General features: G+C 35.9%; 5 protein-coding genes, 3 long non-coding RNA genes and 1 other non-coding gene across 13 annotated transcripts; 3 read left to right on the top strand and 6 right to left on the bottom strand.

Annotated features, from left to right (window-relative positions):
• Nucleotides 1-1,195: 1,195 nt before the first annotated feature.
• Nucleotides 1,196-3,688, top strand: LOC125588833 (tubby-like F-box protein 7). Its single transcript, XM_048760694.1, has 4 exons — nt 1,196-1,612; nt 2,008-2,095; nt 2,743-2,872; nt 2,958-3,688. Exons 1-4 carry the CDS (start codon nt 1,295-1,297, stop codon nt 3,547-3,549), a joined length of 1,128 nt encoding a protein of 375 aa, XP_048616651.1. The 5' UTR covers nt 1,196-1,294; the 3' UTR covers nt 3,550-3,688.
• A 1,704-nt stretch (nt 3,689-5,392) lies between these two features.
• On the bottom strand, nt 5,393-6,652 carry LOC125588834. Of its 2 annotated transcripts, none has more exons than XR_007325013.1 (2): nt 5,905-6,652; nt 5,393-5,704 (listed from the first exon to the last, which is right to left on the bottom strand). It is a non-coding gene; the product is annotated as an uncharacterized LOC125588834 (long non-coding RNA). The 2 variants fall into 2 exon arrangements; XR_007325012.1 differs by having other exon boundaries at nt 5,393-5,695.
• Nucleotides 6,653-10,914: 4,262 nt separating this feature from the next.
• Nucleotides 10,915-11,328, top strand: LOC106350051 (alanine and glycine-rich protein-like). Its single transcript, XM_013789995.2, has one exon. It carries the CDS (start codon nt 10,915-10,917, stop codon nt 11,326-11,328), a length of 414 nt encoding a protein of 137 aa, XP_013645449.2.
• A 4,500-nt stretch (nt 11,329-15,828) lies between these two features.
• Nucleotides 15,829-23,816, bottom strand: LOC125588832. The gene is made up of 7 exons (XR_007325011.1): nt 23,427-23,816; nt 23,200-23,300; nt 22,934-23,055; nt 22,521-22,564; nt 22,348-22,436; nt 19,632-22,272; nt 15,829-19,516 (listed from the first exon to the last, which is right to left on the bottom strand). It is a non-coding gene; the product is annotated as an uncharacterized LOC125588832 (long non-coding RNA).
• Nucleotides 17,424-17,528, bottom strand: LOC125589514. Its single transcript, XR_007325698.1, has one exon. It is a non-coding gene; the product is annotated as a U6 spliceosomal RNA (small nuclear RNA).
• Nucleotides 23,817-33,710: 9,894 nt separating the features above from the next.
• LOC106347257 (phosphoenolpyruvate carboxylase 1-like) lies at nt 33,711-38,327 on the top strand. Of its 2 annotated transcripts, none has more exons than XM_048760693.1 (10): nt 33,711-33,841; nt 34,015-34,195; nt 34,278-34,757; nt 34,847-35,069; nt 35,148-35,251; nt 35,472-35,562; nt 35,637-35,791; nt 35,866-36,864; nt 37,291-37,677; nt 37,755-38,327. In XM_048760693.1, exons 2-10 carry the CDS (start codon nt 34,028-34,030, stop codon nt 38,040-38,042), a joined length of 2,895 nt encoding a protein of 964 aa, XP_048616650.1. In that variant the 5' UTR covers nt 33,711-33,841; nt 34,015-34,027; the 3' UTR covers nt 38,043-38,327. The 2 variants fall into 2 exon arrangements, with proteins under 2 accessions (XP_048616650.1, XP_048616649.1); XM_048760692.1 differs by having other exon boundaries at nt 33,781-33,841; nt 34,012-34,195.
• Nucleotides 38,328-40,383: 2,056 nt separating this feature from the next.
• LOC106347260 (TPR repeat-containing thioredoxin TTL1) lies at nt 40,384-43,541 on the bottom strand. The gene is made up of 6 exons (XM_013786776.2): nt 42,414-43,541; nt 42,146-42,341; nt 41,545-42,063; nt 41,266-41,470; nt 41,085-41,191; nt 40,384-41,001 (listed from the first exon to the last, which is right to left on the bottom strand). Exons 1-6 carry the CDS (start codon nt 43,244-43,246, stop codon nt 40,849-40,851), a joined length of 2,013 nt encoding a protein of 670 aa, XP_013642230.2. The 5' UTR covers nt 43,247-43,541; the 3' UTR covers nt 40,384-40,848.
• A 4,733-nt stretch (nt 43,542-48,274) lies between these two features.
• LOC106362181 lies at nt 48,275-51,369 on the bottom strand. Of its 3 annotated transcripts, XM_048760691.1 has the most exons (11): nt 50,311-51,369; nt 50,148-50,214; nt 49,895-50,053; nt 49,753-49,815; nt 49,572-49,666; nt 49,377-49,455; nt 49,212-49,266; nt 49,052-49,088; nt 48,908-48,952; nt 48,674-48,757; nt 48,275-48,560 (listed from the first exon to the last, which is right to left on the bottom strand). In XM_048760691.1, the coding sequence occupies exons 2-10, from the start codon at nt 50,177-50,179 to the stop codon at nt 48,696-48,698; spliced, it is 627 nt and encodes a 208-aa protein (XP_048616648.1). In that variant the 5' UTR covers nt 50,180-50,214; nt 50,311-51,369; the 3' UTR covers nt 48,275-48,560; nt 48,674-48,695. The 3 variants fall into 3 exon arrangements, 1 of the variants encoding a protein (XP_048616648.1); XR_007325010.1 differs by lacking the exon at nt 49,052-49,088; XR_007325009.1 differs by lacking the exon at nt 49,052-49,088 and having other exon boundaries at nt 48,674-48,952.
• A 15,810-nt stretch (nt 51,370-67,179) lies between these two features.
• LOC106444534 lies at nt 67,180-68,070 on the bottom strand. Its single transcript, XR_001288271.3, has 2 exons — nt 67,698-68,070; nt 67,180-67,569 (listed from the first exon to the last, which is right to left on the bottom strand). It is a non-coding gene; the product is annotated as an uncharacterized LOC106444534 (long non-coding RNA).
• Nucleotides 68,071-71,211: the final 3,141 nt, after the last annotated feature.

The raw sequence follows: 71,211 nt of genomic DNA, 5'->3' as shown, positions 1-71,211 counted from the left end.
TTCTCTACCCCACATGTTGCTGCTTGTGGAGAAAATGAGAGAGCTAGGGCTACATTCGTCCCTCAAAACGTGATATTTTCTTCCTGGGGAGGCAACTGGTGCGATGGAGTAACAATAGTGCTGGCAAGTCTCCTGTTGCCTCAGTTCTCTCCACACCCAGCCACCGCTGAATCCTCATCAGCCTTCTCTACACGCGAAATGACAAGCTGATTACTCAAAGGATGTTCATAAGAAACATCATCCATGGCAGTTGAACTACCTCCCTGCCCGTAAGCCGTGATCCTATCCTTCACCAGAGGTTTATCCAGTTTCTTCTCACGCCATGTCAGCTCTTCCTTGCGATCATAAGGACCGCGATGATAGCGACTTCCACCATACCGATTCCCGCTTGGTCTCTCGTCACGCCTTCTCATTATCCTATCAGAGTGAGATTGGAACCGCTCGCCATATCCTTTGTTGCGGGTCTGGTAGACATTATCATCATGATACCTACTTCGAAACTCATTCTTATGTCGAGTTTCAGACCATCGAGATCCCATCTCTATGTTTGTAGCAACGTTTCGGACAGTCTCAACATCTCGACGCAACGGGGGCTGACTATAATCCCTCAGCGAAGGCTGACGATCATTGCGGTCTTGTGGTAACTTGACACGAGTAAAGACTCCACCTCTCTCCGATGATAACCGAGACTTATTCAGGTTCTGGTTTATAATCTATATGATCTAAGTTTTTGCGATTCACTAGGTTGCATTTTGCTTTAAAAAACTCTAAACACGAACGACCCAACAAACAAATAGTGAATCTAAAAAACACTTGAATAATTTTTATTTAAAAATAAAAAAATAATTTTGAATTTAAATTTAGTATTCATTAAAAATTCAAATAAAAATGAGGAGAAAACTGTATTTTTACATCCAAGAAATTGTAGTTGTCAAAAAATATAAAATAATGTGTAATTTTCAAATTTAAGATCACAAACAGGGTATTTTTCAAATTATCCCCTTATCTTTTTCCTTTTTTTTGGCGAAACAAATGTTAATATTTTTTTTTTTTTTACTTAAATTGTGGATGAATGTTTATCTTTTACTTAGATAAGGGATTTTCACTTCATAGAGAGACTAGAGCAATAGAGGAGACGTGTCCGAGTTAAACTTTCACCTATTTATAAATCACAGCTGTGTCACTTTTACCCCAAATATACTTTCTTCTAGATTTATTTAGCAAGTTCGTCTCTCTCTCCTGGCTTTCTCTCTCTTGTCTATTTCCAGATCGAATATTTGCTGCTCCTCACAAAATGCCATTGTCAGGGTCCCTCCTTTCGCGGAGATTCTCAATATCCTCCAGGGATCATCAGGGACACACACCAACGGAACCCGAATCACCGATGCTTCCTCCGTCGTCAAACGTTACCGGGTCATCATGGTCGGCGATGCTCCCTGAGTTGTTAAGCGAAATCATACGCCGCGTGGAGGACACGGAGGACCATTGGCCTCTGCGTCGAGACGTGGTCGCTTGCGCCTGCGTATCGAAGAAGTGGAGAGAGATCACGCAGGAGACCGTTAGATCTCCGAGAAACTCCGGCAAAATCACTTTCCCTTCTTGCCTCAAACTGGTATGCCTAATCAATTTTGTGTGTTTGAGTGAGTTTCCAATTAGGGCGTTGATAAATTGATTATTCTGTAAAGTTTGTTGCTTTGGATCATGTTTGAGAGAGTACTTGCTACTGTGATTGAAAGTTGTAGACTTTTAGTTCTGAACTCACATCAATTTTTTATTTTTATTGAGTTTCCAATTAGGGCATTGACAAAAAAGTTAATAAAGGCAAGTTCTTTGATTATATTGTCAATGATTGTTTCTGTACATGTGATTGTTTTGGATTATGTTTGAAAGAATACTTTACTACAGAATACTTTGTTTTCCTTAATGATCTTTTTTCTTTACTTTTGGTTTAGTATGCCTTCCTTTCTAAGCTATCTGAGATTTGGGTTGCTGAAAATATCTGTGCAGCCAGGTCCACGAGACTTTTCTAATCAGTGCCTAATAAAGAGGAACAAGAGGACTTGTACCTTTTACTTGTATCTCCCTCTCACACCATGTAAGTCATTCCAAAGTTTTTGTCTGCATTGAAACTAGAAGTCGGTTTGATTCTGTCAACATTGGTGAATATTACTTTATTTAAGAGTCTTGCTCTAGGGTTTTCCATCTGTAAAAAATTAGTATAATCTTTTGATATAGTCATGTGTAGGTTTAAAGTCATGTGTTGTTATTTCTATCTATAACAAAAAAAAAATTAGCTGTGACAACGCAAATTATGATCATGCTGATTCTGCCCGAATTGGAGAATATGAGTTTATTAAAAGGTCTAGGTAAGGTTTTAACTGATTTTACTAAGTGACTTCGTACCTACTAGTACTAGGCATGTTATTTTTAAGTTTGTCTCAGTCTTTATTTCGTCAATAAATGATTTCTTAAGTGGTCACCGAAAGGACTCACCCACCAGTCTTCATATATAAGCGTTGACTATGCTGTTGACCGGAGTAATAATGAAGAGGATTCTTCTCTTCAGTTCCAATAATAATAATATAGGAAACAATCAACTTGTGTTCGTCAAAGTTGAATGCATACTTCTCAGTGTGACAATTTTCAACGCATATAAATCATATAGTTATCTGGTTAGACTCATTTTTGTACAATTGCTTTAGTTTTTAATTATGTTGGTTAACTTTTGCTTTTGCTCACCAGCATTCACTGATAAAGGAAAGTTTCTTCTGGCGGCACGGAGGTTCAGGACCGGCGCTTACACTGAGTACGTCATCTCACTTGATGCTCATGATTTCTCTCAAGCAAGTAATGCCTACGTTGGCAAACTAAGGTATTGTTTGTTCCTTGGCCGGCCGTTTAGTACATCATTATTTATCACTTGATGCTGATGAGTTTTGTATTTGGAACCTCTGCAGGTCGGATTTTCTTGGCACCAACTTCACAGTATACGATAGCAAACCTCCACATAACGGAGCAAAGCCTTCACACGGCAAAGCCAGCCGCAGATTTGCATCTAAGCAGATAAGCCCACAAGTTCCCGCAGGCAACTTCGAAGTCGGTCATGTTTCTTATAAATTCAACCTGTTGAAATCAAGAGGTCCGAGAAGAATGATAAGCACACTCCACTGCCCATCCTCATCACCGCCACCATCATCATCTACTGACCAAAAGCTATGTGATGCAACCAAGATGATGAAAAAACCTATCAAGGACGGTTCAGGCTTGACGATACTAAAGAACAAAGCTCCGAGATGGCACGAGCACTTGCAATGCTGGTGTCTGAACTTCCATGGAAGAGTGACCGTTGCTTCTGTCAAGAACTTCCAGCTGGTTGCGACCGTTGACCAGAGTCAGCCAAGCGGTAAAGGGGATGAAGAGACGGTGCTTCTTCAGTTTGGTAAAGTTGGAGATGACACATTCACCATGGATTATAGACAGCCTCTCTCTGCTTTTCAGGCTTTTGCCATCTGTCTCGCAAGTTTTGGCACTAAACTTGCATGCGAGTGAAACCCAGAAAAGGTAAAAGAAAAAGGTTTTATTTTTTATAAGTGAAATGTTTTGAGAAAATCATGTGCAAGTGTAAAGGTATGTATTGTATTTTTTCGGTGAACCTAATAAAATAATCACATAACTATTTCAAGAGCGATTTCTGCACAAAATATAAAAAGATTCAGTTGCGTGAAGGGAAAAACAGGTGGTCCAAACGCCAGTGCCCGCGAAAAAATACCGTGATGCCCCTATAACTTTTTTTTTTAACATTATGAAGAGAAGTTGCGTAATGATTAGTTCTATACATACACAACCCGTTATATTTGTGTTTTCTCTCTCTCTCTCTCTCACACGCTCATGTTATTCTTTGTCTTTTACACGTTCTGGTTGATCTCTTATTCTTTGCATGTTTAAATCTCAGTATTTTTTTGTAAATTTCAAAAAAAAAAATTCAATTCAATTCAATCCAATCCAAGAACTTTTCTCTTTCCTCGAGGTGTTCATATTCGAGGTATGAAAACTAGTTTTTGCTACTGAGTCACATGCATGAAGAACATGTTAGTTTTGAGTGTGGTTACACGACGGCGCGTGCGTGGACTTGTTTTTGGAAGAAGCGGGTGGGCCATTACTGTTTTCACATGCAAGAGTTGTTCCCAAGGAACAATCAAGGATCGCTTGGGATCATGAACTTAAAGCCCGCCGTCTCTTCCACTACTCTCCATCAGATTTTTTAGATTTATGGTAAATCAAAAGCTCATTCTCGCTTCATGCTCCAGAAAATGCTTCTTTTTTAACCTTCATCATCCATCGCCGCCTCCGCTACATTACCGCCACCAGGTACCATCGTCGGTAGGTCAGTTCAGAAGACATAATTGGTTAAGGATAAAGTACTCGAGTCATGTTTTTCTTCTTAGTTTGTTACCATAGTTCTTGAAAATGTTTTCCACTTTTCTTTAATGATTTAATTCGTGAAATAGCCGGTTAATAAACTTTACTTATTTTTGTTTGTTATAGTTAGCCGATTACGAAAACAAACAAATGAAATATCACAATAGAGAATTTTATAATATGCCAATGCAATTTATTTATTCGGCTACATTGTATACCAAACATATAATGTATATCAGTTATCCGGTTATCTCCAGTAGTTGCTGGTAATTTAAGTTAGTGGCCGGTTATCTTTTGTCTCTAATAATATAACACATATGTGTCTCTATTGATATATCTAAAAACATACAATTATTCGGTTATCCAATAGTTACTGGTTATTTAAATTAATGGTCGGTTATTTCTAATAGTTGATGGTTATTTAAGTTAGTGATCGGTTATCTTTTGTCTCTAATAATATAACATGTATGTGTGTATATTGATATAACACATGTTTTGCCGTCTCAGAACACTCGATTTGTATGTGTCAGTCCAGTCTATGCAATTTAGATATATATGTAAGATATACCAATGATCCAATTATTTTTAATGGTCGTTGGTTATTTAAGTCAGTGGTCGGCTAATTTAAATAATTATCCGGACATTGTTATTTAGAATTTTCCGATCAGAATTTGATTATCACTATAGACTCAAACTCGTAGATTATTCTCATATCTAATAAGTTAAATAATGTATTTTAATTATCCGGATATCATAATTGTTAGTTGAACTTTTTTATCAATTGTCGGCTAACTTAAATAATTATTCAGACATTATTATTGTTAGTTAGATTTTTTATCAATGGTCGGCTAACTCAAAGTCGTAGATTATTCTCGTAACTTAATGTATATCAATTTTTCAGATGTCATTATTGTTATTTGGATATTTTGATTAGTAGCCGGTTATTATAACTAGCCTTGATGATGAGGGAAAGAGCACGAATGAAAACATATACGCCATTGTAACTCAGAGGTCGTAATTGTAGTCTTCTTGGTCCAAAATGTGCAATAACATATAATTGAAAGCATTGTTACCTGGATAAAACTTTTTAAGTAGAACTAATTATTTTATCAGCCACAACCACAAAGAAGCAAGACGAAGAGTTTTACACCATGACTCTGTCTCCCAAAAAGTTATGAGGCTGATGTGGTTGGAGTCCAACAGAGTCCAACAAAAAATTTAACAAATGAATTTGCCTGGAAACTGTGTGCAGCTTGAGGATCATTAGGGTTCTTATCTGGATGAACTTGGCGTGCATGTGTAAGAAATTAAACAAAAGAGCCAACAATCACTATACTTGTTCATATCAAATTTCAAACTTTAATCTCAACTCTTGACTACTCGAATTGCCATTTCTCCCAAATTCAACCCAAAAAAAAGTCTCTTGCCAGATTTATGAGAACAAAGAAAATAGAAAACCCAGAAACCCAAAGATAAAATTCAAACCTTGATGTAGTAAGCTTTCTTGATCTCAGACTCTGTAACGCCGAGCACATCTTAGTACTCTGTTTCCTTCACAATCTAATCCAAACCGAATCTGCACTAACTCAGATCAAAGCTTTGACACAAGAACACAAGAGACCAACTTCTCTTCTCCCCTTGAGCAAATTCAAAATCAAAGCTTTGCTCTTTCCTCTTTCCTCTTCTTCAAAATTACTTTCTTTTTTTGTTTGTTCGCTTTCCATAGACGAATCAAAGAAGGAAAGATTTTACTTTTCTTAAAGGCTTAGATTTCTAGGTTCAAGAGAGAGAGAAAGAGGAAATAAGATGGAGTTTCGAACAGAAGAAAGAGAAAAGAATAATTTAGATAGATATATGTTTTGATTATGTTGGATAGGGGCAAAATGACAATTAAAAAAAACAGCTCAACATAAAACTGATTTTTCCATCGATACAAATATAGCACTTATCTTTGTATAGGGAGTGCAATTTCTCTATAAGTTTTGATTATGTTGGATAGGGGCAAAATGACAATTAAAAAAAAAACAGCTTAGCATAAAACTGATTTTTCCATCGATGCAAATATAGCACTTATCTTTGTATAGGGAGTGCAATTTCTCTTATTTCAATACCTTAAAAATTGTTGTAAACGGAAAAATACAGGTCAAAAAAACTTAGGCAGATGTCAACAAAGGTATTGAGGAAGATTTTCTGTACATATATTATTGTTGTTGTATAATGATTTAAAAATTGCAAACACACTTCTTTCTATGTCATAAAATTTTTATCTTCATACATTTATCGTATATCAGCAGTATCTTCCTTCTACAAATATAAAATTTTGTTTATATTTAAATTTCCTAATAAAATAAAATTATAAATATTATTATAATACATTATTGATCATTCTCCAATACGGTAGAGTTTATATATATCATGTCATAACATCTGTTATACCGTTTATATTATTATTTATTATTTTATATTGATTATTTTACTGCACAATTCTTGGCTTATATTAATACAGACAGTCTATCGTCATATTATTATACCATGGTTGCTAAATACATCAAATTTATAACTAACATATTGGCTTGGTTGTACCATCACATAATTTATGTAATGTTATAACGGAAATAATTTTATCATCATAATATTATTGATAATTGAATATATAAAATATTATGAATTTCACTGGATTTGTCTGATTAATTATTACAATATTTTCGGACTGATTTTCTGTTAAAATATTTTAATGCCGGTCACAAAGAAAAACTTTCAATATTTTCACTATTTTTAAACGGCTATGAACAGTATTTGGTATCTAAGAATACACTTATCTTTCACTCGTTCATTTCATCTTCTCTTAAATATTTTCAAATAACTCTTTTCCGATTTTTTATTGCGAAAAAATTATTCGCTTGTTTTTTTTTATTTTATGTGCGATTGTAATTTTTTTGCTTCTATATATGGTCTTTTTGTTGGAGAATTATGCGATATTTTTACTTATAATTGCTTGTATAAACAATTTAAATAGTTCATTAAAAAAATTATGATATTCTAATAATTTTTATCGTCTTAAAAAAATCAAATAGAATTTATTGAGAATTTTCAAATTTTCATCTCTCAAAATAACCGGAGAACACTACGTTGCATGGGTTACAAATGTGAAACTACATCTAATGATGAAAAGGTTAACCGGATCGATTAACATTGGAAATAAATCTCCTCATGTGTATGTAACATATGACTATTCAGAAATAGAAGACTAAGCTGATTTGTGTCAAGCTCTGAAAGAAAAGTTTGATAACCAAAATAAAATTAATTTTCTTCATTCTCTGGAAAAATGTAAAAGTCTGAGACTTCATGATTAAATTATTATCCTGAGAATCGTTTCAGAATTAAATTATTGTGGTAATCTTGTCTCTGAAGCAGAAATGCTCAAGAAGAGGTACTTCACTTTCCACAAGAGCATCTTGTGCAACCCCAAATTTACAAAAACAGCAAGTACACAAAATTTTCTGAATTTATGGTGCTCATGTTGGCTGACAAGAACTATAAACTGCTGATTAAAAACTATAATCCCAACCTACGGGAGCCAAGGCATTCCTTTAACTGAATGCTTTGTCGGTAGAAAATTCAGAAAAGAGAAGTCAAACTAATCGGGTTGTGGTTGTCGATTCGGTAATAAATGTGGGAGAACTTACAATCCCAAATAGAGGGAATGTAACAAATGGGTTAGGTATGAACATATGGTAAAGAAACCCAAGTGGATACCACCGGAAGCGTGAGACTGTATTTTACAAATTTGGATGTAAAGCACATTAGTCTTGTACATGTCGTACTCCTCCAAATCTATGTAAGTTCTATCAAGCGTCCACAAAAGGTAAAGCGAAAGAAGTGAACCTGAAAGAAAAATTTGAGGAGACATCGTACCTCAAGTCCTCCGATTTTAAAAATGAGTTGGACTATATTACTTCTGAAGAGAATTGAAATTCTTGTAGTGAGACCAATGAATAGTCTCCAATATTTCCATGTATAAATTATACATGTTCAGTATTAAACAAATAATGATGTTTTAACATAGCGTATAATTATTGTGTTTCTTTTCTGTAATTATTATATAAATTAATTTCACATTTCCCTTTATGATGTTTATGACAATTAAAGGAATGGATCACAATGCTAATGGAACAAAATCTAGGAAACAGATTCGAGAAATTTGTATACCAGATAGTGGAACAAGACATACTATTATGAGACAAATGAGATATTTTCTGATATAAAACTGACAAAAATTATTATCAATACAATATCAGGTCTTGCAGACTTGGTTGAATGAACTGGTAAAATCAACTTTACGATGCCAAATGGACAAAGTTTCCACAAATATCGTCAGCCCATCATGTCGTCAGGTCATCATGCCGTCAGGTTTTCATGTCTCTAGTTCGTTAGGTCTCCAAGTCTTCATATCAGCTAGGCAGATAGTTAGTTAGGCAGTAAGACATCAAGGCAGCTAAGTAGTTAGGCAGCAAGGCAGCTAAGTAGGTAGGCAGCAAAACAACTAGGAGACAAGGCATTTAAGCAGCTAGATAGTTTGGGCAGATAAGCAGCAAGGCCACTAAGATGTTAAGCCTCTTTATGCCGGAATGAATGATGAGAGTGTAGATGTTTTCTACAGAATATCGTTTTTGATGGAACATGGAAATAATATTTAGAATGGTTCTCTCATGGTATATTTTCTTATTTTCTCTCATTTTTTTCTCATCAAGCTCCTTTCCTAGCTCTACTTCTATTCTTTTTATATTTGATTTCTAGCTGAAAACAATATTATTTATGGTCATTAGTTAGGAATAAATTGTCAAAATAATGATCATTCAAAACACTATATATTGACAAAGACCATTGACCAAGACTCTAACCAAGATCATTTATCAAGACTTTTTTTTTGTCCTCAGCATATACAGATTCAAGGATTTAAACAAGACTTTGACTTAATTTTTCATGGACTCTATGTGATATGGGCCTTTGATCTTTAATGAGTTTTCAAGAGGCGCTAAATTTTTGATAGTTGGGTTAGACTTGCAGTTTAGACCGAGAACCCGGTTCCAACACTTGCATTAATATGTTTTATTATTTTTATTTCAGCTTTTTATAATAACTTACAACAAACTAATGATGATATTTTATTGAATAGCCTTAACCGAATGTAAACTGAATTTGGAACAATCCAAGTCTGTACTAGTTTTTAAGAATGCACATATAAACCGAGAACCAAAAACCAAACTGGAACCAAACCAAAAATTTGAATCCAAAACCAATCTGACATTCACATATAACTGAATAGTTACTATATATTTCTAGAACCGAAAAATTACACACCAAAACAAAACTCAACCGTGAACTGAATGGGTAGCCTAATATCTAAAATATAGTTTATATACAAAAATATTAATTATATTTAGTTTTAAAATTCCCAAAAATATTTAAAATAATATTTATAAACTGAACTACAAAAAAGCTAACAGAATATTGTTATAGGAAATATTTAAATTATCTGAACTACCCAAATAATTTTTGTGTGAATTAAATTTATCCGATTACCCAATATTTAGTCCAAAAATTTGAAATCTTTACCCGTATTATCTGAAATTATTCAAAAACAGAACTGAGCCGGAACTTAATTGAAACTAAATTTTTATTGGATGTTAGTCTGTTTTAACCTTGTTACACGAAATGAACCAAAAACCAAAATCGAACTGAATTTCATAAATAACCGAATGGTTCCTATATTTCTAGCACCGAAAAGCTAAAAACCAAAAAACGAACCATAATCTAACCAAACACACGTCCTGACTTACTAGTTTTTGTGTACGGACTCGGTTTTCTTTGCTTGTTATGGAGTTTATTGGATTCGTTCAATAGATAGAAAATCAGATGTTTTTTTTTTGAAATCTTAAAAACATTAAAAATTCAAGATAAAAAATTTAAAAATTGATAAATAATACAAAAAGTTATTGATAAGAAATGCAAGTAAGTAAAACTAAGCAGAACATTTTTTTGTTTGAAACAAAAAGAATTATATTTACCTGAATATTTATAATGAAAAAAAGCATTTATTATGATAATAGCTTTTATTTTATTTTATTTTTGAAAAAAGTAATAGCATTATTTGCACACAAAAAAGGAAGAAAAAGGGAGACTGGTAAGTTAAAAGTAAAACCACAGAAATATGGTAAGATATTTGTTTAGTTTAATTAATAAAATATAATAACTGGTAAAATAATATTGATTTTTTTTGGCTAAAATTTGGAACTATTTTGAAAATTTTGCCTAAGTTTGAAATTTATTTGTCCACTTTTTACTGGATAATATCATGGTTTCTTAAAAAAAAAAAAAAAAAAAAATTCAATCTACAACTTGATGCCTACATTATTACCATGTTAGGACTTTGATATTTTTCGATTATAAATACAATCTTAAAAATAAAAAACAGAACATAGAGAGAGACCGATCATGGAAACCGGTGGTATCATTTTGATAGTTTGTAGTGGAATCTTTGTTTTGACTATTATACTGATTGGTTGTCTAGGGAAGATGAGAGAGAAGAGGACAGTCACTAACGAGCCCATCAACCAGAAAAGCAGAGATGCTGGTGGATTCACGGTTTATCCAGCGGCTGCATATCTCCCTCCTGTCTCTAGTTCCGCACATCACGACTGTAGGATGAAGCAGACAAGAAGCAATGGTATTGGTGGTGGTCTCTTGTTTCTCTCGGCTGCGTCAGTCACTGCCTCCGTTTCTAGCAATCACGGATACGGTGGTGGAGGGGGATATCACGGTGGTGGCGGTGGTGGCGGTGGAGGAGGACATCACGATGGTGGCGGTGGCGGCAGCGGATGTGGTGGTGTTGGGAAAGATAGCGGATAATAATTTTTTCGAGAGGTTAAGATGGAATGCAGACGGTTTATGTTTGAGACAATCTTCGTATTTTAGGAAAGAGATTTTTACTAAGGTTTGTGTTTGAAGATTTCTTAAAGACTCTTAGAATTTTTTATGAAATGTTTTCTCTCTATTATTTTTCTTGATTCTTAGATGATATAAATGGTGCTGAGCACCCCTATATATACAAGTGAAGAAACAAACTCTAACATGTTTTAGATTTCTCTAAATTATTATCTTATTTCAAAATATCTAACATTAATTATTTTATTCCATAATTTTCTCTCTTCTTCTTCATAATTCTAAATAATTATTTCTCCTTGTGCTCTTCTTTTGGGCTTTTAATATGGATCATGATTTTGGGTTTTGGGCTAATGGAGAAAAAAACCAACAAATCTCCCTCTTTCCGACTTAGCCCGAAACCGTTGTCATGCCGGTGCCTTTGCGACAATCTTCAAACTTCTTGATCGGTAATACCTTGGTCATAAAGTCTGACCAGTTTTCGTCGGTGTGTACCTTTGTGAGATGTATGAGCTTCTCTTCCAGAACTTCTCGGATCCAGTGATGTCGGATATCGATGTGCTTTGAGCGAGAGTGAAACGTTGGATTCTTTGCTAAGTGAATAGCACTTTGGTTGTCACATAGCATGTTGTACTTTTCTTGCTTTACTCCCAACTCAAGCAAGAAGTTCTTCATCCATAGCATCTCCTTGCACGCTTTCGTTGCTGCGATGTACTCCGCTTCCGTGGTGGATAAGGCAACACACTTTTGTAGTTTCGATTGCCAGGAAACAGCTCCCCCTGCAAAAGTAGTAACAAAGCCTGATGTTGATTTCCTTGAATCTTTATCACCAGCCCAGTCTGCATCGGTGTAGACGTTCAACTCAAGTTTTCCATTGCCAAAACATAGACACTTCTTCGCTGTGCCTCGTAGATAGCGTAGGATCCACTTAACTGCTTTCCAATGTTCTTTTCATGGATTGGCGAGAAAGCGACTCACAACTCCTACAGCATAGGCAATGTCGGGTCTGGTGCACACCATAGCATACATGAGACTACCCACTGCTGATGCATATGGGGTAGTCTTCATTTCCTCTTTTTCCTTCTCACTTGTTGGACTTTGCTTCGAACTTAGTTTGAAATGTCCACCAAGTGGAGTGCTCACCGGTTTTGCTTTGTGCATGTTGAATCTCTCCAACACCCTTTCAACATATCATTCTTGGGACAACCATAAAAGCTTCTTTGGCCTATCCCGAGTGATCTTCATTCCAAGAATCTGTCTTTCTTGCCCCAGATCTTTCATCGCAAAACACCTTTCCAAATCTTTATTCAATGCGGCTATCTTGTTGTGATCTTGGCCCACAATTAACATATCATCAACATAGAGCAACAATATGAGAAAGTCATCGCTTTGGTACCTCTTTATGAAAACGCAATGATCATTTTTGGTTTTCTTGAAGTTATGATCCACCATGAAGGAGTCAAACTTCTTGTACCATTGTCTTGGGGCTTGCTTGAGGCTATAAAGACTCTTCTTTAATCGGCACACCAAGTCTTTTTTTCCTGGAACCTTGAATCCTTCAGGTTGTTCCATATAGATCTCCTCCTCGAGTTCACCATGTAGAAAAGCTGTCTTGACATCGAGTTGTTTAATCTCTAAGTCTAGAACCGCTGCTAGACCAAGAACAACTCGGATTGAGGACATCTTTACTACTGGATAGAATATTTCTTCAAACTCGATGCCTTTCTTCTGGTTGAATCCTTTCACAACCAATCGGGCTTTGTATCTTGGATTTGAGCTTCTCTCCTCATACTTCAACCTGTACACCCACTTGTTCTTCAAGTCTCTCTTTCCTTTTGGTAGCTTCGTCAGCTCATAAGTGTGATTATCATGCAAGGATTGCATTTCATCTTACACAGCTTCAACCCATTCATCACTATGAGTGTCTCCTATGGCCTCCTCATAGCTTTGAGGCTCCCCCTCATCTGTAAGATTAACATACTCATCTCGATAATATCTTACAGATGGTCTTGTCTCTCTTCCAGACCTTCTTGGCTCATGTTCTTCCTCTGGCTCCACTTGATCTTCTTCTTCACCTTCATCACCATTCGGATCCATGATGGGATCCCCTTCGCCGTCATCTCCAATCACTTGTTCATGATCTTGAGGCTTATGAGAATCTTCATTCCTTACACCCCTTAGCTTTGGTTTCTTTGATTTTTTGATGTCTTCGATTGTTTGATCTTCGAAGAAAACAACATCTCTGCTCCGGATAATTTTTCTGTTAATCGGATCCCAAAGTCGATAGCCGAAATCATCTCTTGGTGACCCAAGATAGATGCACTCTTTAGTCTTGGAGTCTAGCTTGGCTCGTTCATCCTTAGGTATATGGACGAACGCTCTGCAACCGAACACCTTCAAATGGTTGTAAGAGACCTTCTTACCCGACCAAACTTCCTCCGGGACATCGCCTTCCAAAGGAACTGATGGTGTAAGATTTATGACATCCACTGCAGTCTTTATGGCTTCTCCCCAAAATGGCTTGAGTAGTTTAGCATAAGAGAGCATGCACCGAACTCTTTCTGTGATCGTTCGATTCATTCTTTCAGCTAGCCCGTTCAGTTGTGGCGTCTTTGGTGGTGTCTTCTCCATTCTAATTCCATGAGCTTTGCAAAACGCTTCAAAGGGACCTCGATACTCTCCACCATTGTCAGATCGTACACACTTGAGTTTTTGACCCGTACTTCGCTCTGCTTGGGCTACAAACTCCTTGAAAGCATCAAGAACTTGATCTTTTGACTTCAAAAGATGTATCCACACCTTTCTTGAATGGTCATCAATAAAGGTGACGACATATGATGCACCTCCATTGGATTTCTCGGACATGGAGCATACGTCAATATGCACAAGATCAAGGATATGTTTTTTTCTTATAGGCGTAGACGATCTTCGGAAAGCGACTCTATGTTGTTTTCCGGCTAAGAAATCATGACATGGTGAGAGAGAAATACCTTTCATATCAGGAAGAAGTTTCTTACGAGAAAGTATATTTAAACCTTTCTCACTCATATGCCCGAGTCTTCGGTGCCATATATCCATGTCATCACTTGCGACATTTACTTCTTCCTTGCAAAGCTTGGCTTGAGTCACGTATAATGAGCCTTCTTTTCTTCCTTGAGCCATGATCAAACTTCCTTTGGTTAACTTCCATTTGCGACCACCAAAATGATTGTCCAAGCCAAGCCGGCATCATCGAGCTTTCCGGTTGATATGAGATTGAGTCGCATGTCGGGAACATGTCTCACATCCTTGAGAACTATCTTACATCCAGTGTTTGATGCAAGAATAACATCCCCCTTTCCAACAATCTTGCTTCTTCCTTGATTTCCCATTTGAACATTACCAAAGTCACCACTTTGATAGGTTGTAAAAAGCTTCCATGAGGGGTGAAGTGAAAAGAAGCACCAGAATCAACCATCCATAAGCTATCATCAGAGCTAAGATTACATTCTCCAACGAGATATAATTCTTCGCTCTGGTCTTCCACAATGGTGGTAGTCTTGTCTTCATGCTTCTTTGTAGGATTGAGCCGGTCTGGTTTGATATTACCGGCTTGTTCGTCTTTCTTGAAAAACCGACATTCCGACTTCATGTAACCCGGCTTGCCACAGAAATAGCAAGTAACTCTCGGACGTGACTTAGATCTTTCTCGAGATTGGTCTCGTCCTCTGCTTCTGTTTTGACCACGAGTCTCTTCTCTACCTTTTCTATCAACAATGTTAGCTTCTGAATAAGAACTCGAACCTCGCTCCTTCCTGCGAACTTCTTCGTTTAGAAGGCTATCAGTGACGGTGTCCATGGTAAGCTTTCCCTCCGGTGCTGAATTGCTTAGAGTGACAACTAGTGTGTCCCAACTCTCCGGTAGTGAACTAAGGAGTAAAAGGGCTTGCATTTCGTCTTCAACCTTCATATCAACTTTGTTAAGCTGATTTAAAATCCCCTTGAAATTGTTCAAGTGCTCCATCATGCTCTGGCGATCCTTGTACTCCAACTTCACCAACCGTCGAACAAGAAGAGCTTTGTTTCGAGGTGTTTTCTTTTGAATCATGGATTCAAGTTTTGTCCATAATTCAAAAGCATTTGTGTAGGTAGAGACATGTTCAAAGAGAGATCGGTCGACATACTTGCGTATTACGGCAACCGCTTTTCTATTAAGAATCTCCCATGCTTTATCATCCTTTCCTTCCGGCTTATCCTTCATGATGATGGGCTCATGCAAATCCTTGCAATAAAGGTGATCTTCCATCATCGGTTTCCAATAAGAGAAGTTGTCCGTCGTGAGCTTGAACATGTCACCTTCAAAGGTAACGGTGGCCTCCATTTTCACTTCTTCAAAGATAACGGTAACCTTGCTCTGATACCAGCTGTTGGGAAAGATAGCGTATAATATTTTCTTCGAGAGGTTAAGATTGAATGTAGACGGTTTATGTTTGAGATAACCTTCGTATTTTAGGAAATGAATTTTTACTAAGGCTTGTGTTTGGAGATTTCTTAAAGACTCTTAGAACTCTTTATGAAATGTTTTCTCTCTATTCTTTTTCTTGATTCTTAGATGATACAAATGGTGCCAAGCACCCATATTTACAAGTGAAGAAGCAAATTCTAACATGTTCTAGATTTCTCTAAATTATTATCTTATTTCAAAATATCTAACATTAATTATTCTACTCCATAACTTTCTCTATTCTTCTTCATAATTCTAGATAATTCTTTCTCCTTATGTTTTTCTTTTGGACTCTTAATATGGATCATGATTTTGGGTTTTGGGCTAATGGAGGAAAAAACCAACAGGTGGTGGATAAGATTAGTTTATGTGTACGAAGATTAAGAAGCTCAATCGATGTCATCTCTTGTGTGTTGGATTCATACACAAATGCATAATCAGGGTCGGCTCAACACTGTTAAGGGTCCTAGGGCAAAAGATATTTTTTTTTACCCTCTAAAATTACATGTAGATAATGTTTAAAATGTTTTTAAAATTTAATCAGTAATATTTTGTAATGAAAATAAAACTATATACATATCAAATAATTTGGGTCCTTTTCAATTTTATTTATTATATTTATAATTTTTTATATATAAAAATATAGATTTTTTAAAAAATTGGACCCCTTAATTAGTATTATACGAGGGGACACGAGCTTGGGTCCGGGACGGTCGCACCGCTTGTCCCCCTAATAAGCCGGCCCTATGCATAATTAATATTTGAGATCCATTTTATAAAAAAAAATTATCAACAACTTTACGATTCTATCAATAATTTAGGTAGATATTTATTTTTGTAAAACATATTTTGATTGGATTTGTTAGAATGTTTCATTTGATTCGGTTGACTGAATGTGTTATCTACATATTCTTTTGGTATGTTCTTTTGGGGAAGATATTCGAAAAAGGGTCCCATTCGAAAAAGATATTCGAAAAAGGTTGGATATTAACATATACGGTATATAATCTATGCGTGTCAATCAGGATGGATGGGGTCAAAACGGCAAAGTTCAACGACAAACACTTGCTTCGGAACATTTATGTCTAGACTAGTTTGGATGTAAGCACAAGTTAAAGGCTTATCTCCGACCATGGGAACTGCAACACCGCAGGCAATGAGCAGATCAGGTTGGATTGTACATATTATATTCCATCAAAACCAAACTAGCGCAAGACCACCTGACACATTGTAATTTGCAAATATGAACAATGGCGTAGCAGATATATATAACTAAACAGGTATCAGGTTAAATAGAAATTCAATTTTGTGAGCGAATCTAACAAATAATTGGGAATTATGTTCCCGATCATCAGAGTTGCAACAACGAACGCCGTCAATTTCGCTGGTATATTCTGAAAAATCAATCCTTGAATTAAATGACAAAAACTCATGAAATGATACTTTCGAACAAGAACATGCACGATTCAACCAAAAAAACTGAAATTAGAGTTTTAAGTTTTCAAAGACAGAACTGAGTTTGACACTCGAGTAACATTCATGAAAAGATATATCTAATTCATGAAAGAAAAATTATCCTAAGAATTTGGACAATTTTTCGATTTGTGTGTGTCTTTCTTGCGCATGGGCCATGCTAATCGTCTCTGTATAGTTTCAATTTTATTCGGATATTTCCGAAAGGACAATTATTGTGTTGACTCTAACCATATCTGAACACTGGTTTCTATGTTATGATAAATGATGTGCGAAGAAGATAACTAAAAGTTGGGTCTGTTTTAGGCCATAAAATATAGAGCTAATTGGGTGAAAAACATAAGAAGAAGCGGAAATTATGCAAGTGCCATAGGAGAAAAAGTTTTGCTTACATGGCGTAATAAATCGGATTAGAAAGACAAAACTACCCCTGATCCTTGGCGACTCGACTTCCAGGTAGGGTCCTATGCATACTATGACATTTGAGATTTACTAAGATTTAGCTATATCGTAGAAATAATTGGTTTTGATATTATGATCTTGCCTCGGTAACCGATTATAAACAGTGCTCTCTAAAAGATGATTTCTATCCACAAGATCTCTGAATTTTTTAAATAAATAAAAATACTATTTTTTCCTTATCTTTATCTTCTTTCTCTATCTTCTTCCTCTGCTTACTTTTTTATTTTTCTAATGAATCCAAACAAAATCAAAGTATGTGTTCCACCATAATGATCTACACAATCAGCTGATTACAATCAATCCTTCATGGACTCAGACCCAAACAAGAGCATGCCCCCTCACAGAATTTGTTCCTCTTTCGTTAAAGATTCCTAGGTTTACAGCTCCGACGATCAAGACCACATTACCTCAGAACGAGTTTGTGCACAAATCGAGAAAAGGTCTCTTGATGGTTTCATCACAAAGAAAAGCGCTATCTTCGTATTACATAATTCAAGTTAATATGAGAAAATATGTTTATATATACATATATAATCTTTAGCCGGTTAATATGAATATTAAAGATGTTATTAATAATTGTAGCAGGTAACTAATATCATAGTCGGTTAAGTGTGCCATTCTTTTGCTAAAATATGTGACCATCGAATAAATTATGTTACCACCTGTTATCAAGTAACCAATAATTAGAGATTCATTCTTACCACAGTAGCACAATGAGATTTCTAATGGATTAGAAGTTTTTTTTAACATATTTACCAACAATTTAATCCATAATATGTTCTAATATTTTGTTAGCCAGCTAACAATGTTAATTATCCCGTCTAATAAATTATGAAACCATATATTATTTTTGGTTTGTTACTATGCACCAAAAAATATTTTAACCGTCTAACACAATTACAATATCATTTATTTATTTTAAAACCATGTAAAAACTGATATCTGTATATGTACTGGTAATGTCAACTGGCATTGACATATCCGCAGAGAACCTTCTAGATAAAATCATATTTTTCTCGGACAATCAAAAACACATCTTCTGATACCAAACGACGAGCCATGCGCTCACCATCTCCCTGGTTTAAACCTTAAATATTTATTGACCATGTGCCCAAAGCATAGGTCTATTTCTATTTCTGGCATAAATCCATCACGTAACTCATTCGAGTTATCATCTCCATCACATATTGGATTTGACGACTAAATCAATTATTTCTCCATATAATATTTTGTCAAACTGGTTAATTTTCTTGATTCAAATCCAAAGAAACAATCACATAATGTATTTCATTCTAACCATAGTGCTAAAGTAAGATTTCTAATGAACTGGAATTTTTTTAATTATTTACCCATAATATGTTTACAAAATGTTGTTAGCCGGCTAAAAACATTAAATATTCTGGCTAATAAATTATATAACCGTCTATTGTTTTTGGTTTGTGACAATACTAAAATATTATTGTTGCCGTCTAACATAACTTACATTATAGTTTCACTATTTATAACCCGTGTAAGTGAAATGATATCCTTATTTTTAGCATCATCTGTGTTTCAGCTGGTGATCTGAGGTCTGGCAGTTTCCATAAGAATGAACATCATCTATCTTTGGGACAAAGCTTCTGCAATAAGTACCAGAAGCATCATCCTTGCTTTTAGCATGTTCTCCATTTTTTCCTTCAAACTGATTAACTTCCCCTTTTCTCCAAGCGCTTACACCTCCAGTTTTCAACTATAAAACTATAAACAGAGCCAATTGAGGAATAAATAAATATGATTTTTTTATTAGTCCCGTAGCTAAACTTCAACAAGAACACACAAAATGAGAGGGAGATGAGGTAATAGGCTGTAAAACCTGGTAAGGATTTTCCGGCGAGGCACGGAAGATGAAACGCGAGGACGGCGTGAAACCCAAAAAGAAGAGAGAAGTGGTAGAGAGAGATCTCCATGGCCGTAAACAAAGATAGTATTCCTAGATTGAAGAGATTGTGGCGTCCAGATGTGTGAGCAATAGAGAGAGAGAACGATTTTGAATTTCAAAAAGTTTGATAATAGGCAAAAGAGAGAACTCAATTTGATCTGACGTTACAAAAAGATATGAGTGCAGGAAGTAAAATCTATCCAAATCTTTTTACAAGATTTTGTCTATCAAAAACGTAAAGTTCATTTTGCAGGAGTAGGAGCAGCAGAGTCACAATGAATTATGCACAGTAACAACACAGTGGCCGTTGGTATATACTATATAGTTAACTAGGGTAGGGCGGGTTTTCAAATGAAAAAAATAATTAAACTTCTATATATATTAAAGATATTTAATCTTCAATAAAAACGTATATTTGTTTTAAATTGTTCTTATTGTTCTTGTCAGCGTATATGTTATTGTTCTCAAATGTTGAACTGGAAACCAACCATTCATGCTCCACAGCTTCCGACGTCGAAGATGACATCATCTTCTCCACCACCTCTTCTTCATGATCCGTTTCACAATTCTTCTTATTCGTTGAGATTTTAACCTATAAATAATGTCACGGACATGTGTCAAGAATTCAACAATCACTGGCTTTATGAAATGTTAACAAAACATAACTTGTGTCTCACCTCCTTGTCCGAGTTATTTTATCTTGCCCGATCGATTGTTCTCGCTAGGACACGCGTTTCTGATCAGGAACCAAACGCTGAGATGAATCTGTCTCACCAAGCTCGGTATTAACTCTATCCAGCCTAGAGTTGGAGGTATAAGGTACCGAGGTCGTAGTAGTAGTCTCTCCGGAGACGTTTCCGTTTTGATGTTGCTCAATAGCAATCACGGAGGATCGAGCTGCTCGCCAAGAGGGCTGAGTTTAAAGGAAAAGTTAATGTCTCGTAAGAGTAAAGCGGCAGTGTAGAAATATACAACCGATTCCGGTTACAGCCGCCGCTTGAGAAGACCTCAACGAATCAGTGAAATGGAGAAGCTCCACTTCTTGTATAGGCGGAAGATCTATCAACGATGTGAAAGCCCCGGCGTTCTCGGGAGTTAGCATTGTTAGCTGCCAAATACTCAAACATTGGTGATCATGTATTAAATAAATATAGAATTTATCTCCGACCAATACATGTTGAATCACTGATTTGTATACATATTTTGTTTGAAGATTTATGTTTTGCGATTCAATTATTTCTAAAAAAAAATTATACTGACATATATGTCAAAAGTTAATATTTTTAAATATATGTAACTCCTGAAGACGGGGAAAATGTGAAAGTCACAAAAACATCATGATCTCAATCCATTGTTTCTACTTCTCAGAGTTTAAATAATTTTTTTTATTTGTATTCGATATTATTGTTTATTTGGTTTATTAGGTAAGACATTTATTTTAATTTTGGATTTTATAAATATATATATGGATGATTATTTAAATTTGGAATTAATTTAATTTTGTTTTTAAAATTAATGTATTCAATTATAATTTATATTTTTAAAGCCCAAAAACACACAAAAAAAACTATAGCTTTTTCAGGGTTGGCAGGGCTTTGAAATATTTTGGCCCAAAACTTTTGCGGACCAAAGCAGACTCAAATAACAATGGAATTTGCGGGTTTTGGGCAGGGCAGGGCGAATTAACCCAATTGACACCCCTAGCTTTATCCTATTGAATTATTCTCAATTTTTCGGAAAGAGTTTGCGCTTTATAATGGGTCTTCATTTCATATGTATTTCCGACTGAAGTTAGTGTGTTCGTGTTTTTAAAAAAAATTGTTGTTACATGTAATTTCTGTGTTATGCATACAAATATTTTGAAGATCACTTAGCCTCATAACTCCGGTCTGTAATTTTGTACAAAGTTAACTAATACTATTCGTTCTTCAATATGAAGCTAAAGAAAATATAATTTATTTGAGATTTGAAAAAGCAAAATGTTGAAGTAGGTATGTTAGATGTTGCAGGGGAATGGTAGCTATGTTGTGTCAGATTGAAGCCAATATCTTTCTCATATGCTTGTAGTAGCACGTCCTGCAACAATTCTCAAGGTTATTGGCGTGGCAGCTACTTCCTCACAGAGATGATGTCACATAGCAACTTCTTGTTCTCTTCCTAGAAACGAAGAAGCCATATGACGATAGTATGTCTACACTGACGGGTATTCAAATCGTTCAAAGGAAATCGTCTAGCCAACGCTCCCAAACCGGTTTGCATCAACATACAAACTCGGCAAGCTCTTGTTCTTGTAAATTCCAGCTGCAACATACACTATATCTTTGTCATTAGCCCAGTTATTTAGCGCCTCCGTTCTTTAAGAGTCTTGTTCTGGTCCAGAACCTATCCTTCGACCACGTGGCGCCTGTCATGTCTTGATACGTCACGGTTATGCTGCAGGAACACTGCAAGACCCCGAAATGTCGATCTAGTAAATCCCTAGAGTGTTCATCTCAGGCAAGAGCTCAACAACCTTTGAGGATATATCCATTTTGTGATCTCCACCGAGTCTACTCACACGTGAACCTCGATTTCTCTGTTCAAAAAAAAAACTTACTCATTTCTCATTTCTAATATTTGCAGTTTACGTATAGTGTTGCAGAATCTATACCAGCTATTATTTTTATGGCAAAGTGACTGAAAAGAGTCAATTCACCAGCTTGATTCAAAGTTGATAGCAAGGAAAGCTCAGAGGCCAATCTGGAGAAAAGGAAAAAAAACTCTGAATCCAACATTTCTTGCAACATATTATCTCAAACATTTTATATTTCTTATTCCTCTTACCTGGGATACTGAGAAGAATCATCAGACTCAAGATGGAGAAGTAACTGTGACAGCAAAAATGAGTTCTTGTAAGCATCCATACATATTTGTTTTAGTGAAAAACAAAGAGAAGTCCCATGTCCGAGAATTCAAACATGGTTCTTTAATGAATGGATAAAGAAATTCAAATAATGCAGACGACCATCAAGTTGAGATCTGAGTAGAAATATTATTAGCAGATATCCCCACTTAAGTAGCCCTTGAATTTATTGCATCAAATATAGTTTAGAAATGAGATATAAAAAGAGAAAGAGCTACAAATGATTAATACATGTCTAAAACCAAATCATTATCATTGTCAGAGCGTAGAGAATATGATCATGTACCCTTTTATCGATCAAGAAGATCTCAAATTAGTTTTAAGCAAATGATACCTCTTCGTACCAAAGCTTTGACAACTTGAGCCCTATTCTTGACTGTTTTCAATCCTTCAGCCACAAAATCATCCTTAATCCAGCCATATAATTCAGAGGCTTGGTTTCAGATATATATCCATCTGTACAAAACAAATGATAAAGAGCAATCACGGTCTCATAAATCACAACTTTTCGGAGCAATGAACGCAAGCCTGAATCAGCGTAGACGGCGTGACGGTGTAAGACGAAGAAATAGCAACTAAAATCGGTGTTAAATAGGAAACCTGAGAATCAAGAAGGAGCATGTCGACTCCCATGAGATCTCCACCACGGCCTCCCAGAAACGGAGCAGGCGAACTTGAACGGTGGAGGAAGAGCGGCCGTTCTGTAAATCAGAGAGGAAGACCGGAGCGTTAGCCATTTCGGTTATTGTGATGCTGCTTAGTTTAAAATGAATGAGAGGATGATTCTAAAAGCAGGAACTCATAATTTTTTATAGCAGAACTTTCACCTACTTGCAGTCCCAGGAGTCGCATTTAATATAGATGATGGGTGCTCGATTGATGGAGGGCTTTATGACAGAATTTCGGTTACTGGTCTCATCTCGCAACCGACATGAAGACGGTGAAAGATCGGCTGCGCGATAAGGGAACTCTAGTTCTGTCTCGACATCGTATGCCAGAGACGAAAGCTATGCGCAAAACCCTAATACTAAAACGGCGTTAAGAAGAGCGTTTACATCTGGATGAATTAATTGATGGGCTCGCAAACAAAAAGACATGTAAGACCCAGTTTAACTAAATATCCACGAAACCACATTTAAATGAAACGCGGCATGTCTGTGTGTTTAGACACGTGTCACCTTCTGGAAAGGGTATTTTCTGACGTGGCTGAACGAGGAGGAGCGAGTTGTTTACTTTATATTAATAGAAGATAGATTATGGGAAAGTTTTTTGGTAGGAGCACTAATTTCTCTAAAATATAACGTACTCAGAAGTTTTTATAAGGCATGGTTTGATATTACAATTGATATTACAAGACTACCAAAAAATCACATATAAATCATAACATGGATCGACTTTATATATGCCTTTCTCAATTCATTGTTTTTTCTTTCTTTTGGAATTTTTTTTAATTTCCATTAATAACAAATAATTACAACAACATAACAACAAAAGCAACCCCGAAAACACCACAGACTACAACAATGTCGTGAAGGAAATCGGATATGAAGGCCCAAACTCAAGCAGGAAACAACTGCAGTCCCTATGAAGATAGTTAGGTGCTGAACAACTCGCTCAAGACCAGCAGCATTAGGCAGTCCTCCTCAAGACGAGCAAGAGCAGGACCAGAATCAAGACAATGCCGAACCTATCAACCGACTGATTTAACAATTCCCCAAAGAGAAACAGCCTCCGATCACAGACAAGGAGTGCAGCACCGAGACACAAAACCAGGGACCAAACACTTGCGTCAACCGCACAAGATACAACAATCACCAATCCGTGTTCCACAAACGAGCAGAGAGTAGCCCAAAGCGATTCATCTCGGGTTTGCCATGGCTCGACAAAGCTGTCAAGACCTAAAAACAGAGCACAAAGGAGAAGAAGAGGCTTACATTGAAGGGCAAGACACAGCTCCAATGCGGGTAGATAGCGGATATAAACCGGTGGAGAAGACCCACCACCACCACCGAACTCAAAAAAAACTCCAAGGCTGAAAACACAGAAAGCGGACTGGACGACGGCAAACGAAACCGGAACAAAAAATATTTTGTTATCTCGACTGTTTTCAAAATTTTTTGCCAGATACAATATATTTCATAAATTAATATACTGACAGTATCTTCTAAATCCATCAATTTTTGTGCATATACAATAATTTCCATAAAATATTATTTGATAAATTAATATTTCACTCAGTTCTTTCAAATTAGTTCATTAAATCAATAGAAAACACAGGTAAAAGTCATTAAAATCCCAATCCAGCTAAGTCAGTTCATAAGCTATTGGCTCATTTTGTAGACAATAAGTTTTGCCAATTTTGATTTTTAAAATGATCTGAAACTTATAGTTGAAAGAGAAGCATTCAGAATTGAAACCAAATCTCCCTAGTTGACTTTTCAATGTTAAAGAAAGTTGAAGGTAGAGATGCCCAGACACTATATATGATGTTCATATAAAAACCTCCATCCTTGAAAATTTGTGTAATCTGCAAATATAAGTAAGTCACTAAAATGACTAAATAGTAAGTCAAATTATGGATATCAAATCGCATGAATCATATACACCAACTATACATTTAATAAAAATTTCGACTAGGCTTTCAAATCATTTGAGTTTGCACAAGGCTTGATTTGAGAAAGTTTTGACTTTTTTCTTCAGTTCTACGAACCACGATATACCAAAAATGTACCTTCTTAATTAAAATTTAATTGTTATTAGCTCATACAAAGGGATTAAACATAGTATTGTTTTTCTGTTAGATTTTCTTTTTTGGTTGAATGTAAGATGATTTTTTGTTAATGTCATTTTGTGTATTTGCCAGTTTTCAACGGCATAAATCACACGACTCTCTTCTCTATATCTTTTACTTTTAGTGACTCGTAACCACGACAACACGACCAGGGCCGTCTCAAAAAATTTTAAGGCCTGTTCAAAAAAATATTAACTATATATTTAATGATATAATGAAATAGTTTTAAAACTTAATAGTTTATCTATATATATTTGAAGTTTCTCTTTAAATTATAAACTATAAATTTAAGAATATATCTTAAATTTTAAAATTTTAAACCAAATATATGTATTTATTTTTAAAAATATCTTAATATTTTTTAGTTATAGAGTCGGGCTCTGTTCGACCGCTCCAGTAACACATGCTATTAGACGGCCCTGGGCACGACCATACAATACGTAATACATGATTTCATGAATCATCCCACTAAGCTTTCACGTTTACACAGTTAGGCTTGTACTTTCTTCCAAAACTTTTCCTGATAATAGACTTTAGTTATAGTCTTATACATCAACCAAAATATCAGCTAACAATTATACATATATATATATATATCGACTACCATTTATATATCAATGTGTCCCTATCTAGTTTATGTATTTATGCAATCTTGTTAAAAAATTATATACATATATATAATTGTATATACAATGCTTTACGACATGATACATGAAATGCATCGAGGAAAGTCTCAGATGTATGGTTAGTTTCACGCATGCCTCTTCGATCTTGTTGTAACAATTGTGAGAAGAAACAGATGCGGAAACAGATGAATAAAAACGATGTTACAACGACACAGAGATTTAACGTGGTTCACCAACTTGGCTACGTCCACGGGCAAAGAGAAATCTTATTATTAGAGGCGATATTGAGTTTACAGAGTGCAAGTTCATGGCTACTTCGAATACAAGATATATATAGTAACATCTCGCATCTAAAACTCTAGACTAAACGGACTCATGGGCCTAAGCCCACGATCAGATGTAACATCCATAATAACTTGATGCAACGCTCTTGATGCAACTAAGTCGGTATGATGTACGTGATGTAACATCCATCGCCTAGATGTAACATCCAGATTCAAGGCATATCAACAATTCTCCACCCTGACTTGAATCCTCTCAATAACAGATGTACCAGACCAGATGCACCTTCAAGTGCCAAATGTACCAGATGCGCTTCTTTGCGCTAGATGTACCATCGCTCTCTTTGCCTCATATGTCCCTTCGGACCAGATGTACTGCTTAGACGAACCATACGCCATTTAACGACCATATGCTCAACTAGAACCAGACGTTCGTTATCAGCCAGATGTCTCAATAGACCAGACGTCCTTACGGACCAGATGTCCTTACGGACCAGATGTCCTTACGGACCAGATGCCCCGACGGGCCAGATGTCCTTGCGGACCAGATGCCCCTTCGGGCCATATGCCCCTTAGGGCCATCCTAACAGTTTGAAATGTTTAGCAAGTCTAAGCAATGCTTAAACTTGTTGTGAGGAACCGGATTTATGAACATGTCAGCGGGATTATCTGCAGTTCCTACTTTCTTCAGTTCAATTCGCTTCTCATCTCTCAAGAAGTTATACCTCACATCAATATGCTTCTTTCTCTCATGATGAACCTGATCCTTGGCTAAGCATATAGCGCTCAAACTGTCACAATACACAGTAGCCTAATCTTGATGCAAACCAAGATCATTAACCAATCCTCTAAGTCATATTCCTTCCTTCGCAGCTTCTGTCAGCACCATATACTCTGCCTCAGTAGTAGACAATGTCACTGTAGACTGTAAAGTCGCCTTCCAGCTAACCACGGAGCCGCCCAAGGTGAACACATAACCAGTCATAGATCTTCTGATGTCCACATCTACAACATAATCAGAATTAGAATAGCCTGTTACCAATCGCATCCATAGATGAGACCAACATCAGATGTGCCCTTTAGATACCGGAAAATCCGCTTCACAGCTGCCCAATGCTCTTTCCCAGGTTGTCCCATAAACCTGCTAACCACACTGACTGCATGTGCCAGATCTGGTCTTGTGCAGACCATTGCATACATCAAGCTTCCTACAGCGCTAGCATAAGGAACTCGAGACATATACTCTGTCTCTTCTTCAGACTGAACCTCATACATGGTAAGATGAAGATTTGATGCACACGGAGTACTAATAGGTTTAAATGAAGACATTTTGAACCTTGTCAACACCTTAATAATGTAGGCCTTCTGTGACAAGAACAACTTCTTCTTCTCCCTATCTCTGAAGATCTCCATCCCTAGAATCTTCTTTGCTGCACCCAAATCCTTCATCTCAAATTCAGAACTCAGAAGCTCCTTCAGCTTCTTGATGTCACACATTTTCTCTGCAGCTATCAGCATGTCATCCACGTAGAGCACCAAATAGATGAATGTGTCATCTTTCAATTTTCTCATGTAGACACAACAATCATAAAGACTTTTGATGTAGCCCAACTTGATCATATAGCTGTCGAATCTCTTGTACCATTGTCTGGGAGACTGCTTAAGTCCATAAAGGGACTTCTGAAGCTTACACACATAGTCTTCTTTTCCAGGAACTCGGAAACCATCCGGCTGAGTCATGTATATCTCCTCCTTAAGCTCTCCATGAAAAAACGCAGTCTTCACATCGAGTTGCTCAAGCTCCAAGTCCTGACGTGCTACCAGCGCTAGCAACACTCTGTTGGAAGTATGTCTGACCACTGGTGAAAATATCTCATTGTAGTCTACTCCCTCTCTCTGACTAAAACCTCTTGCAACAACCCGAGATTTATACTTAACTCCTTCTGTCGGCGATGCTCCATCCTTAATCTTGTAGATCCACTTGCATGTAACAACTCTTCTCCCTGGTGGTAATGTGACCAAATCCCATGTTTGATTCTTCTCATGAGACTCCATTTTGTCTCCCATTGCTGCATGCCATTTCTCATACTCGGGACAAGAAACAGCTTCCATGTAAGTGGATGGTTCATACGTATCCACTTCCTCTGCAACCTGAAGTGCATAACCCACCATATCATCAAAATGATATCTCTCTGGTGGCATGACATCAACCCTTCTTGGTCGATCCTTCGCGATGCTACGCTTCGTAGCATCAGGTGGTAGAGTCTCTGTAGACTCCAACTGAACTTCTTCTACACGCTCCTCTTGATTTTCTGTGTGTTCCTGTACATTGATCACTTCATGATCATCTTGCAGCTCCACCCGTTTATCAATGCTACCTTTCTCTGCTTCAGAACTGGACCATGAGCTTCTAACCATAGATGCTTCATCGAAAATAACATTCCTGCTTAGAATCACTCGGTTTTCTGATGGAGACCAGACCTTGTATCCCTTGGCTCCATCGCCGTAGCCCATAAAAACTCCCTTCTTTGCTCTCGGCTCTAGTTTACCTTCACTTACATGATAGTAAACAGTGCAACCGAACACTCTTAGAAGTGAATAATCAGCAGATCTACCTGACCACACTTCAGAAGGTATCATGCACTCGATGCATGTGTGGGGACCGAGATTTATCAAGTAACAAGCCGTGTTGACTGCTTCAGCCCAAAACCGCTTCTCCAGACCAGCATTCGAGAGCATGCACCTTGCTCTCTCTAGCAATGTCTGGTTCATTCGTTCTGCTACACCATTCTGCTGTGGTGTTTCTCTGACTGTAAGATGCCTTGCAATCCATGCATCCTTACAAAACTGATTGAACTCTGTTGAGCAGAATTTCATACCGTTATCAGTACGAAGTCGCTTCACCTTCTTCTATGTTTGATTCTCCACCAATATTTTTCACTCCTTGAAGCTACTGAATGCTTCACTTTTTTGATTCATAAAAATTATCCAAGTCTTCCTCGAATAATCATCAATCATAGACACAAAATGTATGTGACCTTTCAGTGACTCTACTCTAGATGGACCCCAACAGTCTGAATGGATGTAATCGAGTGTGCTTTTTGTTCTATGAATTGCCTTATGAAAGCTCTTTCGATGCAGCTTCCCAAATACGCAGTGCTCACAGAACTCTAGACTCTTGGTCTTGTGACCACAGAGAAGACCTTGCTTCGATAGAAGTTGCATCCCACGTTCACCCATATGTCCAAGCCTCATATGCCACAGCTTAGTCATATCTTCCTCTGAGATCTCTGGTGATGCAACATTTGCTGAACCTGTAACGGTAGTACCCTTCAGCAAATATAGAGTATCGTTCATGAAACCCTTCAAAATCACATCAGAATCCTTGCAGACATTCAGAACTCCATCGCCACCCGAATATTTGAACCCTCTACTGTCCAGAAGACTCATGGATATCAAATTCTTTGTCATTGATGGAACATGCCTAACCTCGTTCAATGTGCAGAATCTACCATCATGTGTCCTGAGCTTGATTGAGCTGATCCTAGCAATCTTGCAGACAAAATCGTTTGCCATCTTAATCTTGCCGTCAAGTACCTCTGTGTACTTCGAAAACCACTCTCTCCTCGGTGTCATATGGTAGGATGCTCATGTATCCAGAACCCACACATCAGAAGAGTGTGTGTGTCCGTGCACAACAAGAGCGATGTCACTATCATACTTGGCTTCATCCTTAGCTACTGCAGCAGATCCAGACTGCTGCTCCTTCTTCTTCTTGGGACAGTCTGACTTCCAATGTCCCTTCTCTTTGCAATAGTTGCAAGTATCAGTTGGCTTAAGACCTCATGGAAACGATTTTCTGTCTTTCGACTTCCTTTTGTTCTCATGTCCCTTCACACCACTGACAAACAATCCTGAAGCTTGATTGTTTGTCCCTGAGCTGGATGCCTTATTGCGTAATTTCCGACTGTGAAGCGCCGACCTAATTTCTTCCAGTCTCATTGTATCTTTGCCAACATTGAACGATTGCACGAAGTTCTCGAAAGAGTTCGGCAAAGATACCAACAGGATTAGAGCAGCGTCTTCATCCTCCACCTTAACATCGATGTCACGCAGCTCGAGTAATATCGAATTTAACTTGTCAAGATGGTCGTGAAGCTCAATACCTTCTTGCATACGCAAGGCAAAGAGGCGTTGCTTCAGAAGTAGCTTGTTCGTTAGAGATTTTGTCATGTACAAGCTCTCCAACTTCTGCCACAAACTAGCAGTAGTTTTTTCATCTGACACTTCGATGATGATCTCGTCTGCTAGACACAACAAAATTGTTGAGAACGCCTTCTCTTCTAGAGTCTCCAAATCAGCTGCTTCATATTTCTTCCCTGACAATGGTCCCCAGATGCCTTGTTGCTTCAACAACACCTGCATCTTAATCTGCCAAAGACTGAAGCTATTTCTCCCATCAAACTTGTCGATCTTCGCTCTTATTCCAGACATCTTCTCACTAGATCACAACCCGAAGCTCTGATACCAGTTTGTTGTAATTGTGAGAAGAAACCGATGCGGAAACAGATGAATAAAAACGATGTAACAACGACACAGAGATTTAACGTGGTTCACCAACTTGGCTACGTCCACGGGCAAAGAGAGATCTTATTATTGGAAGCGATATTGAGTTTACAGAGTGCAAGTTCAGGGTTACTTCGAATACAAGATATATATAGTAACATCTCGCATCTAAAACCCTAGACTAAGCGGACTCATGGGCCTAAGTCCACGATCAGATGTAACATCCATAATAACTTGATACAACGCTCTTGATGCAACCGAGTCGGTATGATGTACGTGATGTAACATCCATCGCCTAAATGTAACATCCATCGCCTAAATGTAACATCCAGATTCAAAGCATATCAAGAGATCCATCCTGATCAAGAAAGAAATAAAACTGTGCGACTAACTCGGTGAAATAATATTATCGAATATTCCAACCGAGTTAACGAGAGAACCACTGATCTATGTGACTTTGCCACAGACCACATATCCGAATATTCCATTGGTACAAAGCGCAGAAAGATACAATTTTTTTTTTTGAATTATTGGAGTCTAAAATATGAATCATAATGTGACATCACATCACATGTATGACTTTGCCACTTTACCAAATAACAATATTATAAGATTAATAGCATGGAAAATGGAATGATCTGCTTAGCATCATATAATCCTCTAGTGTATTTTATATAATGCTATTTTTCGTTCACCATGCAGGAGTTTACGATTCAGTTATTTATATATGTTTAATTTATCAATTTATCGTTGACTATGGGTTTTAGTTTTCTGCCAAATGATTATATGAAACGAATATATGAAACTATTTTTTAACACATACGAAACTATATTTTCTTTTGTAAATCTGCTTATTAATATTAGGTGATTTTCAACGCTCGATCTAGCCTAGAAATATATTTTGTTGTAAACGTTTATTAATTTTAAAGTATAATTTGTATAATGTTTAGAAATAAACATCATTTGTGTGGAGCTTCAATGGCCGGGATGATTACGAGTTTAGACAAGTTTATTGAGTGATTTAGGAATTAGGAAGTTTCGGCATTCGAGACAATGAGCTGGATCTCATATTTTCTGGGACATTCGCCAAAGGGTGAGAACAGCTCTTGGTTCTCACTGAAACTGAATCCGGATGTGTTGGAATGTTGGGTTAAACGAAACTAATTAAAAAAATGGTTAATAATTTGAATTATTTTGTACCAGTCGATTTGTAATAGGATTAAAATCCTGGTTTTCAGCTAGATTAATAAAGTGTATATTAAAAAAAAACATGATGCAGTAAAACAGTTCGTCCACTATCGGCTATTGTGAACGAACTGCAGGCCATTCACAAAACTAACTGAAGTACGTGTTCTTTATCTATCAAATGATCATTAAGAAACTTTAACTTTTCACTTGTTACAATTGTTTCACTGCAGTTCTTTTTTCAAATGAAAGGAATGATAATTATTGGAATTCAGTTACAAAAAAAAAAAAAAAAAAAAGATAATTATTGGAATTTAATGGAATTGTCATTATATTTGTTCCAAAATCCTTTGATGTGGAATAAATTTTCAGATAAATGTTTTTTGTTAAATGACATGAAAAATATAGACTGATATCAATAATCTTTTTTTTTTACTCGTGGACATTTTATGGAATACAAAAGAATTAAACATTCATAAAAAAATATTCCACAAAAATGCATTCAATTTCACCCTAATAATGGAGTCAAGAAACTAATAAATAAAATAATACTAGCCTTTTAAATAATCAAGAAGAACGATTACAAATCTAATAACATACATAATTAAAAACATGAAATACATCATTGAATAGAAATCATTGAATATAAAATTAATTTGGAATACCTCCCTCTAAGTTTAATGTAAAATCCATGTTCAAAAACGCACCCAGATTAACGATTAAATGACGGTTAAACGTTACACGGTGATACACCGCCGCGATTTCATCTTACTCGGCCAGAAACACGGAGAAATTCTTGTGTGGGTTATTTGGTTCAAAATCGTTAATTGAACTCTAAAACCATCATATATTGTTGCTATTGATAAAGACTTTAAGTTATAACTAACCAAATCACCAAAAAAATGATGAATTTTGTTGAAAAAAAGTCAAGACGACCATAAAAATTAGGGTTGCATGCGAAAATAGTTGATGAAGAAGAGAATGTGTAAATTACTCTGTTGCCTTTCATTAATAAAAAACACAAAACACTTGAAATGTATATTTATTATTCGAACCCATGATGTTTAGAATTTAACCACTAGACAACTAATATAACTTGATTTTATTTACGAAACATAATATATATAACAATAAATATGATAAAATCTTTTTAAAAGCTCTCTGAATACTCTCCGATATTTTTTTGATTTTTAGTTAACTTGCTAGGTCTAAGTGCACCGCACAAGTTGCGTCTAGCGAATTTTTTAAGAAAATGTAAAAGTAAACCCTCGAGAAGAAAAAAAAAAAGAAGAATTTTTGTAGATGGTCGGTTACACACTTAAATCAAAAATAAATAAAATAGTAGTCAACTAGTTAAAAGTTAGGTTCAGAGTTCAAAGATTCATCAATCTCCATGCCATGACACATGTTCTTCTCAAAATAAAATCAACTCATTATTATTTGGACATATGTTTAGTCAAAAGAGTAAATTTTTCTGAGCCCAGGTAAAAATACAAGAGAGAGAAACTGTAATAGTTGATCAGAGTCGTTGACAAAAAAAAAATTGTCCAGAGTCATTTGTTTTCCTAAAAATGTAATTGTGCAAGTCTCAGTTTTTGACGTCACTGATTATTTAGAAACTATTCAATGAATATTTAATTATAAGGAAAAATAAAATAAAATAAAAACCAGCAATCACAGAGAATCTATCCCCCTCTATATATAGACACGTAAAGCCTTGTAGTGTCTTTACCTCTCTCTCTCCCTCTCTCTGTATCTGATCCCTCCACAACTGGTTCTTTTGCTCTAAACTGGTTAGTGTCTGAATCTTTCTCATCTGGGTCAGGCTCAAATGACCTAAAGTTTGCTTTTTTATATTTTCTCTGTCCCATCGAATTCCCGATTTCATCGGCGAAATCACAGTCATGTGAGTGTGCAGATCTTTTGGATTTGATTTCGCTTTCTGTTTGTTGTTTCCTTTAAGAAGGAAGTAGGAAGACATGCCTCATGGGAAGCTAGAGAAGATGGCATCAATGGATGTTCATCTTCGTCAACTGGTTCCCGGCAAAGTCAGCGAAGACGACAAACTCGTTGAGTACGATGCTCTGCTTCTAGATCGGTTCCTCGATATTCTCCAAGACTTGCACGGCGAGGATCTTCGAGAAACTGTACGTTCTCTCTACCTTTCTGGATTTGATCATGTTGTTTTGAATAAAGGTTTTTGACTTTATAAACTTTGGTTTCCTATAGGTTCAAGAGCTTTATGAGCACTCTGCAGAGTACGAAGGGAAGCATGAGCCCAAGAAGCTAGAGGAGCTAGGGAGTGTTCTAACCAGTTTAGATCCAGGAGACTCCATCGTCATCGCTAAAGCCTTCTCTCACATGCTTAACTTAGCCAATCTCGCTGAGGAAGTGCAGATCGCTTATCGCCGTAGGATCAAGAAGCTCAAGAAAGGTGATTTCGTTGATGAGAGCTCTGCTACCACTGAGTCTGACCTCGAAGAGACTTTCAAGAAGCTTGTTGGTGATCTCAACAAGTCTCCTGAAGAGATCTTTGATGCTCTCAAGAGCCAGACTGTTGATTTGGTTCTGACTGCTCATCCTACTCAGTCTGTGAGAAGATCACTGCTTCAGAAACATGGGAGGATAAGAGACTGTCTGGCTCAGCTCTATGCTAAGGATATTACTCCTGATGACAAGCAAGAGCTCGACGAGGCTCTACAGAGAGAGGTAAAAGCCTTCTTCACTATTGACTTACTTGAGGTTTTACAAATCAATCCTCAGGGTGTAATGCATAAGTTTGGTTTCTTTTGGTTAAGATTCAAGCTGCATTCAGAACAGATGAAATCAAGAGAACACCACCAACGCCTCAAGATGAGATGAGAGCTGGGATGAGTTACTTCCATGAAACTATCTGGAAAGGTGTTCCTAAGTTTCTTCGCCGTGTAGACACTGCTCTCAAGAACATTGGGATCGAAGAACGTGTTCCATATAATGCTCCACTGATTCAATTCTCTTCTTGGATGGGTGGTGACCGTGACGGTACGTTTCTGTAAGAACCTCTTCTCTATTAGCTTCTTAGCTCTGTCATTGTGTTTACTCTAGTCACAATATTTGTAGGTAATCCAAGGGTTACACCTGAAGTCACTAGAGATGTGTGTTTGCTAGCGAGAATGATGGCTGCTACTATGTACTTCAACCAAATCGAAGATCTTATGTTTGAGGTTTGCTTTCGGTTTCTCTTTATGGTTTAGACTAATATTCTCTGTTCTTAAAAAATATACTATGTTCAATATCTTTAGGTATTTTTATTAGTTAATTAAAATGATTAATTGCAATTTAAAAAAAATTAATTGTATGTATTGAAGTCTAAAATTATTGGAAATTGGTAAACAAAATAATATATAAACGCCCTGATTCATTTTTTCATGTTTCTTTGGTAAGTTGTCCATGTGGCGTTGTAATGACGAGCTGCGTGTGCGAGCCGATGAACTTCACGTAAACAGGAGGAAAGACGCTGCAAAGCATTACATAGGTACGATACAGAACCTATCTTTGGAGTATTTTTTATGTCTAATCTTTAATTCGGAACCGTTCATTCATTGTCAGAGTTCTGGAAGTCAATCCCTCCAACTGAGCCATACCGTGTGATTCTTGGTGATGTAAGGGACAAACTCTACCACACACGTGAACGTGCTCGTCAATTGCTCAGTAATGGAACCTCTGATGTCCCTGAAGAAGCTACTTTCAACAACTTGGAAGAGGTAATTTTATTGCAATTTAGACCCCTTTAGTTCCCAGTTTTGATTTGTTACTAAACCAATTTTTTTTGCTGTAGTTCTTGGAGCCACTTGAGCTTTGTTACCGATCACTATGTTCATGTGGTGACCGTCCAATAGCTGATGGAAGCCTTCTTGATTTCTTGAGGCAAGTCTCAACCTTTGGACTCTCTCTTGTTAGGCTTGACATAAGGCAAGAATCTGACCGCCACACTGATGTATTGGATGCTATCACCAACCATTTAGACATCGGATCATATAGAGAGTGGTCTGAAGAGCGCCGCCAAGAATGGCTTTTGTCTGAGCTAAGTGGCAAACGTCCTCTTTTCGGTTCTGACCTTCCTAAAACCGAAGAGATCGCTGACGTTCTCGACACGTTTCATGTCATAGCCGAGCTACCTTCAGACAGCTTTGGTGCTTACATTATCTCCATGGCAACATCTCCTTCTGATGTACTAGCGGTTGAGCTTTTACAGCGTGAGTGCCACGTCAAACGGCCTTTGAGAGTTGTTCCGCTTTTCGAGAAGCTAGCTGATCTAGAAGCAGCTCCGGCAGCGGTTGCTAGGCTCTTTTCTGTTGACTGGTACAAGAACCGGATCAACGGTAAGCAAGAGGTTATGATCGGTTACTCCGATTCAGGCAAAGACGCTGGTCGTTTGTCCGCTGCTTGGCAGTTATACAAAGCTCAAGAAGAGCTTGTGAAGGTCGCTAAAGAGTACGGTGTGAAGCTAACGATGTTTCACGGTCGTGGTGGCACGGTCGGAAGAGGAGGCGGACCGACACATCTTGCTATATTGTCTCAGCCACCGGATACTATTAACGGTTCCTTGCGTGTCACGGTGCAAGGTGAAGTCATCGAGCAATCGTTCGGAGAGGAACATCTATGCTTTAGAACGCTTCAGCGTTTCACCTCTGCAACACTCGAGCATGGGATGCATCCTCCGGTTTCTCCTAAACCGGAATGGCGCACACTGCTCGATGAAATGGCGGTTGTTGCGACCGAAGAGTATCGGTCTGTTGTGTTCCAAGAACCTCGCTTTGTTGAGTACTTCCGCCTGGTAAGAGTATTGCATACTCAACTCAGAATCTTGAAACTCACTTTCCGACATAACCTTGAAACTCAAACTCACTTTCCGACATTATCTTAAAACTCAAACTCACTTTTCAATGTAATCTTATATGTTTGTTTTTTTTTTTTTTTACAAAAAACATAATAAATTTTGATAATAAATGTATTATTTTCTATATTTACCAATTCTTCATAATTATAAAATAATAGTATTTTTAAAGATAATAATTTTTTGGAAATTTTCAAATCTCCATTATTAACTAATAAAATTGCATAGACAACTTAAAAATATGCATCTTTAAAAAATAAATTTTGTATTTTAAAACATTTATATTTTAGGAACTGAGAGGAATAAATTAGACTTACTTTGGGACATAATCTTAAAAATCACAAGAATCTTATGAAACCTGTGCAGGCTACACCGGAGCTAGAGTATGGTCGTATGAACATAGGAAGCAGACCTTCGAAGAGGAAACCAAGTGGCGGCATAGAATCTCTCCGTGCGATTCCGTGGATCTTTGCTTGGACTCAAACGAGATTCCATCTCCCTGTATGGCTTGGATTCGGAGCAGCGATTAAGCACGTGGTTGAGAAAGACGTCAAGAACCTCCACATGCTTCAGGATATGTACAAGCATTGGCCTTTCTTTAGAGTCACCATTGATTTAATCGAAATGGTGTTCGCTAAGGGAGATCCAGGTATCGCTGCTTTATACGATAAGCTTCTTGTTTCTGAAGAGCTATGGCCGTTTGGTGACAAACTCAGAGCCAACTTCGAAGAAACCAAGAAACTCGTCCTCCAGGTTTAAATAAAAACAGAGCTTTCTTGATTTCTATGTTATTGTTTTCTTTGTTGTGAATGCTGTTCTCTGTTTTGCAGACGGCTGGACACAAGGATCTTCTTGAAGATGATCCTTACCTGAAACAGAGACTGAGACTTCGTAACTCTTACATCACAACTCTCAATGTCTGTCAAGCTTACACGCTGAAGAGGATCCGTGACCCGAGTTACAATGTGACGCTACGTCCTCACATCTCTAAGGAGATTGCGGAATCGAGCAAAGAACTCATCGAGCTTAACCCGACTAGCGAGTACGCGCCTGGACTCGAAGATACACTCATCTTGACCATGAAGGGTGTCGCTGCTGGTCTACAGAACACCGGTTGAGTAAAAACAGAGATGAGTCTCCACTCTCCTTTTAATATTCCCTCTAATAATTGGAAAATGAAAAAAAATTGCGGTTGGATTTCTTGATTTGTTTTATGTAATCCACCGTCAAAGTGTCGATCTTTGTGTACTAATAACTCTTACGAGATCATGAACACATGCTCTGTTTTTCTCGGATGCAACAAAACAGAGCGGGAGAGAATCTTCTTGTTTGTTTCTCTTACCAAGCGGTTTGATTTTGGTTCGGCTTGATTCAAATAATAAATAATAAACCATTTTGGTTTAGTTTTGCCTCGTAGTGCTTTTGTTTGGTTCGGTTTGACTGTTTTTTTTTTTTTTTTAATTGTTTCGATTACGGTTCTTTGTCCTTTGTCGTCTACTCAACTTTCACACACAGGCCCGTGCCTGCCATAGGGCTGATGAAGCAAGAGCTTCAGGCCACAAAAAAAAATATAATTTTTGAGGCCACATTTTCAAAATATTAATATAGCTGAGTGGTTAAAAATATTGTTTTTGACTTCTTAGTTTAAGTATTTTTTTTTTCTGTATTGTGATTTTTCTTAAACTATTAAATGTCTCTGTTTTTATATTATGTTCACATTGTATTTATCTTTTGTTTTGGACAATTGATTTGTTATTTCTTTTGTTTCTATTATCTTTGCTATTTATAACCATTTGTTATCATTGGGAGTTTTCTAATCTCCATCAATCATTGCATATGAAATTATAGAAAGTAAAGAAGAATGTAATGTGATTGAAGGTGTAAGTGAGAAAGAACTAATGTTAGAATATAATGGTTCAAAAATATTTTTCTCTAAAACCTTTTAACCAAAAAAAATGGTTCAAGAAACTACTAAAATGTTATTTATTATTTGTTAAAAACACTAAACATTATAGGTACAGTATCAATTAATAGTCTACTATTCATCTAAACTTTTTATGCAGGACTAAACAAAAATATGTTTCTCTTAAAAATAAAATATTGTATATAATATGTTGATAAAAATATCATTAAATAGCATAGGCCACTATTTATAATTATGCTTTAAGCCACAAAATATATTGGGACGGCACTGTTCACACATGTCGACTCTTACCAAAAAAAAAACTTTCACACATGTCGACTGAGTGCCGTATGTGGTCCCGAAAACGGCAGACATGTTTGCTGAAAAGAGGCCGTTGAAAAAGAAAGTGGTGCAAAGAAAACGACACGGTGTTTAGGTCTCGTCTATACTCTATAGACACGCCTTGCATTTTTCGATTCGGTAACGCCCCAACGGCTGTATTTATTGCCGGGAATTTATAGCGTACATGTACGGTATACCTGTTTTTTACTAAGACGTACTTTTATGCGTAATAAGAGTACATTTTTAGTTTAACTCTCATAGGTCAAAAAGTTCACACTCGAAAAAGTCGTTGGCTGACAGTCACGCGCCTCTCAACTGATTTTAAAGGAAGAAAAAGATATTCAGAAATATTTTTGCTAAAAGTTGAAGAAGGCCAAAGAAAATGATTATCGACAAAAGGAAAAATACTAGTATAAAATTCAACGAATAAATAGGTGTCAATAGACCACGAGTACAGGGCACCGACTACAACCGGGGCAGTATAGCACCGGCCAAACGACCGCAAAGTTCATAACTTTTCTTCATTTTCAGTTGTTCAAAAAAAAAGAGAAAACTTCATTTGATAAATTCTTTTAGTTTATTTTTACAAAAATAGTATTCAAAAAAAAAAATGATCGGAATAGATTTTATTAAAATTTAAATATGCATTCATACCTTTAAGATTAACTAATATAGATTTATGATTTAGAGTTAATAGGTAAAGTTTTGGAGATAAATTTCAAATTAAAAAAAAAAAAAAAATTGAAAAAAAAAACTATTTTGATCATTCTATTTTTGAAAGTTATTTTTGTGACAAAAACTTAAAAATAGTTATTCGAGAGAATTGTCAAAAAAAAAAAAATTATCTTTATTTATGAGCGTTATGTTAATAATTATTTTCATTTTGCTATAAGTTATTAGATTTTCTCTGCTTCTCAATCCCTTAAAGAGTGGCAACTTACATAATTAACAACAGTCGCTTGTGGCACAAACAAAATCAGTCTCTAATTAATCCGTTTCTCCTTTTTCTGTACAGTAACGACTAAAGTATTATAACAAACCCAACTTTTATATCAATCACATTTCTCCCTTTCTTTAATAGAAAGTTAATAATAACAGTCAAATATACTATTTAATTACAAAAGTGAGATTATATACAAAATTGTAGTATTTTTAGATGGAGTTATTCATGAATTTGGTTAGAATGTACGAAAATAAAATGCAATAGTAGAAAATGAATAAAAATTATGTTATTTATTGATGAAAATGTTGTGAAAAAGAAGAGAACTAAAATGACAAGATGGTTCACTTTCTTTAACTCTAAAAGGAAAAAAAAATGAAGGATCAGAATAGTCCTCTTTTGCCTGTTTCAGTAAAGCCCCTTTCTTCAGTCACGTACAAACTTCTCTTATGTACACAAAGTAATCTCCAACCAACCAGTAGCATCATCTCTCAATACCTAAACAAGTGAAACTAGAAGAAGGAGCCTATGCAGAGAAATTTGAATGGAAAGAAGGGAAGAGAGACAGATCACAGGGCAATAAAGAGGGGGGGAATGAATGAACAAATCATAAAGAGCTGACACACTACACTAATGAGGTTCCCTGGTTATGAATCATCTTCTTAAGAAGTTAAGTGGGATTATTGGAGAAGTTTCACAAGGGTAATGAGGAGTCCTAGAAGAGTGATTCTTTCTAGTATTAACCGCTATAGTGCCTCACAGAGTACTCCAATACTTCTTTGCTTGGACAGACAATCTCCTTTACTCGAGTACCGTTTTTGTATATCTTCACTGTTGGTACAACCCTCACGTTCTCTGCATTACCTATCGAAGGACATTTATCGATGTCCACCTAACCCAAAAAAAGATAGGTTTAGAGACAATAGCTTCCTAAGTTAAATTATTATAAAATACTATTGAGTAATGTAACTTTACCGTGAGGAAGTGTATAGAAGGATAACGAGTACATAGCGAGTCCACAAATGGAGATAACTGCTTGCATTGATGATCAGAGACCGTCGAGAAATGTATAACCGAAACTCCTGTATTCAATAACAAGGTATCAAGAAAATATATCAATGTAAGAAGCAGACAATCATATGTCATCTCTCTTTACCTGGTAGATTCATGGCAGCTTTAAACTGTTCACGGCTATAAACTTCCTCAACTTCACCACCAAACTCCATATTCAAAACTTCTTCTCCTCGAGATTTCTTCAATGCCACTTGAGCATGAAATAAAGATTCAGCAACTTCCTTGTCATGAGGTAGTTCCTTCCTCAACGCTTCATAATCACTCACTGCAGCTGCCCATCTCTCCATCTACAGTTCAAAAGAGAAAACCTCAAGCACAAACTACAAGCCAAACTAATCGAAAGAACCGGCTTCTTATGTACCTTGTTATTACAGGCAGCTCTCCTAAGAAGAGGCTTTGTGTAACGTGGTTGGAAACGCAGCGCTTGGTTACAATCTTCAACCGAACGTTCCCACATTCCAAGCTTAAACCAACAAGCTGCTCGGTTGCAATACAAAATAGCGTTGCACGGATCAAGCCTAAGGCCTTCTGCGTAAGCTGAGCTAGCTTCCGTGTATCTTTCCGATTTATAAAGATCGTTACCACGAACACGAGCTCTAGCAACCAATGTAACAGTATTGTGCAACATGGCAACTTCGTTGCTCCGTGGATCGATTTTGCTAGCTTTCTCAGCAGCCATCACTGCGTTTTCAAACCTTCCTAAAGCCATCTCGATGTGAGCTTTGACAAAGTACGTATAAGCTTCACAGGATATACCAGAGAACCGAGTCTGCGAGCAAGATGCTGGAAACGGCTCTGCTCTAGGAACTTCTAGAAGCTTTGAGTGTGCATCATCAAGGCGGTGGAGTTTCAAGAGTGCTTCTACTTTACACATACCTAGCTGCATTTTTAAGAGTCAAAGACACAACATTTGATTCCGGTTCTGATTCTATCTAATCCGACATTAAGTAGAGAGTTCTTACCTGAGAAGAAAAGTCAGCTCCAGAAACAATAGCTGCATCTGCTTCCATCAAAGCAGCTTTCCAATCACCGAGCTTCCTCGCATCTGCACATTTGCTCATGTGGTTCTCAACTGCTTCAAGCTTCCGCAGCTCCATAGGATCTGATGGTTTCCCAAAAAGACAAAGATGCTTCCTTGCACTATCAACCTGTCCTAATCTGCGACCAAGACACAACAATGAAGTTTCAGACAAAGCAGCAACAGCTTTTGAGTTTCACACAAGAAACTACCTAATAAGCAAAAGAGCCAAACGGTGATGAGCTCTTCCATAGTTTGGATCCAATCTCAAAGCTTCTTCACACTCCTTCACAGCTTCACCGATCCGAGACAAACCCGTCAATGCGGCGGCACGGTTGCTCCGGTAAGCCGCGTTTGTCGGTGATAAAGCTATTGCTTTATCGTACAGCTTTAAAGCCTCACTGAACAGACCTTTCTTGTACATCTCGTTGCCTACTCTCTTCACTTCCTCTGGATCCGAACCTACTGCAACCGGACTGCTTCTGCTGGAGCCACCGACAGTAACCGGCGAGCTCAGTGCTTGTCTGGTGGAGATGGGTTTCGCCGGAGAGACACTGCTTCCTCCTCCGCCTCGCATTATGCTTCCGTGACCGTACGTTCCCGTGCCGGATCCGAGAACGTCGCTTCTCGAACGGCTTTGTGTCATTCCGGTGATTTGGATCTTACCGGAGGGACAAATGTTTCCGGTGGGAAGTACATTCGCCGCCGCCGTAGATGGAGAAGTAGCAGAGGAGGAGGAGGAGAGTGGTTGTTGTGAGTTTGAAGTAACCGAGTCCGATCTCGAACCGGATTGACTACCAGTAACCGAACCGGATCTTCCGGTAACCGGAGCATGTCTAATCCGACCGGTTACAGATCCGGAAGAGCTAGAACTGCTGCTACTTGTAGTGGTGGTGGTTGTAGTGAGTCCACGTGGCTGAGAACGAAGCGGAGAAACCGGCGAACCGAGATCCAGCTCACGAAAGTCCGGTTTATTGATGTCGGAGGTTAATGAACCACGGAGACGGTTGTTAGATTCAGGAACCGGTTTATCTGAATGTGACATTTTTTTAAACCGGTGAAGAAACGAACCAAGTGAATGATCGAAGAGGAACTCTATAGAGGTTTCTTGGTATTAGCGTCGTCACTGGAGACGGCGAAGAGTGGAGATGAAAGGAGGATTGGATACTCTGAACAAAGGCATGGGAAGGGAAAGTGAAAGAGATGGGGATCTCGTGATTTTTAAAAGGGTGAAGCAAAGAATGGATGTGAGTGTCTAGAGAGAGAAAGTGCTTGTTGTTGCTAAAGAGAGAAGGTTCACAGAAGGAGAAGAGGAGTGAAGATGGAGAAGCAGACCGAATATTCACAATTAAATAACACATAAGCATATATTTTATTTTATTTATTTCGTTTGAAAGAAAAAGGTTAAATTATTTTATACGAGAAAAATAAAATAAAAATTATAATGCTAAAGGTGTTAATCTAAATTTAATATATGACATGATTGAATTAACGAACTTTTGAAATCGTGGATCAAATTCTATATCATATAGTTCCAAATAATTAATGTTGCATGTTGTAAAAATATTAAAAGTCGGAAGCAAAGTTAATAATACATTCTAAATTAACCGGATTAAATTTAGTAATCATAAATATGTCTGTTTTGTGTTGAGTAGTAATACAAATATATATATATATATATATTATATATTAAAACAGAATTCACGAATTTGATTTATGTGTGATTTTTTTAAAAATTGACCTAATGAATTTATTCCTAGAAAATCATGTTACATTTAATCTCTAATCTTATCATTTAAATTTTGGACCTACCATAAATTTTTATTAAGTTATTAATAATTGGATTTAAACAATAGATGATCCATTAGATTTATAGATATAATAAAATAAATAGATATAATTTAATATTGTAATATTATACCCCCGTATATTAAATATTTAAATATTTATCGATGTTAACTTTTAAAATTATAAAGATTTTTTTTTTAAATAACAAAAAAAATATTATCTAACAATGATTAATCTTTACTACCTTAAACCAATTAAACCAATAGAAACAAATTCTAAACTATATAGTTTATTTTAAAAATTAAACAAAACTAAATGTATAATTATTTACTCGATAATATAAATCTATGAAGCAAAAATTTTAATTTTTAAAAAACTTTTTAAATTTGTGAAATGTTATAATATCTTTAAATATGACAATAAAACAATATTTTTCTAATCTTTTTATATATATAGTTACGATTTTAATAATAAAATAATAATCCGAAAATATATATACAGAAGAAGATACAAATATATGTGAAAGTTTGAAACAATCTATTCAATGAAAAAATATACCGTAAACTTATTATATTTTAAAAATTGATAGACACATATATATTATAATATATACTAACTTAGAATTAAAAGCAAAATATTTATATAAAAATAAATAAAACAAAAATCTGCGTGGTCGCGCGGATCGAGATATAGTATTTTTTATAAGAAAAAAAATTATTCGCCCATTTTATAAGATCATATTATGAGTAGGAAATAGCTATGTATTAAATGGTGTACAAAGAATAACACTTCTTTTTCACTTATTGCTTCACGAGACATGTTTATAGTTTTGTCTTTTGCTTTTATCTTTCAGTTTTTCTCTTTATCGTTTAATCAAAATATTGTTTTATGAAAATCATTAGTATATAGTTTATATATTGTAAATAAGTATACATAAGAAGAAAAAAATCGCTTTTGGTACTGTTCCGTTTTCTGTACTTTGGTGCTTATAACATATCCTAAAGGCCAACGCATCCAGGTCCGGGGTTCGAATCTCAGACTATGCAATTTATTGCAGAATAAAGAAAATCCAGGTTTCAAGTCCCGGAGAGACTTACATGAGATCTTCAACATGGTGCAAGTAAATCCAGTCAGGCGTAGATCTTCATAGGATGGTTCAGGTGATGCAGTTAGGCGTAGATACTCATAATACAGGCAGTATTGTCGGTTGTCAAAATCATCTATGTAATCTTTCTCATAATTGTAATGTCATAATAAATCAGCGTTAAAAAAAAAAAGTCCACTCGCGGCTTATGGGAAGTGACGTCAACTCTTCTAGACAATATATTGTGTTGTGTCCTAGAAACACAATGTCGATAACAAGCATGTAATAATACATAATTTATTTTATATCTAACTGTTTTTTTAGCATAAAGCCTTTGTTTATTTCTGGTTAGGTCAATTTAGAGTTGATTACAGCGAATAAAGAAAATAACAGTAGATTCCAAAATCCGACATATGTGTCTACATTAGTTCTTATTGATTAGAATCATTAGATGGATAAGTTCATTGTATTAGCAACTAAATGAAAATGAAGAGAATGTCATACAAGTCACAGCCACAGGCACATAAATCTAGGCCCTACATAAATCCACTTTAAGGTTATTTGTAAGAGTTCATTTCTATAATAATACAAATTTAGAGAACAAGTTTCAGGTGATGATCGTTTACATGGTTTTTGGATTTTAGTTTTTGATTTTGCCGTAAATTTTAGTTTTTCAAAAAAACTTGAATGGTGGTTCTAGATTTTTGTTTTTAACATTTAAAAAAAAAATTATTTTTTTGTATATTATAGAATCTAAAGTTTGAGTAGTAATTTATTTAATTTTAAAGTTATTTATTATTTTAAAAAACTTCACTTATAAGTTAATTTATTTTTAAACAAACTTAAAATTACTAAAAATATATATCATTTCTGATAAATTATACAATAGAACCCTTAACAAATATGTAAAATTTACATAAATAATTCTATTAAATCTGTTTTCATATTAAATATGTTAAACAAATTATTTTTACTTAACCTGATTGTCTATATTTTAAAGAATTCATTCTTGAAAATTTTGATTGGATGGTTATTTTAAATTTTAGTTCTTAACTAATAAAAATGTTAATAATAAAATCATTATTCTGAAAATAGTAAAAAAGGTACTCCCGCCGTTCCTAAATATAAGATGTTTTAGGTAAAACACGTTTATTAAGAAAATTACTATTTATCTAAAAAGTATTATTGAATTTATAAATTTAAAGCTGCTCAACCAATTATCAAATAGAACTATTAAATTTGGTTGGTTACACAGTTTTTGATAAAGTTAAAGCTACCTAAAAATATGAGAATATCTTATATATTGGAACATAATTTTTTTTCTAAACATCTTATATTTCGGAACGGAGGGAGTATTATATTGGTCCGGTCTTATTGTTATAGGCATGAAAGAGTAATGAAGCAAACTAATTTCCCTAAATAATGCCAAAATTTATAAACATCAATATATACATATTATTTCAATATTTAACTTTTAATTAATAAAATTTATTTTATCAATAAACTTAAACCTTTATGAGTTATTTTGTAGTTTACTATAGTAAAAGCAAAAAAAAAAAATATAAAGATCAATTTATTAGTAGGTAAATTATCATTCACATATTGTACTAGCTTTAGTAAATTTAATCTTAGTTTTGATTAGCATTGATATGACATTGATGCTTATGTATATATTATTTATTTTAAATTAACTAAATTTCAAATTTAACTTATCCAGACATTTTGTGAATAGTAGACACTGTCATAATAAATAATGTAACAATACTAGAAAAATACAAGGTTCATTATTATTAAATAATAATATTTGTAATAAAAAGAAAAATAATCAACGTGAATCACTACCGGTTATTTTGAAAAACTAGAAAAACTTAGATTTCGATTTTTTTTAAAAAAATGGATAGTTATTTTAAAAACTAGTTTCCTAACTTATAGAGAATCAATCAACCTCTTAATGTTTCAAAGTCAATCAACTTAAACCAATTTGTTATTGATTACATAAATAAGTGCATTGTATTAGCAACTAAATGACAATAAAGATTCTCTCATATAAGTCTCACGCACAGGGAAATCCACTTTAGGATTACTCATAACAAGTTTATATACTACTAGCGGTTTGTCCGCGCTACGCGCGGGATAGTTGTTGATTGGGTAGTCTAATGAGTGGTATGTGTTTGAAGTTGTTTGTGTTGATATTGGCAGTTTAAATTTTGATTCTTTAGCTCTAAAAATGGTGGTGAGATTTTTTGGTTTGCTTAGTAACACTTATCTAATGTTTTGACATATGTAAATAATGATGACTTTTTGCTGGGATAGCAAAGACATTAATTATGGGCGAAATTTAGTAAATTATATGGTTCATTTATTTGTTTGGAAGGTCATTGCATTATTTTTTTTAAAGCAGTTTTGGGTTTTAAAATGTTATAGAGTAAGCAGATTTTTTAAGAACCATTATTAGCTTTATTCTTTCGATTTTCATGTGAATATTTTTAAGATTGAGTTTGGTAACCACCAAAAAAATTCCATGATATTTCTTTTGTTTTATTGGTCGAGTTTTGATGAAACGTCAAAAATAATATCATAAATGGATATTTTTCGTTCTTATAAATATTTTCTAGTTTTATATTTTGGATTAGATCATGTAAAATATTTCAATAAATTCTTATTTGTTAATTAACTTTTCACCAAATTCAATTTCTATAATATATTTTTTTTTGTCAAACTGATTTTTGTAAATATTTGTTTTGATTATTTACTAAAAACCTCTTGCAACTAAAGAACGTATATTCTTTCTACAGTAATTTTTTGTACATGAAAACAAACCAATCATTAAGAAAGATCGAAGGAGAAAGTGAAGACACCCGGAGATGTTCCACACCTCTTTGTCTGATTAGAGATAAGGATGAAACTTCCATTTTACGCAGCCTTGGGTTACATCTAGTTGCTACATGTGTTTACATATTGCTTAATTTTATATTTCTCATGTGTATTTGTTTTAGTCTTTTAGAGCATAATTGTTGTGTTTTTAGATTTGTGGTGACTTGGGTCGAGAGAATCTTAAACCTATTTGGTGGCACATGTTTGGATCTATTTTTTGTCGTATCTTGTTTATAAACTATATTGGCAACATTTTATTGCGTTAGTTTTGTTATGGAAGGCATGTGGGGAGGGTGGTTTCATCTGTAAATTATGGTCGTGCAGTTGTTTGTCTAAGTAAATGTTTTTGTTAAGTGTATTGTTTTCTGCTGTGTAGAACGTTACATTCTTGTAACTAAGAGTTTAGTTTTCTTTTAGATACAAAAGCATATGGTGCAGAATATATTGCCACCTATAATGGAGCCTCGTCTCTTACATGCCTGAGGCTAAACCCGCAGAGCTTCATATAGACCAATCATGTGATCTCGTCCTCATACATGTGATATTAATTTTCTTAGCTTTCGCTTCCTCCTCTATTGTGCCTTTCAACAAATGCATTGTGGCATCTGCAAGGCTGGAAGTAAGCATGCGATTATAAGCACGATGGGATTAAAGTTGTTTCATATAGTCCTTCAGATGTAGCGTTACATGTAGTAAGCAAGAGCTGTGAGACCACTGTTTTCTTACTTGGTTTGCAGGAGAGGCCTTACTATAAGATCACTTCACTATCTTCCCGAGGAGCTTCACCAAGTGTTGGAACCATCATAGTTCCTTTTTTGGGAGTTTTGATGGTTGGTTGCAGGTCCAGGGAGAGTGTAAAATTAAACCAAACAGAGATCAGTAAGCTTTGTCATTCTGATTTTATTTTACAGGAAATTTGCTAACTTTTTCATCAACGTATAAATAAAATAAAAAGATTACCTTGGCTGTGCTTCTCATGTCCATTCCAGTACCACCCACCCTGTTCTGAAAGATCGTAGAAACCCCAAATTTAAAAGTAAAAAAAAAAACAGAACACATAACTCTTTTCTTTGTTGTTCAAGATGCAAATATCAAGCAACAAACCAGTGAGAATGACAAAACATTGTCTTTTAAATCTGAACTGCAGAAAGAGAGATGAGGAAGAAAAAGTTACTGATATTTTGAGTACAAAAGCCAAGAAATGGCAAAACTAATTCATGAAAGGAGCATATTGTATGGCAAAATAATCATACAGAAATATTACCCAAATAATTTTTTCGTTGGAGGAGCTTAATTTGACGACTTTGTTTCTCTGACAACTGGTTAACAAAACAGACCCATAGTTATCACAAAGAAAGAGGAAATCAGATGCCAATATATTCTAAGTGGACGAAATGGCGTTTAGCTAATAAGAATGAGGGGTACTTACTTGTCAAACTTCTCTTTTCCTACAGTCTCAGAGTCGCAATAAATATGGATTCCAGATGTTAAGTTCAGAAATAGCCCACCTACAAATAATATATTAAGTTTATGTGAAGCTATGTCTGGTGAAAACATTTTTGCAATGCATTACTCCAAAGCTATATTAATATGCATAAACTACACATAGTAGCAAGTTTATAACCTCCATGGACAATATTTGGTTCACTTCCGTAGCTTTCAAATTTGTTATGAAGGCAAGCCAAGGAGTTAAACATACTGACACAGACGGTTACATCCCTGCAAAAATGCAATGATATTGAGACGCGGTAGGCATACGTATGAATATGGACTATAACCACGCGAGATTAAACAATCGTAAGTACCTCTCTAGACGTATAGTAAGCATTACACGTTGTGCCTCCTGTGAACGGTCCTTGATTGTGCTCCTGATTGCACTTACCTCAGCAGTCTAAGAAATTTGTTAAGTAGAAATACCAACTAACTCCTAAAATCACAAAAACATACCAGGTAGCTGTCTGTTTCTTTCGCCAAAGCAAGCAGTTGGCCGTATGACGGAAAAGGAAAAGTTCAGTTAGTATCGGCTTAGCGGACTCTTGATAACTTTTCAAAATAAGTGCCAAATGTTGTTGCTCCGCTTTACGTCGAAACCGCTCATCCTGTAGACTGAAACGGTCACTGAAATTGTTTAGATGGTTCGCACTGACGGACCCTTGCATAAGAATCGATAGTTTGAATGAGATGATCCGACAGTGATTACCTTTCGTCAAGGAATAGCATGTCAACCCCCATCAGCTCGCTTCCTCTCTTGGCATTTCTCCGAGAACCTAAGAAGACAAAGCTCAGTTGTGGTTGAACAGCTACAGGCTTTCAAATCAGCAAGAAAAGAGTAGGAAGTTTCCATTTTTGGAGTTAGTAATCACCAGAGACAATACTTCTAGATTTCACAGAGATGGAGCTGTATAACGCTTGGAGCCCTCCCGTCGGTTGCGTATAAAGATGGTATAGAATGGGAGGCGTGGAGTAAAGCTAGTTAATGAACGGATTTAAGGTATAAATCAATGGAGAAAGAAGGCGTTACAGGAAGTTCATCGGAGGAGGCTTCAGGGAAGGGAAGGGTCGACGACAATGTTAATCTATGTTGATATTCCTAATGGGTCTAAGCACTAAGCAATGATACGTTGGGCCTGAATAAAAAAAGAGAACAGAAGCCTAGTTATAGACATAACCTGGTTTGGGTTAAAAGTTAGAAATTGCAATGACCCACTTAGCGTTCGTTAACGAAAAAATTGGAGAATAATTAAAATGTAACACGTGAAAACCTCACTTTCTGGTATAGCACATGATATACGGGCCTGGAAATTAAGAAGCTCTAATTAAAGAATGCAAAAGAAACGAAACAGAAGCCCAATTCAAGAACGCAAAGGACACGACAAATTGGTTTCGTAGAATGCTTGTTTAGGCAACACGTGTCGAAATTTGCCCTCTCCTACCTGATGACGTGGCTTAATGAGGAGAGAAGCAATTATGTTTTATTGTATAAGATTCCCTCTGTTTAACGAAATATTTATGTTTGAGAAATACTTTTTAATATATATATATTTTATATTGTAGAATTCAAAATAATAATTGTATTTATTGAAATTATACTGATTAAAAATTGTTAGAAATATTTAATAACAAGTTAATATGTTATTTTAATATATGTGAAAGTTAAAAATATATACTTATATTTTAGAAAACATAGGGAGTATAAGACAATATCTGGAATTTAATATTTCAAAATCAATTAAAAATATGACATGAACAGGAAAATCCACTTAATGTATAATTTTTCTTAATTGATTTCTCTGTGTGTGAAATCAATTTAACTTAATGTATACTTTTTCTTAATATTTTATTAATTTTAGTTTTCTTTGTATTTTGTTTTACAAAATTCCTAAATAATAAAAAAATGAACTATTCCGTAAAATACATAGATTTTACATACATAACGAATTTAAATTTTATTTTCTTTAAATTGTCATAAAACAGCATAAAACATCCATAAGTTTTAAATACACATATATATATAATTTTAAAAAATAATTTAGCTATTCATTTTTAAATATAAAATATTACTTTTTACTATAAGTGTAATTTTGATCAGTAAAATATTTTTAAATAGATCTGGTTCATTTATACAAATATATACAACTCAATATCCCAAATAATTAGTGAATCAACGGATTCAAATCCTTATACTAAAACAGATTTCTAATTAGTAACATATTATTATTTATAATATTTAATTTACTCTTGTGCATAAAAATAACTCAAAACTAATCGACAAGTGAAAACGATATATTAACAAATTATTGCTATTTATTTTTTTATGTAAGATATTTATATATATATGTTGAAGTTTTAAAATATTTTCAGTTATGTTCATTTATGCAACTTCAAACCAAATTTATTTTCTATTTATTTTCTAAATTAAGGTATGTCAAATTAGAAATAATCTAACGAAAATATATTATAAATAGAAGACACTAAACCACACAAAATTCAAAGAACAAAATTCATTAGATTTATCCTATTTATAATTGAAATAAATACAGTCTAACTGAAAAGAATAAATGCGATCTAATATTCCAAAAACTAACCGAGCGATATGATTTCTATGTGAAAATTCACATATATATTTAAAAGAGTATCATTTGTATATATATCTGTGCATACACGCAGGATAGTCATCTAATAATATTTTAAATAATAATTATGAATTTAAATAAAAAAGTTTAAAAGATTTTAAAAGATATTTACAGTAAAACATATATATAATTAAATAATATTATTTAATGGTGAATAATCTTATGTGTGATAATATATTTTATTCAGACAAATATATTGTAATGATTAAAATATTTTTTTGATAATTTTCGAGAAATTAAGTGATATTTTTTTTAAATTATAAATAATTAAAATAAAATATTATTTATATAGTGTAAAGAAGTAATGTAAAATTTTCTTTTGTGAAGAAGTAATGTAAATTAGAATTTATTAATAAACAAAAAGCTATATATATTTGTGTATGTGATAAATAAATCAATAATCACGTCAACGTAATAAGTGACCTCGTAGGTTGCAACGCATCTCTATTGGCATCTTTCGCACGAGATTTCTTTCTTCTTCTGGTCTACTCGGTCCTTATTTTATTCTATCTTTATAAACACTTCAGTGCATCGTTAACCCGAAAACTAATTTTGGATCTCTTAATAATTTTTAAATATTAAAAATTACTTAAGAGACACCATCATTTTTGTGCTCCAATGGAGTCTCTTATTTAGGTGTTTTAATTTAATTAAAGATAAAATTTATTTATTAAATAAAACATTGTAAAAGATAACATTTTAAATATAGATTAAAAAAAAACATAATTGCAAGAAAAACCATGGCAAAGCGAGTTTGTAAGACTCCAAAAGCACGCTCGACATCTATTCGGAAGAACATGAGAAAGGAAGAACAAGCGTTTGATTTTTTACATGGTTTAGTTTGATCCGGTTTTTAATTCGGTTTATGCTGATTGATCACTTGGACATTTTCGACCTTTATGTGGATATAATGTAACCGAACGGACAAGGAATGTAACCATATGTGAAAGACATTAAAGAGTCGAAATATACACGACGAATTTTAACCTTCCAAAATGTAAATTGTTATGTATGTAGCCTTCAATTCAAAAGTGGTTGTGCGTTTCTCGCTCCGGAAGCGGAGTCTGGAGCGGAACCGCTCGGAATCGCACGGAATCGTCTTGGAATCGCGATTCCAGAATTGAAGAGTTTGGAAGCATAATGGAAGCATATGATTCTAAAGTGGAAGCGTCGGTGGTGCAAATTGGAAGCGTTAGAGAAGATGATGTTCGGGGAAGATGATGTTATTGTAACATCAACAGCTTACTGTGTTCGTATCATAAACACAGCTTACAAAGCACAAATTTGTTTTGTTGCCCAACTTAGTCCATTCTATAAACATAAAACCCAAATTCATTTTTTGAAACAAAGAAATGTAATAGCGGAGAACTAAAAAGTCTCGTTACAGTAAACTTCCAAGAAAATATAATTCATATACCTCTGTTTTCTTTATAGTAATCTAACTATACTTTTCTTTTTGTTCACTTGTTTGTTTTGTTTGTATTATTCAACTATTTAATTGCTGTGGGTCAATCGATTGATTTTTTTTGTAAAAATCAGTTTATAGTGGTTGCATGTTGTCTTAAGTGGTCTCTGGTGCTGAGTTCAATCGATTAATTGATGTGCTCTGTTTTCTTTTTCAGTCTAAAAGCCATATATATGTCATATAACTTAGATATATATTGTTATATGTTACTTTGTAATTATACATACTTATTTTTATTTTCGAGTTATCATATATGCATAATTAACTAAATTTTCACTATGAAAAATGTTTATATTTAATATAATTTTATTATGGTGTTTAATAATATATATATATATATGGACAAAACTTAGGTTCACTCCATGTGGTGAAGTCTCAAATTCACCGCTATTAATAACACCAATCAAATTGTCACGTATGATTAGTAAATAAGGAAAGAATTAAAACTAACAAAAAAAGGAAAATAGCTAAAAAAAAAAAAACAAAAAGACGTCGCCGTTAGAAAAGGATTAGAATGTGATCTCCATCGGTTTCTTCTTCTTCGGCGCCCAATTTCAGTTTCACCTTCTTCAAACCAAATCAAGCCATGTCTGACGGCGATGACAACAAATAGTTTACATATTCGTTACTGAACAAGTAGCATGCAAGGAGTTTCAAAAGAAGATCATCAACAGACTCTAATCATAAAGATTCTCAAAGACAGATATATAGCATCTGATGAACTCACTACAGTTATTGAGCTTTCCCGAGAATTGACTCTCGTACTGGACACCGTAGAAAATGCTTCTTTTATGCCTCTGGTATTAAGATGATGTCTGCTGGTTGGTAGTGAGAGGACTCTTAGTATCGGCATACCCAAAAGGATGGCTTGTTCACTTTTGAGGTTTTGGATCATAATACCCATGGTTTGCAACAACTGAACAGAAACTGTTACTGTTTTGCTAACCCTCAAAATACGTACAAACTCTCCCATGACTTGCTTCTCCAAAAAAAGCCTGCAGCTATTTTCGAAATATGAGCATATGCCACAATAGGAAACTAAGCACCACAAGAAAACACTCCGAATTCCGACGGAGCTTCCGACGGAGCTTCCGACGGACACCAAGGTCGTCGGACATTTGCGACGGAATACTGACAAATTTCCGACCAAATCCAAAAAAATGAAGTCGTCGGAATTCCGTCGGCCATTTCCGACGGAATTCCGACGACATACGGTTCGTCAGAATTTTCCGACGACTTTTCGACGACATTCCGATAAAAAATGTAACCGTTGTAGTCGTCGGAAGTTCGTCGGTATATTCCGACGGAATTCCGACGACATTCCGATTAACAGCAAAGTCGTCGGAATTCCATCGGTATTTTCCGACAGAATTCCGACGAACCATGTGACCGTTGCCGACAAATACATATGACCGTTGTATAGCCGTTTGGGATTGGACAATTCCGACGGAATTCCGACGGACTTCTTTATATCCGTCGGAATTTCGTCGGAAAGTCGTCGGAGGTCCGTAAGCAATTTCCTATAAATACAACCCCTCCTCATTCAACTCATTCACACTTCATTCTCTCTTCATTCTCTTTAGTCATAACAATTCCGTGAAAATCATGTCTTCAGAAGTTTATTATCGTTCGTGGATGGATAAACCTCATTTGGATCCGAACACCAATTTGCTTACGGAAGAATACGTTCAAGGGATTGGAGAATTCATGAGGCTTGTTCAACAGCAACCGGATGCAAAAAGTGGTATGTTAAGATGTCCCTGCTCTTCTTGCAATAATAATAAGGTTATAAAAGAATTTGATGTTTGGACTCATTTGTATATGAAAGGGTTTTCACGTAATTATAAAGTTTGGTACCTTCATGGGGAAACTGGTTATGAATATGGTAGTACTAGCGAACCTCAGCCTGTTAGTGAACCTCAGCCTGATATTAGGTTAGAAGAATCTAGAACGGATATAGATTATGGTGTAGGTACTGAGCAGATGGTACATGATCATTATAGAGGGGAAGAACCAAACCCCGAGCTAGGAGATTTTTTGACATGTTGGATGCAGGAAAACAACCTTTGTATCAAAATTGTAGAGATGGTCATTCAGTCTTATCATCTGCAACTAGATTAATGGGTATTAAGACAGACTATAATTTGGCTGAAGAATGTATGGATGCGATTACTGATTTTGTCAAAGGTATTCTACCTGAGGATAACCTTGCACCGGGTTCATACTACGAGGTTCAGAAACTTGTTGCAGGTCTTCAACTACCGTATGAAGTGATAGATGTATGTATTGACAACTGCATGATCTACTGGAGAGCGGATGAGACACGGAATGTATGCAAATTTTGTGGGAAACCTCGTTATCAGGAGACGAGGGGAAGAGTTCCGATCCCATTCAAAAGAATGTGGTATTTGCCTTTGACGGAAAGATTGAAGAGGTTGTATCAGTGTGAGCGCACAGCAAAAGCAATGAGATGGCATGCAGAGCATTCCACAAATGGTGAGATTAGACATCCTTCAGATGCAAAGGCTTGGAAACATTTCCAGTCAACATATCCAGAATTTGCGGAAGAGAGAAGAAATGTTTATCTTGGATTATCTACTGATGGTTTCAGCCCATTTGGAAAGCATGGAAGGCAGTATTCTCTATGGCCAGTTATTGTGACACCGTACAACTTACGGCCGAGCTTGTGCATGCGACGAGAGTTTTTGTTTCTCTCAATTCTAGTCCCCGGGCCAGATCATCCTAAAAGATCACTAGATGTGTTTCTTCAACCACTAATATATGAGTTGCAACAACTATGGGCGCATGGTTTTGAGACATACGATGTTTCGCGCAAAGAAAACTTTCAGATGCGGGCAGTACTTATGTGGACAATAAGTGACTTTCCAGCATATGGTATGTTATCTGGATGGACAACACATGGGAAGCTATCATGTCCATATTGTCAAGATGACACAGATGCTTTCCAACTAAAGAACGGAAGGAAAACGTGTTGGTTTGACTGTCACAGACGATTTCTACCACCTGATCATCCATACCGCAGGAGTAAGACTTCGTTTACGAAGAACAAGCAGGTGTTTGATGGTCCACCTGAGGAAGTTAGTGGGAAAGATTTGTTGAAGCAGTTTAGGTATTTTGATGCAGAAAGGACGCCAGATGTAGGTGGACATGAAAACATTCGAGTCAATGCGGTTGGAGAGCTACATAACTGGCACAAAAAGAGTATTTTCTGGGATCTACCATATTGGGAGAGTCATCTATTGCGGCATAATTTAGATGTCATGCATATTGAGAAGAACTTCTTCGATAATCTGATGAACACAGTCCTTAACATCCAAGGTAAAACGAAGGATAATTTGAAGTCAAGGTTGGATTTAGTCGATATTTGTGATCGTTCTGAACTTCACGTTGATGAGAACGGTACGGCCCCTTTTCCCATTTATCGGCTAGATGGTGCTAGAAAAGAAGAGTTCTTTGATTGGATTACAGAGAAAGTGAAATTTCCTGACGGATATGCATCAAATTTGGGGAACTGCGTTGATAGAAGCGAAGGAAAGTTTACTGGCTTGAAGAGTCATGATTGTCATGTAATTATGCAGCGCCTCCTTCCGTTTGCCTTTTCAGCATTATTGCCACGTAATGTTCATGAAGCAATTGCAGGGATTAGTGTTTTTTTCCGTGACTTATGCAGCAGAGTATTGACTGAAGAGGGTATTAATAATTTGAAGACAAACGCACCAGTCAGCATGTGCAACCTTGAGAAGATATTTCCTCCATCATTCTTTGATGTAATGGAACATCTTGCTATTCATCTCGCAAGAGAATTGGAACTTGGTGGTCCTGTGCAGTACAGATGGATGTATATTTTTGAGCGTTATATGCATCATCTGAAGAAGATGGTCAAAAATCAAAGCAGGGTGGAAGGATCTATAGTGGCACAGGTGATCAATGAAGAAACTGCAATCTTTGCTGAAAATTATTTTCCACCAGAAGTGCAAACAAAACACCGAAGACCTGCTCGGCATGATGATAGAGGGGAGAGAGCAACATATCATGTTACTGTCCCAAGCATGTTCAAGGAAATAGGACGACTTAGTGGAAAATTCACGAAGCGGAGACTTACGGACACTGAGAACGCTCATTTGCAAACATATTTGCTCACCAACTGTGAAGATGTTCTACAATATGAGAGGTAAAAATATTTATTCATTTATTGTTAGATTAATATTCAATAAATTTATTTCATATTGATAATATTTTTGTATATAGTGTATATATGGCGGAGTTGCGTATGACTCACAGGCATGCAACAGAAGATGAGCTTCGACAACTTAGAGATAACGGATTTGCTGCGTGGCTTCGTAGTTATGTGAGTCATATATCCTATTACCCTATGCAAATGATTAGTTTAAATTTAATATATATAAACTAATTAATTTTGCAATCATATATGTTTTTTTTTATAGGTGAATGATGGTTTGGCCAGAGGTCTTGTGTTCGATGATTGGATACGCGAATTTGTGCAGGGACCAAACTATGTGGTCAAATCATATCCTAAATTTTGTACGCGAGGATATGCATTCACAAGGAAAGGTCATTCTAAGACAACATATGATGCTGATGTTTCATCTTCTTCTGGTGACGATGTCTACTACGGCAACATAAAAAAATTTTGGAAATCCAATTTCCTGGAATGGTTGGATTGCGTTGTGTAGTATTCTATTGTGATTGGTATGACACCACCCCAGATAGAGGAGTGAAGATTGATGCGTTTGGTGTTACATCAGTTCATTCGCGGCGGAAACTTCAATATTATGATCCCTTCATTCTTGGTTCGCAAGCTGATCAGGTATGTCAATATATTCATAATTTTTTACCAATATAATTAATTAATGTTATATATTGAACTAATACTTTGTATAATTGATATGTATAGGTGTGCTACATCAGTTACCCTCGGGTGACGTACAGAGACGATCCATGGGTTACTGTAACGCAAATCAACCCAAGAGGACGAGTGGATGGAACTTCTGATGATGATGAACCATTGCAACCAGAGTCTACCAGCAACGCCCAGGCAGTTGAAGATTTGGAAAATGTTCAACTCGTTGAGAATTTGACTGTGTTTGGACATGATGCTGTCGTACATTCAGAGCCGGAAGCCGAGGTTGGGGAGTTTGATGAAGATTCAGAAGATTCTGATTAGTTTTTTTTTTTTTTTTTTTTTTTAATGGTCCGTCGGAAATCCCTCGCAATATACCGACGACATAGCGACGACAACGGGTTTCATTGAAAATTGGAAAGGTCGTCGGTATTTCGTCGGAAAATACCGACGACATTCCGACGAACTTGTCGTCGGTATTTTCCGACGAAATACCGACGACATGTTTTTCTATAAAGTTTCAATCATAAAAATCTATAAATTTAGATGCCAAAACTATGAAAATAACACATAATAAGTGTTTAGTATAGTATTAGATCGCAACCGTTCAAATATAACAACTCATTAAAATATTTATGTATGCATATCATTGTTTTCATAACATCTCATCTTAACATTATGTACTTATACAATCATATTTATATAAGCTTACACTACAAAAAATATTGTTGTGTAAAATCGTGTTATAAAACATTTTTATTGTTAAATCTTTATGCAAATACTATATATATTATCAAAGGTTTGGATTTTGCATTTAGAAACTTGAAAAGAACACCCTAAACACTAAGTCGTCGGAATTCCGTCGGAATATACCGACGGAATGTGTCCGTCGGAAAATACTGACGGACACGTTCCGTCGGAATTTCAATTAGCCCGGGAGAACCAAACCGCTTGAAAATTTTCGCGAATCGGCATTTGGTATATTTTAAATATACCGACGGAATACCGACGAACCCGTGTCCGTCGGAATCCACGGAAATAAAAACCCTTCTCCTTTCTTCTTCGTTATCTCCGCGGCCTCTCTCTCTCTCAAAACTCTCCGGCGATTTCGGCGATTTCGGCGACTCTCCGGCGATTCCGGCCTCTCTTCACCGGCGAATCCTCTCCTCACCCTCCTATCTCTTCCCCAAACCCCAAATCATGTAAGAATCATCCCAAACCTTTTTTTTTTTCAATTGTTTAGGGTTTTGGAAGTTGATCTCGGATTTTAGGTTGTTTGATTGAACATTTTAGGATTGAATGGATAGTTTAGGATATATAAGTTAGGATTGTTGTTTTAGTTTTTTTTGGAACATTTTTTGATTTTTAAAAACGTTTTTTGATTTTTTAAAACGTTTTTTTTTATTTTTAAAACGTTTTTTGATTTTTAAAAACGTTTTTTGATTTTTAAAAACGTTTTTTGATTTTTAAAAACGTTTTTTTGAAAAAAATATAAATATTTAACACCATTTTTCTTCATTTATAAATTTTAACAACATTTTTCTATATTTATAAATTTTTTATAATTTTGTATACATATATATATATATGTAAATCATGTATAGTAAAAATTTTAAAATTTTAAAATTTTTTATATTTTTTTTTAAGTTTCCACTAATAAATATTTAACAACATTTTTTTTTAAAATATAAATATTTAACAACATTTTTCTTCATTTATAAATTTTTAACAACATTTTTCTATATTTATAAATTTTTTATAATTTTGTATACATATATATATATATATATATATAAAGGTTTAATAGTTTTTTTTAAAACGTTTATAAAACCTTTTGTAAATATATAAATGAAAATATGTTTGATGGGTTAATTTTTTTTTTTTAGGGCCGAGGATGAAGCCCGCCCCGCAGCCCGTCTTCGACGTAGTTCGGTGAGCGGTTCCCGTGCATCGGTATCGTCTCATGACTCGGTTCCCGCATATATTCCCGCTCCAGCTCCCTCTGCCCCTCACGCTGCCCCTCACGCTGCTGCTCAACAGGATCCGGGGGTCATGCCGGTTCATCTATTGGTTCAACAACCAGGTCGAGAGCATCTCCCGTTTCTCCAACTCAACCCACGACGAGGCCATAGCACTTGGTTAGTATTTTTTTTTATTTGTACCGTTATATTTTTTGCTTTAATTAACTTGCTAACTTGTATTTTTTTTTAAAGGTTCACCAAGTCGAAAAATGGCATTAGCCGGAGCATCAACCAGATGATGTACTCCATGCTCCGTTTTGGATATCCAAAGTGGAGTGTGATCCCTTCCGACGAACGAGAGTTGTGGTTTCGTCAGTTTGCGGTATAGTAACCCTTCATTTTTTTTAAGTTTTTACATTTTTTTACATATATTTACTTATTAAATTGTGTTTGTTTTGTAGCAAGAGTTCAACTGGCACTCCGATCTTACGGAAACAGTCCGTAAGAAATTCAACGAAAAGGCCATGGACTCTTACACAAAGCAGATAAACGCGTGGAAGACAGTTTGGCAGAAGAACAAGAAGCCACGGTTCATCAACGGGGGGGTGTGGGAGCAGTTGATAGCTCATTGGGAGAGGGAAGACACTGCAGAGACGTCTTCTAGGAACTCCAGGAACCGGAAGAGCGATCGTGGCGGGAAAGGTATGTATGTGCACAACCTCGGCGCTTGCTCCATGTCTACTAAGGAGGATGAACTTGTAAGTTTTTTATTATTATTTATCTTTATATTTTTTAAATAAATATTTTATATATTTTTTGGCTAATAATGGCGGTTTTTTTAGATCGAAGCAAATGACGGTAATCCCGTTGATCGTCTCCAACTCATTAAGGTGGCTCACACTAACAAGACGACGGGTCAAATTCAGGACCCCGTGATCAGAGGTGTAGTTGATTTGGTGGAAGCTGAGATAGTTTCTCAATCTCAGCCTCTCTCTGATGACGGCGACTCCACGGGAGCTTCAACCAACCTGTCTCTATTGCAAATAAATGAGATGGTTGAAAAGGTAATTTTTTTATTAATATATTTTTTTTATAATGTCGATTACTTACTTGTCCATATTTACTTACTTTAAATTTTTTGTAGGCGGTTCCTAAAAGGAAAGGAGGCCGTTTAGTTGGGTTGGCCCGTCGTGCTTCTTCGTATCCGGCATCTTCTTCGCAAGCTCCGTATGCCGATCCCATGATTCTCGAGGAGCTACATGACAAAGATGAACGGATTGGGGCATTGGAGGAGCAGAACACCACTATCCTTTCGGAGAATGCCACTATCCGTTCGGAGAATGCCACTATCCTTGCTGAGTTGGCATCCCAGAAGAAGTTCAACACCGAGATTATGCAGAAGCTAGATCGTTTGATGTCTTCGAGTTCATCTTAGTTTATTTCGGCTTTATAAAACTTTCGGAATGTTTTTTTTTTCTATTTCGGTTTGTATGAATTTTAAACTTTATGAATGTTTTTTTCCTATTTCGGTTTTTATGAATTTAAATTTTATAATATTATTAGTTTTAAATTTCCAATTTTTTAATTTATTAATATCAAAAAATATATAAAAATGCAAAATTAATTTGTAAAAAAAAAGGGTATATACCGACGGACAACGGTCGTCGGAATATACCGACGGACATATATCCGTCGGAATTTACGGACAAACTCATTTCCGTCGGAATATACCGACGAACGTGGTTCGTCGGTATATTCCGACGACCGATGTCCGTCGGTAAATTCCGACGCCCAAAGTTCGTCGGAATAAACCGAGGAACCACGTTCGTCGGAATTGTAGTTTTCCGATGAACTCTGGTCTCGTGTAGCCGCATCGTAATATCGTCGGAAGTTCGTCAGAATGACGTTTCTCGGTATTCGTCAGAAAGTCGTCGGAATTTCTGACGAAATTCCGACGAATTTTTTTTTTCCGACGAAACGATACCGACGGACGGGTTCGTCGGAAATTCGTCGGAATAGACTGATTCCGACGAATTTCCGACGATTTCGGCCATCAGAATCCCCCTGTTTTCTTGTAGTGAAGAGGGTTGACTGAAAAGACTGACTCAAAGAATGAGGGATCATGGTGATCGCCATAGGTTAGTATCTCCGCGATTGATCTCAGTGCCTCGACAACAAAGTCCTTCAAAAATGGTAAACAGAGATCAAATACAAACAAGAACAAAGCAATAAGTCCTAAGTCAAAGTTGCCACTGCCTTATTGGTATCGTTCACTATCTGAATTTTCCTCAACTGGTCAGTCAGATGCCTACACACACAAAAAAAAAAAAACACTTGTGCTTCATCATCTGGTGGAATCAAGGAACAAGTACTGTCGTACAATAAGATCTCAATGAAATTTCGAAAACAAGTCATTCTCCAATGGTGAAGGTAGACCCTTTGATCAACAATCTCTATAAACAAAAGTTTTAATACTTGTGCTTCATCATCTGGTAGAATCAAGAGACAAATACTGTCGGGCACTAAGATCTCAATGAAACGTGAAAACAAGCCATTCTCCTATGGAAAAGATAGAATCAAGGGACAAATACTGTCGGGCACTACTATCAAATTTCACATTATTAAATCCCAGTGAAAGAGACTCTACCAAATCCAAGATGACCAATCTGATACAACTCTATTCACACTCTCTCTGCTTCAACTCTTGCACTTGTTCTCGACTCTTCACTCCCACTAACCTACGTCGTTTTAGCCTCCTCCATCGTTAAACTTCCATCTCTCTCCACCACAAACCAGTGATCATCATCATCTTCTTCTCCCCCCCCCCCACCACCACCGCATTTCTCTTCCTCCACTGCCATCTCAAACTGACGGTATTGGTTATTCTGATGATTAAACCCATCTTCAATATTGATTTTCCCGCGGCGTTGTCTCTTGTGTGGCCTCCGCTTGTTCTTCGTCTTGTATGAATTCGTGTCTGAAGGGAAACAAAACTTCGTTTAGTTAATGGCTTGTGTTAGTCTCCAATAGTTTCCCTGTCGCATTTTGTTTAGGAAACAAAACTCTCATGTCTCTGCAAAAGGAAACAGAGAGCCATGCCTAAACATAAGATCAAGTAAAACTTAAAAAACTCAGAAAGCAGAGCAACTTATTAACACACAACATCTAATCTGAAGTAACTAAGCACGAGTAAACCAAGTAAAAACATTTCTTCTAAAAATTTTGTACCTTTACTGAACCTAAAGAAGTTTTCAATGTAAAGTTCTGATCTTTCTCTGTATAAAGTTTATACCTTTACTGAGCCTAAAACAGTCAAACATCTTTCGTCTCAGCGGTGGCTCGAACCTCTTACACAGTGATCAGAGTCTTTTTGACCTCACAGTAAATAGCTCGTTTCTTCAATGAAAGTTCTCATCTTTCACAAACAAAGTAACTCTTTGCAACATCATAGTATGAATCCAAAGAAAGAAAACAAACAAACCTGAAGGCAACACCACACAAGATTGAGCAAACTAACAAGCCAAAGACATCCGTAATACGCTATCATAATGTAAGATCTCTGATTCGACAGCTTCGACAAGCTCATCTTCACCTCGTACGCTAAGTAAGCGACGGATAACATAGCTGCTATGACCAGTACCGTGTTGTGCAGAAACCCATGGTACTTTCTGATGCGCCCCAGTCCATGGATCAGCACATGGAATCAGCATCGGATGATGATCAGGACAATCAGATTATTTCGACTGAAGTTCACCCATCCGATCGTACCAGACAGACCGACCATGCAGTGTATCGGATCGACCCGCGTATGTCCGGCAAGGAGCTTAAGCTGGATCCACGTCCTAGAGTCCGAACTGACCGTACTGAAGTCCGTCCTTCCCGAAAAATTCGACAAGCTAGGACTGATGATCGAGCCAGAATCAACTTCGAACGCACCGATTCCGATTCAGACCGTAGCTTCTCATTTCTCGTAAGACTGGGCCGTGCCGCATGTACTGACGGACATACTGATGGACTGACCGACTATTTTGATTTGATCCTCGAGTTTAATCATCAGGAATTCTCTAAGGTAACAATACTGAAGCTTTCAGATGATCTCAGTCACATTTGGTCCAGTTCAGTTCGTGAGAAACTTCATTCAGGCCGAGCAGACCGTCCGGCTCATGTACTGGTCCTTACCGCGGGTTGTGCCACCGAATACATTGAATCTGGACAGAAGTAGGCGAAGAGACCATCGACCAGTCTTCTTGTTTTTCTGTGTTTGACTAGATCTGGTCAAGTTTATGTTTTCTATGCATTGTTTTTACACATCTCTCATAAATTCTCTTTGACTAAGAATTCTATAAGTATGTAACTCAACTTCAGATTTTGTAATCGATTTTTCCTTATAAAATCTGAGTATTTACTCTCTCTTTGTTCTTCTTCAAGAACTTGTCTTGGATTGCTTGGTGTGGTTAGCTCCAAACAATTTTATCCTTCTCGTTGGACCGATGTGTCACATCCGGCAACAGATTGAGAACCGTCTCTTGTCGGACCTGTGAGTCATATCAGGCGACAATCAGACACGGGAACATCGAAGGCCATTCTGCATCTTTCGTGCGACCCTACGATCTATCAGTTCTCCCATCGGAGTTCATATCAAAACCGTACCGGCTGAGTGTTCTATTCTTAGGGCGTATCACTTTCCGACCCATCCGCCGGTAAAACCTCCTCCGGTGGCCGTCGAATTAGGGCTTAGCCGTGAAATCACGAAAGGTGACTCCGCGATCTCGCTGAGAACTCACATCTGGATCGATTGTTCGAATCCTTAATTTCCACAAAAGGATAAACGATTCGAGGAGAGGATTCGATAGAGAGAAAGGAAAGTTCGATACGGTTGAAACAACACCTCTCCTCCACCCACTCAGTTTTTGACACATGTCTCTTAAAAGACGTTTCCTCTTTGCCTTAATTAAAAACCGTGTCTTGGGTTTACATCTATTTTTCATTTTTTCTTAAATCCATTTAGGTTAAGAAACACAATTAAGAGACTGCGTTAATGGTGCTCTTACGATACCCAATTCACGCTTACATATTTACATCTACACCAACATGTACATATCATATCAAAATGCGATTACATATTGATCATTGTGTTAACTAGTAATTTCAAAATCTGAACAAAACCTACTATTTTCAGCTTATAAAGCTAGTTTTAAAGTTTAAATTAGTTAACTAAGTTTCAAATCTCTACTACTAATCCAAAAATAACAATAATAGATGTGATTTTTACATCATCAACATGTACATGATGAAACAATCCAGGAAAGAATAGTACCTTGTGATAAAGATATATGCATCTCTTGTTGTCATTGTAAAATTTTAACAGCTGGAACAGATTCGGTTATTGACATATGAGCTTCCACTTTTTCTATTCGACCAATTATGTCAAAAACTCAAAATTAATTAAAGATCTGGCAATTAAAGTGTGTTCTGTGTATATATACACATCAATTAACAAAAGCAAAGCATTTGAGTCAGTTATTTATGCGAAAGTATAGCTTAGTTGATAATGGAGCGGTGATAACTATGGCAGTCGAATAGTGGGTTTGGTAGAGCGACACTTGCATGATACTATATTACTATTTTGTGTATGTTTCTATCCAGATAATTGTTTATAAAATGTATTATCAATCATATATATTATGTTACCCCCTCACCCAATCAATGTATTTATATATAAGTTATAACAGTGTTATCTTGAAAGTATGATTTAACCGTATATATAATGCCCAAAATGATGCATTTCTACGTAACATTTTCTTTAAGCATAGAATATACTGACACCTTGCGTTATACTTCTTCATATGCTTCGATTCACACGTATTTATGTGCGTATATTTTGTAAATATGCTATCATGTATAAAATAGACGGTGGTTTCTTTTGGGACAAGTTAGGAGTTTAAAGAAAATGAAAAGAAAAAAGCTAACAATACTTAACTCAAAAGCCTCCCTCTCCTTTTTAATAGATTAGATTCTTTAATCTCGTTGACACTTGGGACAATCTCCTAGCCAAAACAAATTCTCAATAGTGATAAACACGAATGTTGATGTCATCTTCTTTCATTAAAAAGAGGTGTTTTCGTAACACGTACAACCAAAGTTTATACCGAGAGTAGTTGTGAAAAATTTATTTCGCCAATAATCTGTCGTGAAATATTAATGGACTGAGATGGATTTGTTTAAGGACTTTACAGAGATGGGGAAAGATGCGTTTTTATATATAATGTTATGGGTTGTATTCAGAGTAAGTGTTCTATGAATCTTGAATACAGCTTAGAATTTTCATTTAAATGCAAGTGTCCTATAAATATTGAATTCTTCATTGTCTATAGCAGTTATGGCTATGAATGATTTTTTTCTTTTCTTTTTTGAAACAGGCTTGCAAATGGCTAGGAATGATGATAAATAGTTAAATACAATAGTGGTGCTGTGCGATTTAAAATTTTTGAAAAAAAAATCTTCAAAACAAATTGGAAAACAAATTCATATGGGTAAATTTGTTTCGATTAATACAACTATATAAAAATCATCGTAGTTACTAACCTCTTGTTGGTTTTCAAACGAAGATCAAAACCTAGGGTTTATATTTAACAAGGTTTATCATAAAATTACTCATTTAATTAGGTATAATTATTTTTCCGATGGTTATATATTTTAATAAAATATTTCAAAAACAATTTTTATGATTAGAAGTAGCATTTAAAATAAAAAAAATCTTAATATTAAGAATGATTTATCTTCTAAAATAATTAAGATTAGATTATAAGATAAATGATTAGTAGCTTAGCATAAAATGGTCTTGTTTTACGCATGATTTCTCACATGTTTTTAAAAAATGTTTTAAATCTATATATTTAAAAGAGGGTTTTCTCTCTCCTGCTGAAACCACCTAAGATTCTACGTCATAAAGTCGGTTATTGTAAGCGCGACACGTGTCCACGGAGTATGGAACTCACCGTTTCAATTTAATCTGAGTTTTTTTTGGATCTTCATCGTCGTGTCGGTTGATGTTCAATCTATTACCTCTGAACAGTTTACTCTTGCATTCAATCAACATAAGTAACATTCTCATCAGTAACATTAAACCACTCTTTCCACTACGCCACATTCAATATGCCCCTCCTTTTATGGTATCGAATCTGCACATAAAAATAATGTAAGCTTTCGTTAAATTCATCACCTCACTTTCTTCCTCTCAAATCACAATCATTATAATCCTCTGAAACCCCAGTAACGGCAACGGAGTACGAAATGGTTTGGTTCTTACCATTTGAAGGGAGATAATATAAGAGCAATCCAAAAGCTTCTCTTTGTTCTGAATAAGAAACTGGTTCGACTCTGCGTCAGCTGAGAAAATCGTCAGTTCACCAAATCTATGTGTCATTTAAATCGATTCTGAAAAATTCTATCCTCGATGAAAGGCCCAGGATCCTCCGACTTGGAAGCTCCGACCACATCAGAGTCTCGCCAATGAGATGAAGTCCGAGACTTCCCGGAAGAGCCAACCGCCCGACACGTTGCAGCAGGGTAAGAAGAGGAAAGCGGCGGCGACGGAGGAGAGGAGGAGAATGAAAACGGTGAAGGAAATGGAGACAGACATTGCAGATGGTAGAGATGATAGAGAGAACAAAGTATTAATGGAGAGAGGAGAGTGGGACGGAGATTTCTGCATAAAGTAGGACTTTCCATTACTAATACTCTTTGCATTTTTCTTCCTTTTTATTTTTAATAAAAATATAATATTTCCATAAATAAATGATTTTCCGAATATCAAATAAATATTCATTTTACTTGCAGTTATGACTTTGATCACTCACTCAATAGGCTTTGCAAATCTTCAATGGCTTCGTACAAAAAAAGCTTTTTTGGTCATATTTCTTTTTGGTACCATGAATTGAAAAAATCTCAGTTCGTCTCTATGTGTTACATTTAAGTTTGGTCAAAACGCCCAAAGTAGCTGCAACTCTAAAGTGAAGATTTATATCATTACCAAAAACAAGCCTTTGTTCTCTTAACAAATGGTCACCAAACAAAACCAAAAAATGAAATTTAAAATCTCACCTAAAGTTAAGTTATAAAAATAAATAAAAAAATACCACTACAAGAAAACAGGGGGATTCTGATGGCCGAAATCGTCGGAAATTCGTCGGAATAGCCCGATTCCGACGAATTTCCGACGAACCCGTCCGTCGGTATCGTTTCGTCGGAAAAAAAAATTCGTCGGAATTTCGTCAGTACTTCCGACGACTTTCTGACGAATACCGAGAAACGTCATTCTGACGAACTTCCGACGATATTACGATGCGGACACACGAGACCAGAGTTCATCGGAAAAACTACGTACCGACGGACAACGTTCCTCGGACAATTCCGACGTAGGGTGTTCCTCGGTGTATTCCGACGAACACTGGTCGTCGGAATATACCGACGGACAATTGTCGTCGGAATATACCGACGAACCTAGTTCGTCGGTATATTCCGACGAAATGTGGTTCGTCGGTACATTCCGACGGATATATATATATATCCGTCGGTATATTCCGACGACCCTGTCCGTCGGTATATACCAATTTTAAAAACGAATTGATTTTGCATTTTTATATTTTTTTTGATATTAATAAATTAAAAAAATCAGAAATTTAAAACTAATAATATTATATAATTTAAATTCATACAAACCGAAATAGGAAAAAAACATTCAGAAAGTTTAAAATTCATACAAACCGAAATAGAAAAAAAAACATTCCGAAAGTTTTAAAAAGCCGAAATAAACTAAGATGAACTCGAAGACATCAAACGATCTAGCTTCTGCATAATCTCGGTGTTGAACTTCTTCTGGGATGCCAACTCAGCAAGGATAGTGGCATTCTCCGAACGGATAGTGGCATTCTCCGAAAGGATAGTGGTGTTCTGCTCCTCCAATGCCCCAATCCGTTCATCTTTGTCATGTAGCTCCTCGAGAATCATGGGATCGGCATACGGAGCTTGCGAAGAAGATGCCGGATACGAAGAAGCACGACGGGCCAACCCAACTAAACGGCCTCCTTTCCTTTTAGGAACCGCCTACAAAAATATTTAAAGTAAGTAAATAGGGACAAGTAAGTAATCGACATTATAAAAAAAATATATTAATAAAAAAAATTACCTTTTCAACCATCTCATTTATTTGCAATAGAGACAGGTTGGTTGAAGCTCCCGTAGAGTCGCCGTCATCAGAGAGAGGCTGAGATTGAGAAACTATTTCAGCTTCCACCAAATCAACTACACCTTTGATCACGGGGTCCTGAATTTGACCCGTCGTCTTGTTAGTGTGAGCCACCTTAATGAGTTGGAGACGATCAACGGGATTACCGTCATTTGCTTCGATCTAAAAAAACCGCCATTATTAGCCAAGAAATATATAAAATATTTATTTAAAAAATATAAAGATAAATAATAATAAAAAACTTACAAGTTCATCCTCCTTAGTAGACATAGAGCAAGCGCCGAGGTTGTGCACATACATACCTTTCCCGCCACGATCGCTCTTCCGGTTCCTGGAGTTCCTAGAAGACGTCTCTGCAGTTTCTTCCTTCTCCCAATGAGCTATCAACTGCTCCCACACCGTCCCGTTGATGAACCGTGGCTTCTTGTTCTTCTGCCAAACTGTCTTCCACGCGTTTATCTGCTTTGTGTAAGAGTCCATGGCCTTTTCGTTGAATTTCTTACGGACTGTTTCCGTAAGATCGGAGTGCCAGTTGAACTCTTGCTACAAAACAAACACAATTTAATAAGTAAATATATTTAAAAAAATGTAAAAACTTTAAAAAATGAAGAGTTACTATACCGCAAATTGACGAAACCACAACTCTCGTTCGTCGGAAGGGATCACACTCCACTTTGGATATCCAAAACGGAGCATGGAGTACATCATCTGGTTGATGCTCCGGCTAATGCCATTTTTCGACTTGGTGAACCTTTAAAAAAAATACAAGTTAGCAAGTTAATCAAAAGAAAAAATATAACGGTACAAATAAAAAAAATACTAACCAAGTGCTATGGCCTCGTCGTGGGTTGGGTTGGAGAAACGGGAGATGCTCTCGACCTGGTTGTTGAACCAATAGATGAACCGGCATGACCCCCGGATCCTGTTGAGCAGCAGCGTGAGGGGCAGCGTGAGGGGCAGAGGGAGCTGGAGCGGGAATATATGCGGGAACCGAGTCATGAGACGATCCCGATGCACGGGAACTGCTCACCGAACTACGTCGAAGACGGGCTGCGGGGCGGGCTTCATCCTCGGCCCTAAAAAAAAATTAATACATCAAACATATTTTCAAATCATTTCTATTTTTAATGTTTTCATTTATATATTTACAAAAGGTTTTATAAACGTTTTAAAAAAAACTATTAAACCTTTTATATATATATATATATGTATACAAAATTATAAAAAATTTATAAATATAGAAAAATGTTGTTAAAAATTTATAAATGAAGAAAAATGTTGTTAAATATTTATATTTTTTTAAAAAAAACAATTTATTATACATAGTTTATTAGTGGAAACTTATAAAAAATTATAAAAAATTTTAAAATTTTTATTGTACATGATTTACATATATATATATGTATACAAAATTATAAAAAATTTATAAATATAGAAAAATGTTGTTAAATATTTTTAAAAAATTTTAAAAACGTTTTATTATATATATTTCATTACTGGAAACTTGAAAAAAGTTTTTAAAAATAAAAAAAAAACGTTTTAAAAAATCAAAAAACGTTTTTAAAAATCAAAAAAC

This window comes from Brassica napus, chromosome C6 (genome assembly GCF_020379485.1).
Source record: "Brassica napus cultivar Da-Ae chromosome C6, Da-Ae, whole genome shotgun sequence".
NCBI lineage: Eukaryota > Viridiplantae > Streptophyta > Magnoliopsida > Brassicales > Brassicaceae > Brassica > Brassica napus.
The sequence above is the reverse complement of the archived record's forward strand: the minus strand, read 5'-3'. Positions and strand labels throughout refer to the sequence as shown.

What these genes read in the sequence shown, in the direction of transcription:
- LOC125588833 (XM_048760694.1), top strand. Translation starts at nt 1,295, where the DNA reads ATGCCATTGTCAGGGTCCCTCCTTTCGCGGAGATTCTCAATATCCTCC. An exon ending in TCCCTTCTTGCCTCAAACTG is followed by an intron (nt 1,613 to 2,007) that starts GTATGCCTAATC and finishes ATATCTGTGCAG; the next exon opens with CCAGGTCCACGAGACTTTTC. An exon ending in GCCTACGTTGGCAAACTAAG is followed by an intron (nt 2,873 to 2,957) that starts GTATTGTTTGTT and finishes GAACCTCTGCAG; the next exon opens with GTCGGATTTTCTTGGCACCA.
- LOC106350051 (XM_013789995.2), top strand. Translation starts at nt 10,915, where the DNA reads ATGGAAACCGGTGGTATCATTTTGATAGTTTGTAGTGGAATCTTTGTT.
- LOC106347257 (XM_048760693.1), top strand. Translation starts at nt 34,028, where the DNA reads ATGCCTCATGGGAAGCTAGAGAAGATGGCATCAATGGATGTTCATCTT. An exon ending in GCGAGGATCTTCGAGAAACT is followed by an intron (nt 34,196 to 34,277) that starts GTACGTTCTCTC and finishes GGTTTCCTATAG; the next exon opens with GTTCAAGAGCTTTATGAGCA. An exon ending in TTGTTGAGTACTTCCGCCTG is followed by an intron (nt 36,865 to 37,290) that starts GTAAGAGTATTG and finishes AAACCTGTGCAG; the next exon opens with GCTACACCGGAGCTAGAGTA.
- LOC106347260 (XM_013786776.2), bottom strand. Translation starts at nt 43,246, where the DNA reads ATGTCACATTCAGATAAACCGGTTCCTGAATCTAACAACCGTCTCCGT. An exon ending in TTGGCTCTTTTGCTTATTAG is followed by an intron (nt 42,342 to 42,413) that starts GTAGTTTCTTGT and finishes TCTTGGTCGCAG; the next exon opens with ATTAGGACAGGTTGATAGTG. An exon ending in GAGCTGCCTGTAATAACAAG is followed by an intron (nt 41,471 to 41,544) that starts GTACATAAGAAG and finishes TTTGAACTGTAG; the next exon opens with ATGGAGAGATGGGCAGCTGC.
- LOC106362181 (XM_048760691.1), bottom strand. Translation starts at nt 50,179, where the DNA reads ATGGGGGTTGACATGCTATTCCTTGACGAAAG. An exon ending in ACCAAATATTGTCCATGGAG is followed by an intron (nt 49,456 to 49,571) that starts GTTATAAACTTG and finishes TATTATTTGTAG; the next exon opens with GTGGGCTATTTCTGAACTTA. An exon ending in CCAACGAAAAAATTATTTGG is followed by an intron (nt 49,089 to 49,211) that starts GTAATATTTCTG and finishes CTCTTTCTGCAG; the next exon opens with TTCAGATTTAAAAGACAATG.